Below are 66371 nucleotides of genomic sequence, written 5' to 3'. Positions count from 1 at the left end.
CAACATAAATTAATGAGGCCCAACACACATAGACTCATTTACATGATTACTGCAAGCAGTCAGTGCTAACTATGTTGTTCACTGGTTTATTGCCTTAGCAGGAGGCCCAATTAGGGGACAGTTAGCACCCCCTAAGGCTAAAATGGGCATTCATACGAGCCCCAGCTTCCTGCAATTATATCTGTGTTCAGCAAGGTTTGCTGTGTCACACAGAAGTCCAACCAGTCACCACAATAAAAAGAACAGCTAAAAATGTTTCGGGTCCACAACCCTACAGGAGAACTGAAAACCTGAGAAGACGCAGACACAAGAGGTGGCACGGTAGCCTAGCGTAATGGTTAGCAGAATGTTTTACAGCACACGCAACAGGGTTTGAACCCCACTGCTGTCTGGAAGGAGTTTGTCTGTTTTCCCTGTGACCACACGGGTGCTCCGGTTTCCTCCCACAGTCCAATGACCTGCCTGTTGATAGGTTAATTGGTCATTGTAAATTGTCCTGTGGTTAGGCTAGGGTTAAACTGGGGCACTACTGGGCAGCATGGCTGAAAAGGCCAATAAGGCCTACTCTGCACTGTATATCAACAAACAAACAAACAAACAAACAAATAAATAAATAAATAACAAGAGGTTCTGCAGAAGCTGAAAATCCAGAGCAACACACACAAAATGCTGGAAGCGTCTATGGAAATAAAAGTGAGAAGACAATTGTGTTTCAAAGTGTAGTCCCCTTCTGATTCTTGTTTAAATGGATTTGGCTGGCGGATTGATGTTTTGATTTTATGGAAGCTTGTATGGCATATAGCTCCAGGGTTGTGCTCCCAATGGGTTTTTTTTTGCCACTTTTTTTTTGTTAGTAGGGGTTTTTTTGTTTGTTTTAGTTAGTAGGGGTTCTTTTTTCCTTCTTTCTTTTTTCCAAAAAAAAGTTTAAATAAGAAGTTTTTTTCTTCTTATTATTGATATATTGTTTAGCTTTGTTAATCAGTTATTTGATAATTTAATTCTTATTGTACATATTGACATGTTGACTTGATTACTTCAATGTATTTTGTTGTTGATTTTCAATAATAATTAATAAAAAAGATTAAAATGAAATGACAAAGTGTAGAGTGGGGGAGGGATGGAGAAAACAGAGGGAATGTGTGTGACAGGAGCAGATCGGAGTGGTCAAGGTAGCAATTATTTGAGGCAGTAAAAAACAGATAGGATGAATGAGTCAAAGACATGGCTTTGAGAACTCAGCAACTCACATAAAAAGCGGATCAGGCAGGTCTATAATGTGAAATGAACTGTCGATATTTCAGGCCAAGACCCTTCAGCAGGTCTGGAAAAGAAGGGGAAAGAAGCGAGAATATGAAGATATGGGAAGGGAAAGAATACAAGTTGGCAGGTGTTAGGTGAGACCAGGTGAAGGGGTGGGTGGGATGCAGTAAGAAGCTGGCAGGTGTTAGGTGAGACCAGGTGAGGGGGTGGGTGGGATGCAATAAGAAGCTGGCAGGTGATAGGTGAGACCAGATGAGGGGGTGGGTGGGATGCAGTAAGAAGCTGGCAGGTGATAGGTGAGACCAGATGAGGGGGTGGGTGGGATGCAGTAAGAAGCTGGCAGGTGATAGGTGAGACCAGATGAGGGGGTGGGTGGGATGCAGTAAGAAGCTGGCAGGTGATAGGTGGAAGAGTTAAAGGGCTGAAAAAGGGATCTGATAGAGGAGGACAACAACACTGAAAAAGGAAATAAGCTGGGGATCAAGCTATGACTGTCTCAGTTTTGGATATGTGGAAGGACAATTAAACAAAAAATAAGGAAAGGGAAAATAGAGTATGAAAGTAAATTAGCACAAAATATAAAAACAGATAGCAAAAGTTTTATAAATATATAAAGCGGAAGAGGATGGCTAAAGTCAACATAGGTCCCTTGGAAGACGAGAAGGGGAAATTGATATTGGGTGATAAGGAAATGGCTGAGGCATTGAACGACTATTTTGTGTCGGTCTTCACAGTGGAGGACACGTCTAATATGCCAAAGAATGATGTTATGGACGAAATGGGAGGTGAGGACCTTGATAAAATCACTGTCACTAAAACTAGAGGGCCTGAAGGTAGATAAGTCCCCTGGTCCTGATGGGATGCATCCCAGGGTGCTGAGGGAGTTGGCAGAGGTTATAGTAGACGCGTTGGTAATCGTTTACCAAAACCCTCTAGACTCTGGGCAGATCCCGGCAGATTGGAAGACAGCAAATGTCGCACCACTTTTTAAAAAAGGATGTGGGCAAAAGACAGGCAACTATAGGGCAGTTAGCTTAACATCTGTAGTTGGGAAAATGCTTGAAGCTGTCATTAAGGAAGAAATAGCGAAACATTTAGAAAGGAGGGATTCCATTAGATAGACGCACATGGATTCAGAAAGGGCAGGTCCTCTTTGACAAACTTACTGGAGTTCTTTGAGGACATAATGAGTGTAGTGGATAGAGGGGAACAGGTGGATGTCATATACTTGGATTTCCAGAAAGCGTTCGATAAGATGCCGCACAAGAGACTTATAAATAAAATACGGATGCATGGAGTCGGAGGAAGTGTATTAACTTGGGTGTTTCTCCGGTTAGCAGTCTGTGGTGAGCGGGGTGCCGCAGGGGTCGGTGCTGGGCCTGCAGCTGTTTACCACTTACATTGATGAGTTGGAAGAGGGTACTGAGTGTAGCATAGCAAAATCCAGTTTTGATTTCACCAGAACTGGATTTGGACCAAAGGGCTGACTACCACATCTGAGATGAGAGTCATCGCCCTTGAGATGAACATAGCATTTGGCATCCAGGAGCTCTAGTGAACCAAAATCAGTGAATATTAATGGTAAGTGTCACACCTTCCACAAAGAAAGACGGTTGTGATTCTTCAATCACAAACAAGAGAGAATCTGCAGATGCTGGAAATTTTTCTCCAGTCCTGCCAAAGGGTCTCGGCCCAAAATATTGGCTGTACTTTTGACCATAGATGGTCCTTAGCTTGCTGAGCTCCCCCAGCATTTTGTGTGTGTTGTTTGTGCTCCTTCGTCATTATAATCCCGGGTAACATGGCCAGTAGCTCAGGTACAATCATTTCTGGCCACTTCATCAATGATCTTCCTCCACTCCGTCACATGTAGGGATGTTCACAGACAGTTGTGTGATGTTTAATCCTATTCACAGCTCCTCAGCAAACGCAGAAAGATGGAGACAGCATTCAGGCATGGGCTGCTTGTCAGCAGTATTGGGCCCCCTATCTAAGAAAGGATGCGCTGGCACTGGCGATGTCCCAGAGGAGGTTCACGAGAATAATCGGGTTAACGTATGAGGAGTGTTTGATGTCTCTGAGCCTGTACTTGCCGGAGTTTAGATGAATGAGGGTGGAATCTCATTGAACCCTATTGAAGACTGGAAGGTCTCAATAGGGTGGATGCATCCTATAGTGGGCGGGTCCAGGACCAGGGGGCACAGCTTCTGAATAGAGGAACATCCGTTTAAAACAGTGACAAGGAGGAATTTCTTCAGCCAGACGGCGGTGAATTGGTGGAATTCATTGTCACGGAGCGCTGCGGAGGCCAAGCCATTGAGCATATTTAAAGTGGAGGTTGAAGGTTCTTGGTTAGTCACGGCATCAAAGATTACGGGGAGAAGGCAGGAGAATAGGGTTGAAAGGGATAACAAATCAGCCATGATGGAATGGCAAAGTAGACTCAATGGGCTGAATAGCCTAATTCTGCTCCTGTGTTTCATAGTCTTACTATTATCAAGGAAAATTCACATCACAAATAGTGCCACCTTTGAGCACCACCAGTAAGAGAGTGTTTGCACTATCAACAGATCACTTGCAATACCAGAGGAAACAACACACTGGACCATTGCTACACCACCATCAAGAATGCCTACCGTGCTATTCCACACCATCACTTCAGGAAGTCTGATCACCTGGCTGTACTTCTACTCCCTGAGTATAGGCAGAGACTGAAGACTGCAGCACCAGTAGTGAGGACCAAGAAGGCATGGACAAGGCAAGCACAGGAGCGCCTACAGGACTGCTTTGAATCAGTAGACTGAACTGCATTCAGAGATTCATTTTCGAACTGGGATGAGTATGCTGCAGTTGTTACCGACTTCATTAAAACCTGTGTGGATGAGTGTGTGCCTACAAAGACTTACTGTACATTCCCAAACCAAAAGCTGTGGATGAACAAGGAGGTACGTCGTCTGGTGAAGGCTAGATCTGTGGCATTCAAGTCTTGCAACCCAGATCTGTACCAAAAAAACCAGGTATGACTTGCAGAGTGCTACTTCAAGAGTGAAGAGACAATTTCGAACAAGGTTGGAGGCGACATCAGATGAACGACAGCTCTGGCAGGGTTTGCAAGACATTACTTTCTACAAAGTGAAACCCAATAGCATGAATGGCAGCGATGCTTCACTACCAGATGAACTCAACATCTTCTCTGCCCGCCTTGAAAGCGAGAATATAACTGCAGCTGTGAAGATCCCTGCTGCACCCGGTGACTCTGTGATCTCTGTCTCAGAAGCCGAGGCTGTCTTTAAGGAAGGTGAACCCTCACAAGGTGGAAGGTCCCAATGGAGTAGCTGGTAAGGCTCTGAAAACTTGTGCCAATCAACTGATTAAGTAAGAAGCTGGAAGGTGATGGGTGGAAAAGGCAACGGGCTGGAGAAGAAGGAATCCGATAGGCAAGGGGTGTGGTCCATGGGAGAAGGCAAAGGAGAAGGGTGAGTGTTTGTGTGTTATCAGTTGATCAGTTTGATTCCCTCGAGGTTTGACTGCCAGTTGGTTGAGAAGGCTTGTATGTTTTCAAAGCTTGCTTTAGAATGCTGATACAGAGTTTTGACCCAAGATACTGATAAGCCCATTTGCTCTCACAGAGACTGCTCTGCAGATACAAACAACCAGTAGATTGTGTCTGATCCAGTATTCACTGTCTCTTGTGCCTCGCTAAAACTAAAACTCAGTCCTTTGATTCGACTTCCTTTTAGCTTCAATCAGTTCTCACCTTTAGGAATTGCACCATTAACACTGGGAAAGGAAGGAACTACTTCTCTTAGAATGGTGTGGCAGTTTGAAGAGCTGTGGAGACATGTATTTTTAGACTTTTTGACCTAAGGATTGGACAGAAAAGTGGAGCTGATGCTATTTCGAAGTGGCTGCAGGATTTACAAGGAACTAGGAGGAGTCAACAATGGCCTCCTTCTGTATTCTAACAAGTAAGTAAGCAAGGCCAAGATAATCCAATGGAACAGGAGTGAAGGATCCATGAGTAGTTTAACTTGCACTCCTTAATTTTTTTTTACAGTGTGCTGAAATAAAAATTTTATAAGGATTACCAAATTAGCATTTTACAGAGGAACAATTGAGGAAATTCACTATCATCTTGAGAAAGTTTGTTCTGCCATTAGTAAGTCAGATTTGAACCCAAGCTTCTTTTTAGGAATATCTTTGGAAGGATAAAAGGCAAAAAAAATTAAAATTAAAGTCGCAATATTTAGAATTAAAGGAAAATAAGTATTCCTTTGCAGCCTCTGAATGAGGCATTGATAATGTTATCAATGACATCAAAATGAATGACAAATATTGAAATGCTACGTGGTACTGTTGATTGCATATCCATTTAAAAATTAATAAAGTCCAACGAATGCTCAGAAAATGGAAATCGACATGAAAGTAAATAATCAGCATAAAAACCCTGAAAATATTGCAATCAATTCTAAAATATAGCGCTCAATTGGGCAAATTGACTAAATTGTATACTCAACTGTAAAATCAATCAGGAGCATAACTACAGGCAGTAACAACAAAGTAAGAGATATGCAAAACCTCTCAAGCATTTAACTGGAGAACCTAGTCATAATCAGGATAATGAAGTGGTATATTTGGTTTTCCGCTTAATTTAGGTGTAAAATATGTGAAACAGTTTTAAAGTGACCACTTGCATCTGGCAATAATCCCTGATGAAGTGTCTTGGCCTGAAATGTCAACTGTGTACTCCCGTCTAAAAATTTGCATTATGTGTGTGTGTTGCTCAATATTTCCAACATCTGCAGAATATCTTGTCTTTGTGTCAGGCAATGAGAGTTCTGTCTCTCTGTATGAAACCATTTCTAGACTTAATTACACTGGTGGCCTTTAGGTTCCTGTGATGACCTGCCCAGGTAGCAGGACAAGATCATTGAATACAGAAACTACAAAGTCTTATTTGTTCTTCCATAGTGGCCAGGAAATTCAGACAGAAGAATAAAGGAAGTTTTGCATTTACATAGCAATATAAATTTCAAGAAATCTTACAGTACGTTAGAACCAAAGTATCTTTAAAGTACTGTTACTGCAGCCAATTTGAGCAAAGACCCGCAGAGAGTAATGTTATGTGAGAGCAAGATCACCTCTATCAATTAGGATTGTTATTCACCAGGACATAATGGGGAAGGAGGAAAAGGAAGGAACAATTCATGGAAAGATTTTTGTTATGGGGTCACAAAGATCAGAATCAGGTTTAATATCATTGAGATATCTTGTGAAATGTGCAGCTTTTCAGCATCAGTATAGTGCATACATAATAACTGCAGAAAGATAAATAAATTAAATAAGTAATGCAAAATATGCAAAATAAAAGAGCAAAGAATAGTGAGGTAGTGTTCATGGGCTTGATCATTGTTCAGCGATCGGATGGTGGAGGGCAGGGAGCTATTCCTACAATGTTGAGTGTGTCTTCAGGCTCCTGTATTTCCGCCCCAATGGAAGTAATAGGAAGAGAACATGCCCCGGGCGTTGAGAGCATTTTGCTCTCAAACATATATATTTTTAAACTTGCAGTTGGCAGCAGTCACACTGGTGCTGTTATGGAAGATTGGTTAGGTCACTCTTTGCTAAGTACCGGCAGATGAAAAGTTTGTGCCTTGTACTGTGCCATTTGCCATTTGCAAACTGCAGCAGGATTCTGGTGATTTTGGATTTGCAATGGCTCGGGATGCCTGCTGCTGGCGTGGTGGCATCAGTGCCGGACTTCGGAGCGAAGGCTCCCGAGTTCGAATCCAGCCGGCCCCCTTGCACGCTTTCCATCCGTGCTGGGTTGAGCGTTGAGCCAGCAACTCGGCCTCATAAAAATAAGAAAGCCTGCTAAAAAAACGCCATCATGACAGCGTTCCAATGACTCCACTCGGAGTTAAGGGCTGAAGTAGAAGAAAAAGAAGTGGCTCAGGTTATTCCTACCTTTCTGACAGGAACCTAAACCACCCTTTCCACACACGCACAGTGTTGGGAGTTCAGGCAGCTGTACAGTTGGCTAAAGGTTAGAATTTCCAATGAGACTGAAATCTTTATGCAATGTTTATTTGTACTGATAACTTTACCAAGAAATTATTAATTAAGGCAAAGGGCAACCTGGTTGGAGCTGCTCCTTTTGAGGAAGAGGCACTTGAGGTGCTTATGCAGAGAATTTATTTTATTTTTTTATTGAGATACAGCACAGAATAGGTCCTTCTGGCCTTTTGAGTCACACTACTCCACAATCCGCTGATTTAATTCTAGCCTAATCACAGGACAATTTACAATGACCAATTAACCTATCACCCGGTACGTCTTTGGACTATGGGAGAAAACTGGAGGATCTGGAGGAAACCCATATCCTCATAAGGCATGCTCTCTAATCCAGGTAGCCTCCTGGTTAATCTCCTCAGCACCCTCTCTAATCCAGGCACATCCTGGTAAATCTCCTCAGCACCCTCTCTAAAGCTTCCACATCTTTCCTATAATGAGGGGACCAGAACAGACATAACACTCTAAGGCAACACACACAAAATGTTGGAGAAACTCAGCAGGCTAGGGTGCATCTATGGAAAAGAGGGTGGTGCAGGTAGCAATCCAGAAATTACTACCCTGGAGGTCCTGTAGCAAGACATCTGGATGCTCTCTCTTCTCCTCCAAAATGCTGTGGACATGATTCGAGACGTCCCTAACCCTGATGCCTGGGAGGCAGCATACCATCCTGGTGTCCTGTTCATGTCCACAGAATCTCTTGTCTGCTCCTCTGACATTCCCCTGAGAGGTCATCCCCCACAATAGTATCCAAAATGGTATACTTATTATTGAGAGGAATGGCCACAAGGGTGGCCTGCACTAAATGCCTATTCACCTTTCCATTCCTTGTCCTGACAGTCACTCAGCTACCCGTCTCCTGCAACTTCAGGGTGACTACTTCCCTGTAACTCCGATTGATAATCTCCTACTCTCCCATACAAGCCAAAGACCATCCAGCTGCTGCTCCAGATCCTTAACATTGCTGCAGCTGGATGCATTTCATGCAGATGTAGTTCCCCGGGAAACTCTGGGTCTCCCAGGACTCCAACATCCAACATGAAGAACACACAATGGCCATTTAAACAATACTAAGTACCCAAACACAGCAAGAAAAAAGAGAAACTTAACAGAAACTTACCTGGACAATTTACCCAGAGCCAACGCCTTTTCTGAGCTCAAGCCTGTCACTCCCACTGTCAGCACTGGCCCACTCCCAACAATGGCTGCTCTGCTTGTCCCTTCTGTACTTTTATTTACTCCTCTTAGCACCTTCTTAACTGCTCTTTGAACTGGCACTGAAACTGAGGAATCTATGGACGTGGACTCCAACATTCCCGTGTTCCTCTGCACTGAGTTCTGCCATTAGCCCTGTACTCTTCTTTCAAGTTTGACATTCCAAAGTGAATCAACTCACACTTTTCCAGATTGAACTCAATCTGCCACTTCTCAGCCCAGTTCTGAATCCTGTCAATGTCCTGTTGTAACCTATGACAATTTTCTACAGTATTCACAACATCATCAACCTTTGTGTCAAGTAAGTGCCTTGTCAGGTCAGAGGTCATTTAAGAGTTGCAGGGCTTGAGCCACTCAGTAGCCGGACAGTGAACCAGATGTGTCGTTACCAAAATCAATCAGCAGTCTTTGTGCTCATTATTGTTCTTGTTTCCTTCATTAATAATTGTTCTTTTACAGGCCCTTTGCCATTGTCCAAATACATTCCAGCTGTCTGTGCAACCCAGAATAAATATCTGTTTGCTGTATAATAAATATCTGTTGCCTGCTGCGTTTCACCAGCATTTTGTGTGTGTTGCTTGAATTTCCAGCATCTGCAGATTTCCTCGTGTTTGCGTCATTTTATGGTGAAACAGTCATTGTAATTCAATCGTTCCAGTCCTGTTGATATCTGCTTGGCAAGTTACGTGGAACTAATTAATAATTAAATCAGGGCAAACTGTAAGCCAACACAGGAAGAATCTGAAGGGGCTTGATCTATATGGGTGGGAAAATGAGTTGCAGGACTACAGGGAATCAAAATCAGGTTTATTATCACTGAATCATTGGATGGGGATGCATCTCTGCCAAAGGAGGCATACAGAACTCCTTTAATAATTATTGGATTATGAATCAGTTACTGCACACGTAGAGTATTATGTCACTTTTTGTCACCTCATTATAGACAGGGTGGGGAAGATTTAGAGAGGGTGGAGAGGAGATTTGCTAGGCGTTCCTTGGATTAGATAGCTTACTTTATGAAGGTAGGTTGAATGAACTATGACTCTTCTCTTTGGAGCGAAGGCGGATGAGAGGTGACCTGACAGACGTGTACAAGATGATAAAAAGCACAGATTGAGCAGATAGCCAACCGCGGACTTTATCGCAAGGCAGAAATGGCTAATGCAAGGGGGCATAACTTTAAGGTGTTTGGAGGAAAGTGTAGGGGAAGGAGAAGACTTCCCCCCCCTCCCCCCAACCTTCTTTATGGGGCCTCTGCCCCTTCCCTCTTCAGTCCTGACGAAGGGTTCCAGCCCGAAACGTCGACTGATCTTTTTCACGGACGCTGCCCGACCTGTTGAGTTCCTCCAGCGTGTTGTGAGTGTTGCTTTGACCCCAGCATCTGCAGGGTATTTTGTGTAGTGGGGACAAGCTCCTACTGCCTATTAAATACTCCCAATGGTGTGCACCTAAAATAGCCTGTGACAACTGAGCCCACCTCCGGATCATTGCAATATTGTTAGTGATTGAAGCAAAGGATGCAGCAGAACTACAGAAAAAGTCAGAATGTGAAATGCACAAAATGTCCCTGAATGACGCAAAAATGCAAAGATATTATCGATGTGGCAAATCCTCCTGTGATGCAAACGACTGTTGGTTCAAAGAAAAAGTCTGCAGAAAGTGTCGGAGACAAGGTCACATAGGGAGAACATGCAAAGCAGACAACAAGCGTAACCGAATGAAAAGACTCAAACACAAAACTAAGAAAATGCATAAATTCACTGAATGCAAAACCGAATCAGACAACATAGAGTTTGACAAAGGTGAACTGGCATGCCTAGAACTGCATAACTGAAGCAGATCACAAAATCCTTTAGATCACAATAGATGTGTCTGATGTAAAACTGAAAATAGAGCTGGATACAGGTCCACAATTCCAGAGACTGACTACAGCAGACCGTTTTCTAAGATACCGTTACCGAAGACCTCAGTTATACTAAAGACTTACACAGGTGAAAAGGTGTCTCCCAGAGGCAAACTGAGAGTAAATGTGATGTATGGAGGCTAAGCACAACAGTTAGAGCTTTATGTGTTGAAAAATGGAGGGCCAGCATTTTTTTGATGTGGGTGGTTGAGAAAAATCCAACGACTGGCACTCAATCGAAGCTCTCAGTGTGACATCAACAGGCAAATTCAGCCCAAATGGTGGCACTAACCAGAGACTGGCACAGCTGCTTAATGCTAATGAGAAGGTGTTTGAGAAGGGGATTGGTAAACTCCAAGGCACAAAGGCCAGAATTGAACTGGATGAAACAGCAACACCAAGATTCCATAAAACGCCTCCAATGCCTTACACACTGCATCCTAAAGTGGATGTTGAACTGCAGAGTTTGAAGGCATCTAGAATTCTCTCCAAGGTTTTGTGAAGTGATTGGGCCATGCTCAATGTCTGGTGATCAAGAAAGAGAAGGCCGGAGCTGTTTGCATATGTGGGGATTTCAAAGAGAGCGTCAACCCTGTGCTGCGTACTGTGCGGTATCTCCTGCCACAAATAGAGGACATTTTTGCATCTTTGGCAGGCGAGGAGAAGTTTTCAAAGATTGACTTGTCACAAACCTATCTGCAAATGGAGATTGAGGAGTCAAGTAGGAAGTTCCTCACAATCAACACTCACAAGGGACTGTTCCAGTATAATTGTCTCATCTTTGACATCACATCTGCCCCAGCAATTTGGCAAAGAACAATAGACCAAGTGCTCCAAGATATCCCAGCAACACAATGTTACTTTGACATCATCGTGACTGGCAAAAAAGATGAATAGCACCTCCAGAAGCTTGGTAAAGTGCTTACCAGGCTGAGTGAGAATGGTCTGTGCACAAAGAGAGAGAGAAGTGTGAACTTTTCAAAAATGAAATCTCATATTGTGGACATGTCATTGACAAGCATGGCTTACGTAAGTCAAAAGAGAAGATTGAGGCAGTAATACAGGCACCCAAACAGGAAAATGTGTCACAACTCAGGTCGTACTGGGGTCTTGTAAACTAGTACCACCGCATTCCCCCAAACAGTGCTGCACCCATTGAATGCACTGTTACAGATGGGAGCAAGGTGGGAGTGGTCAGAAAGATGTGAAAGAGCATTCAAGGAAACAAAGAGACTAATAACATCCAATGAATTGTTCACCCATTATGACCCATCGCTGCCTCATGGCATTGGAGCCGTTACGTCACACTATGAAAGATGGATCTGAATGCCCAATTGCGTTTGCATTACGATCACAGAATGTAACGAGCGCAGAATGTAACTATGCACAAATCAACTGAGAGGCCCCTAGTCTAGTACGGGGAATACAGAAGTTCCACCAGTACCTCTGCAGACAAAAGTTTACTCCAGTGACAGATCACCAGCCCCCTTGTGCCCATTTTCAATTCCAGGGAGGGAATTCCAGTGATGACTGCTACCTGATTACAAAGTTGGGCACTGTTCCTAGGGGCCCACTCTTATGACATAGAGTCCAAGGTTACCAAACAACACAGCAACGCTGATGGCTTGTCGTGCCTTCCACTTTTGGCAACTGAAGAACCCAGCAGAAGAGTTTCACACTGCATTGGTGGACCAGTTGCCGGTAACAAATTCCAAAACACAAAGGGAAACAAAAAACGACCCGACATTGTCAAAAGTCTGTGAGATTACCATGCAAGGATGGCCAGCTCATGGTAACCCTGTCTCTAGAGTTCTCAGTGAGATGAGACCAACCAGTATTTGAACAAACGCTGATGTGTGGATCTTGTGTTGAGGTTCCCTCTAAACTGCACACCAGAGTGTTAGAAAATCTGCATGAAAGACACAGATACAGTCAAGATGAAGAGGCTCACCCAGAACTATGTGTGGTGGCGAGGAATAGAGAAACAGATTGAAAACTTGGCCTAAAGCTGGTCAGGATGCCAAAAAATTTAAAATGGACCCCACAGACACATTACGCCCGTGAGAGTGGCTGTTGTCACTGTGACAATGAGTACATATTGACTTGGCTGGGCCATTCATGGACTCCATGTTCTTGATTGCTGTGGATGCTCATTCAAAGTGGCCGGAGGTTATACCATTGAAGTCAACCACCTCAGCAAAGATTGTCTCCACCCTGAGGACTATCTTCACCAGAAACGGCCTACTAGAATAAATTGTGAATAACAATGGACCACAATACATGTCAGAAGAATTCCAACGGTTCATGAAGAAAGATGGCATCTGACATTTCAAATCAGCTCCTCACCACCCTGCAATGAATGATTTAGCTGAAAGATTTATCCAAATCTTCAAGAAGTCCATTAAGGCTATGGATAAGAAGGATATTTCTCTACAGCACAAGGTGGACAATTTCCTTTTTGTGTATCAGAACTCTGTTCATGCGACGACAAATCAAACGCTTGCAGTGCTGTTCATGAGCAGGAATCTGAGATCTCACATAGACCTCCTGAAACCAGATCTACAGAGGGAAATACAGAATAAACAGTTCAGCCAGTTGCCAAGTGAAGCAGCAAGCAGCTTCGAGATTGGACTGCAAGTCCTAGCGTATGACTACCAAGAAGATGGTAGGATAGATACAAGAACTGGACCATTAATGCACACAGTGGAAATTGGAGATCGGACATGGAGATGTCTTATGGACAGATACTGGGTGTTCAACAGAAGGACACAGCTGAGTCGACTGGATGCAATGAGATGGACACATTACCATCACCGGATTTACCTCTTAGTGACACTGGAAACTGAGAATGTTGTCTTAGACAAGCCACCGACCAAACCTGCTGCCACTCCACAGGTCCAGAAGCGCTATCCTGAAAGACACAGGGCACTACCCAAAAGCCTGAATCTTTAGGACTGTGAAGTTAGTTATGGACTGTTATTGTGAAAACATGTGTTTATGAAAGGGAAGTTGAATGTTTTGTTCATATACATTTTATGTTGTATTAATCTAAAGGGGGAGGAAGTGTAATGTATGGATCTATTTCTTTTAGAGCAGTGACCACCCCCCCAGCACCACATATTGATCTGTTGTCAGTGTACGCATATTAATCTGTCTACCAATGCGTACTGACCTGTTGTCTGCACATGTGCATTATTTCTTTCTCTCTCTCGTTGCAATATGAATACACCAGTTAAAGCCATCTCCCGCATGCATGCTTTTATTTAATTGATATGTAGTTGTGCACAGACACAACAATTATCCTGCTCTCCCAGCAAGTTCCCGATGACTCTGTCAAGCACACGTACCAGATGTGAATTTACTCGATTGCTGTGAGAATTCCCAAACCCCACCAAGGTCACATTCTCCACAACAGTCACAAGACATAGAGTTGAACGCCACGTTTCTACAACTGGCCCACCAGTCCACGCTTGGGCACGTAGACTGGACCCAGAAAAGCTGGCAACTGCAAAGGCTGAGTTTGCCAACATGAAAAGACTGATTTGAGGGCTTCCCTGGTGGATGAGTGTTAATATGATCATCTCCAGCGGGTCCTGCTGCGGCTCAGAATAGCTTCCAAAGAGGGCCTGCAGTCATCCATGGCTAAGCTGGTATACGGGCAGCCGTTATGAGTGATTTCATTCCGGATGCAAAAACTTCCTGTTGATCTTTCAGCATGAGTCCACCCTCCTCAGTAAATACAATTCCTTTGCATCTATTCCTACCTCCTGTCATGGTATACTGCACTCTTGGGTTCCCATTGACCTACATTTTGCCTCGTCTGTTTTGGTCCACCATCATGCACACCAACGTTCCCTTAGGCCTGCTTACGATGGCCCTTTCTGCATTTTGGAATGGAAAGAAGATACTTTTATCATAGATAAGAGGGTAGCCCTGAACATATTTTGGTAGGTTGCCTTAAACCAAGAGGACCTGAGAGGTAACTTTTTCCACACAGTGGGTTGTGGATTTGTGGAACAAGTTGTTGGAGGAAGTGGTAAATTCAAGTTTCAAGATTCAAAAATTCAAAAAACTTTACTGTCATTCTAACGGTACATCAGCTCTGCAGGGCAGAATGAGACAGTGTTTCCCAGGAGCAGTGCAATCATAACATAACAAACGCAACACTAAACCCGAGCCGAGCTCCAGAAAGGCTCACGATGCCGGTTTCAGTGAATTCTGCAGAGGAAGAGGCCTGTGTAGGGTAACATAATTGGCTTTGCCCTTCCATAAGGTCCCTAAGCCCGAGTTGGGTGCCGCCCATGAGGCAATTAAATGCCCTATCGAGGTCACTGCCCCCCCCCCCCCCGATTATTACCCAGTCCAACACATCCAAGACTTTTTGATACATTTAGCTGGAAAGTTAACTTTTTTCCGAAGCCGATTTATTTAGGGGCTGCCATCAGGTGCCTGTCTCTTCAGAAGATATTTCCATCATGGCTGTGATCACCCCATTTGGCTTCTTTGAGTTTCTGAACATGCTGTTAGAATGCAGCCTGTGTGAAGTACCAGTGGACACAAATTATCTGTCATGACCTTGGCACCTTTTGAGGTCCCTGAGTGATGGTTTAATCATGTCAAAGTGGACCTCCCACGGTTTCACACACCTCCTTACCGTGATGGACCGTACCACCAGGTGGCCAGAGGTCATCCCCCTAGCACTGACATCGGCTGCAGACGTGTCTCGGGTGTTCATCAGCACCTGGGTTGCTCAGTTTGGCAACCCATCTGATATTCCCTCTGAACGCGGTCCCCAATTCAAATCAGACCACTGGGCTTCAAAGGCCCAGAACCTTGACGTTAGGTTACCTCACACCACAGTCTATCACCCACAGTCCGAGGGCTTATGCAAGTGGTTTCACCGCTCCTTAAAGGGCTGCTCTGAGGCTTCCCTGACCAATGAGTGTTGGCATGATGGCCTCTCATGGGTCCTACTGGGGCTCAGAACTTTTCCAAAAGAGGACCCCCAGTCATCCGAGTCTGAATTGGTATATGGGCAGCCGTTGTGAGTGCCAGGTGATTTTATTGCTGATGTCACAACTGCCTGATCAGTCTTTCAACAGTGTTCCACCCTCCTCAGTAAACACAATTCCTCTGCACCTATTCCTACCTCCCATCATGGCATACTGCACTCTTGGGTTCGTGTTGATCTATATTCTGCCTCATTTGTTTTCATCCACCGTGATGCATATCAACATCCCCTTAGGTCCCTTACGATGGCCCTTTCTGCATTTTGGAATAGAGAAAATACTTTTATCATAGATAATAGGGTCAACCTGAACATATTTTGAAAGATCACCCGCCGATATTTGGAGGATTCTGCTACCATCCCCCTGGAGTCGCGACATGAACATGAGCAAATTAACACATCACTGGATGAGCCAGAGGAACTTGCAGCTACTCCAGCCACAGGACAATGGCTCGGGACAGGCTCACAATGCCAGTTTTAGTGATATAATTGGTGGAAACATACAATATTCACAACACCTGACATTGAGTTGGGGTTCAGTTTAAGAGTTTGGTCTGATGAGATGATGTAATTGTGTGGAATTCTGTTATCACACTTTTGTGTTCAGTGTTTGGAGTACAATAAATTAGTTGTTGCTATTTTTCTTAAACATAAAATGCCTCGCACTGTTTTATTTGCAAAAAATATACAATACAAATTCCTTACCAACGATGTTGGAATTGAACTCTGAACTCCGACACCCTGCATCATGTTAGTGCTATGGTACTGTGACGCCCCTATGAAGTTCTACAGCACAGAAACAAACCTTTTTGTACAACTCACTTGCCCAAGTTCGTCATTATACATGAATTTCACCCATATCCCTCTACCTTTCCAATCTCAGCACCTGTCTAAATGCCTTTTAAACGTGGAAATTGTTCCTGAATTAAAACCACAAGGCTACTAAGCAGCTTCCTCCCACAGGCAGTCAGATTGCTAAATAGCTGCTCTACCTGACCCTGCTTTGGACACTCTTAACTTGCACTGGACACTTATATCTTGATTTTAACTGACACGTGGCTGTTGTGATTTTACTATTTTTTTGTTATGTTTATTATTTAGTGTTGCATTTGTTATGTTATGATTGCACTGCCCCTGGGAAATGCTGTCTCATTCTGCCCTGCAGAGCTGATGTATGGTTAGAATGACAGCAAAGTTTTTTGAATTTTTGAATCTTGAAACTTGAATTTACCACTTCCTCCAACAACTTGTTCCACAAATCCACAACCCACTGTGTGGAAAAAGTTACTTCTTGGGTCCTGTTCTGAATTACCACCCCACCCCCTCACCTTAAGTCTATACTGTCGGAGAACCTTAGACTCGCCCTCTTGGGGGAAATAAAGACTGTAGGTTGTGAAGAGGACAAGCAGAGGCTAAAAAATATAGCATAACAAAGCTTGAGAATGGGTAAAGATCTAGCAAAAGAAATATGATGTAGCAATATAAGTTCAAACATTATGTAAATGATGAGAGATTGAACATCTCTGTAGTCAGGAACCTGGATACAGTAAATGTTATTATCAATGACTGCAGGAAGTAAGGAAACTTTATAGAAAGTCATCATTTACTCCCAGAGGAATGAAATATAAAAATCAGGAGATGACGTTTCAGTTATATTTTCTAGCTCAGCACTTGGAGTGTGAGGGTGTGAGGAATGGACACTGCCTGTTTGTGATGTCCATGGGATTAGCCACTGTCCACCAGCCACTGCTCTTGGCCCAATGGCATCACACTCACACAGATAGACACACACACACACACACACACACACACACACACACACACACACACACACACATGCACGCAGAGAGAGAGACACACACAGACATGCTTACACAGAGAGACACACACAGACAGACATACGCAGACAGACAGATCGACACACACATAGGCACGCATCCACAGACAGACACATGCACACACACAGATACTCACACACATACAATCACAGATACTCACACACACACAATCACAGATACAGAGACAGACACACAGACAGATAGACTCACTCTCTATCACACACACACACACACCCCTCTAAGTATGATCACATACACACAATCTGTGCACACACCCATTTCCTCAGCAGGAAACCTTCATAACTTCTGCATCTTGAATGTTTGTCCTTAAATTACTGCACCCGGGTTCACTAGCTCAGTCCCTCAAACCACAAAGCCCTTTCTCTCAGTCTCCTGATTCTTTTGACCCCTTCATCAGAAGTCCTGATAAAGAGTCTCAGCCCAAAACCTACAATGTTTATTCCCTTCCATAGATGCTGCCTGATCTGCTGAGTTCCTCCAGCATTTTGTATGTGTTGCTCTGGATTTCCAGCATCTGCAGAATTTGTCGTGTTTATCCCTTGATCCCCATCTCTCTCAGCTCTCTCTCCCTTTGCTTACCTCCTTTCCATGTTAGTCTTTTCCTCCTTTCTTCCCCTGTGACTTGCCGGCATCCATTCTGCTCTTTGGAAATCTCTGGTTGTGGTTGAAGCAGAGGCTGTGAGGTGTTTTACGTAGATTCTTCGAGAGCGAGAGTGAAAGGATCTCATGAAGCAATGGGAATCAATACTGAGGCTCCGTCTCAGTCCTGCCATCAGGAAGCAGGTACGGGAGCCTCAAGTCCACCACACCAGGTCCAGGAACAGTTATTACTCCTCAATCATCAGGCTCTTGAGCCAAAGGGAATAACTTCACTCAGCTTCACTCGCCCCATCACTGAAATGTTCCCACAACCTATGGTCTCACTTTCAAAGCCTCTTCATCTCATGGTCACGATAATTATTGTTTATTTATTTACTATTCTCATAATTATTTCTTTCTTTGTATTTGCACAGTTTTGTCATCTTTTGCACACTGGTTGTCAGCTCTATTGGTGTGGTATTTCATTGATTTTGTTACGGTTATTGGATTTACTGAGTATGCCCACAAGAAAATGGATCTCAGGTTTGTATCTGGTGACATATATGTCCTTTGATAATAAATTTACTTTGATTTTTGAACTTTGAACAATTCGACCACCCTTAGACCGAATGATGGGCCAAGCAGTCTCTGTTCATGTGTTTTTATGTTCATACATAAAATTGGGCAGCTCTAATTGAATGGAAACACGAGAGCTAAAAAAGGGATTCTACAGTTTTAAAATCCTTCTTTAGTGGTTAATTCGCACCGCTCTCTCGCCCTCCACAGAATCGCGAGATTTATAACAGGCCCATATTGCGTGTAAAAATGCAGAAATATACACTTTCAGTTTTACATACAAGTTTAAATTTATTTCAAAATCTCCAGAGTGCAGCTGAATGTATTAGGAACGGCGAGGTCCTTGGGCGCCCAGAACGGTGGCAAATTATTCGTATATGAGTCGAGAAGAGAAGTGCTAGAAGTACCAGTCACGCAGCGTCTGTGGCGAGACAAGCTGGTTAACGTTTAGGGCCAGGGATCCTTCCACGGAAAAGTTCATTTTTCTACAAGGTCAAAACTATCCCAACTTCGAAATGTGGATTGGATCTCCGCTCCACAGCATCCGCGCCTTACTTTTTACACACCAGTCAACCACAGAGGTAAGAGCGACACCAGCAAATAACGGAGGCATTTGCACCTCCCCAACCGCTGTTCTTCCTTTCTACCGTCAACTAACGGAAACTCGCCACGGAAATGAAACACGTCCGCTGCAGTAACTAAGCACAACTCTCTAAGTAAGGCACAACGTAGCCATGGAGGCCACTGTGAAGGAAGGTCTTATTTACATGCAGCAGAATAAATTTAGGAAGGTATCTAACTTTTTTTTTATTTATTACTGATCTTGCGCTGGATAAAAATCGTGTAATTTTCGGTGGGGACCGCGACCCCAAGCTCACCAGCTGACGGTGAAATGTTTTCTAGATGTTTGCGCACTTCAACTTGAATTCGCCTTTTACACTGACATCAGGATTGCGAATCAGCAGGCCGAAGTTTCTGTTTAAATCAAGTAACAAAATTGAAATGATAAAGTCGATGTATCAGTTTATAAACGTCTTCACTGTGGATGGAGATGCGTTGAATTTTTTTTGTGTATGCGAACAATGCGGATATATAGAAGTTTCTTTTAAATGATTCAGTTAGGTGCTTGAGAAAAGCAGTAAACAAAACATTGCTAAACTCATCCAGATGAAATTGAAGCGTAGAAATAAATTTTGTATCTGTAACTCCACAAGTGAAGCGTTCTTAACCAGTAATTTATCTACCATTTTTGGTTCGCACTATTTCCCAAATGGTTGACAATGAGAATGTATTCTGCTGACATCTTGTACTCAAATGCACAATGCGGTTTAAATATCTATTTGCATCTTACAATATATGATGGAATTTATTCACTTCTCCCCCAGAAATGGAAGAGAGTTTGGCTTTTCCTCTACTCTCAAAGTAACCAATCTGTAGCTCGCCTGGAGTACTTTGAGTTCAAAGAGGGCTCGTTTTTATCGGAAAAGCACATTACTAGAAGGATGGACCGAAAGTTAATCCGAATGAGTGACTGTGTAAGAATATTTGAGGCGACAGAACAGGCTTCAAAGGATTCAAGCGCCTTTTCGGTGGAGACAACCTCAAAACTGTACACGTTTCTAACAGGAAAGTCAGACTGCGCTGAATGGATGCAGAAACTCTCAGAGATTGCATTTCAGGCAAGTATAACAATGTAATAATTGTGTGGGCACGTGGCCAAGTGGTTAAGGTATTCGACTAGCGATCTGAAGGTCGTGAGTTTGAGCCCCAGCCAAGGCAGTGTGTTGTGTCCTTGAGCAAGGCACTTAACCACACAGTGCTCTGCGACAACACTGGTGCCAAGCTGTATCGGCCCTTGCCCTTCCCTTGGACAACACTGGTGTCGTGGAGAGGGGAGACTTGCAGCATGGGCAACTGCTGGTCTTCCATACAACCTTGCCCAGGCCTGTGCCCTGGAGAGTGAAGACTTTCCAGGCGCAGATCCATGGTCTCGCAAGACTAACGGGTGCATTTATTTATTTATTTAATTAAATCACTTCTGATTGTTCCCATGTGAGGCCCTTTAATTAGCCCAGGCCTCTTTGGAAGCTTCCATGGGTCAGTTCAACAGAGCTGTTAACAGCAGGGCCTAGGGATGTTTGCCATCACTTTCTCTGCATCCATATCATATATACAAGGATATAGTTGCTGTATGATGTCACAGTAGGGTAGTGGTTAGCGCGACGATATTACAGCTCGGTAAGTTGGAGTCTGCAGTTCAGTTCTGGCATCCTCTGTACATCCTCCCCTGTGGAATGCATGGATATCCTCCGGGTGCTCTGGTTTCCTCCCACAATTTAATGGTCACCGGTTAATAGGTTAGTTGGTCATTGTAAACTGCCGGTGATTGGGCTGGGCAGCGTAGATTGAAGAGCCAGAGGGGTCTGTTCGATGCTGCATCTCCCTATAAATAAATAGATGGAGTTAGGTGTGGGCAGATAACTATTATTAAATAATTGGATTTATTAAACAATCTTATCTGATCATAGGAGTTCAGAGACAATTTAAAGAAAGTCACAACGTATGTGCCAGTGTACACTGAAGGAGGATTTGGGCTTGTATTGTATCATCAACCTTGTTCATATCACAGGCCTTGGTTGGTACTGTAGGCCTCCCAACCAGGGAAGCTCGAGGAACAGATACAATATGTCAGCAGATAATGGAAAACTCTAAAAGCAAACAGCTGCCAAAGAGGCCAAACAGAATTAAAAGGCTCAGCTGGGGACAGGAGGGTGTTATCAGAGGGGTATGAGTTATTTTATTTTGCCTAATGTTGACTGTTGGGTGGAGGGGTGGAGATACATCTCTACCAAAGGAGGTATAAGGTGCTTCTTCCCTCCACTAGCCTGCAGGTCACCCTTGGGCAAGGTGTAGCACCTGCTTAGACCCCCGATCAGAGTCACGTGAAGCCATGGGAGTAGGTGGTGGATGGTCGTAGGAGCAGCTGGTGCATATCACAAGTTCTGGTTATGTGACCACTGGCATCAGGCAGACAATCTGAAGAGTATTGCCTAGAAGAAGGCAATGGCAAACCACTTCTGTGGAAAAATTTGCCAGGAAAAATCATGGTCATGAGGTTATGATTGCCTATGTCATAAGACACAGCACATAATGATGATGTCATGCGACATGGCACATAATGATGATGATGAATGTTGACTGGGATTCCTTTAGCACCAGGGGCTTAGATAGGGCAGAATTTGTTTCATGAGGGTTTCTTGAAATAATATGTAGGTAGTCCTACTAGGGATGAGGCTTAGATTGGTAATTTAAAAACAAATAAGCTTGGTCATAGAAGACAGTGGATAGTAGTAGAGGTGTGTCTTAGTTGACTGGATGTGTGAGACCAGAACTGTTCCATGAGGATTAGTTTTGGGACCTCTGCTTGTTATAGGAATGATATACACAAAAATAGTGGTGGTCTGATTGTAAGTGTGCAGATCACAGGAAAATTGGTGGAATTGTGTAAGATATTAAAGGATAACAGTAGGGTATAAGTCAGTTGGTGGATAAGGTTTAATCCAGGTGGATACCTTGTGGAATTCATTGCCACAGACAACTATGGAGGCCAAGTCATTAGATATATTTAAAGCAGAGGTTAATTGGTTAACTCCGCTGTGGACGGTCCCATGCCCAGCCCAGCTGCAGACATGGGGCTAGCAACCTCATCCTGTAAAAACCCAGTGCTACAGAAACTCCAAAGACTTCATCCCTGGGAGGAGAAAGAGAAGATGGGCTACACCTGAGATGACCTGAAAGACTGGCCCAGGGCAGAACCCTCTGGTGAGCTCCTGTCGGTGGCTATGCACTAGGCGGGGTAAACAAGTAAGTTGATAGATCCTTTATTATCCAGGGCATCAAATGCAGGAGAATGGGGATGAAAGGGATAATAAACCTGTCAGGATGAAATGGCATGGCAGACGGAATGGGTTGAATGGCTTGTGGTCCAATGATCTGATACGGACCGCGCACAGCCAGGGCATGTGGACCACGTGTAATCGGTTTAGATTGACATTGTGATCAGCACAGGCACCGTGGAACACTGGGTCTGTTCCAGTGCTGTTCTGTTCTGTGTTCTGCGTATCACAATGTCAAGTTTCAGAGCTTGGCCCACAAATAAAGTTTGGGCTGTCTGGAAGAAAACTCCATGCTGTTTCAAGGCAGAAGCAAACTCATTACACAGTCACTGTGGAGCAGAGAGAGAGATTCCACCCATAAAACTTTTGGGGATTGCGTGCTGTTTAATTGATCATTAAGGATTCATTGCTTGATTTAGACATTCCGTAATTGCCAGATCTGATAAACGGGTATCAGCCTAAAACATTAACTCTGCTTCTCTCTCCACATGTATCACCTCACCTGCCAGTTCTTTTCTGCATTTCCCCTTTTTTAATTTCTCTCGTCCATTCTTTATCTGCTGCGTAATTGAGTTTTTGATATGGATGTCATTTATTTGAGGAAAAAGTACTATCATATTACATCTTATTAATTCAATTGTTAAGGATAATACAATAGCAGGTTTTAACTTAGCTTTGGAATTGAAGATATAAATCCCAAACGCTAACTGTGACAGTTATTAACTAATTAAACTAATGAATAGGCAGGCGACTGATGACTGCAATAAAATTTCAGCAGCATTGTAAGGAGCACCCTGGAGAACTGGGTACTTCAAAGCTCATTGGTTGGGGCTGATGGATTTGTAACTTGCAGCCGTTATCTCGACTAACCACAAAAAGCACCATTTTTTCGGCATCTGTTTTCTAGAGCATGAAAAGAGGGTAAGATTAGTGTGAATGTGTGGAGCAGACTGGCCCTGCTTCTGTGCACTATATCTCCATGACCCTATGAAATCATCAGGCAATCCTGAACTAGCTACTGGTAACCAATTGAACTCAGGGCTGCTTATTTAGTGATGTGAACTGCACAGAGTGATAGGGTATAGTATAGCACCACAGCACAGAAACAGGTCTTTTTTGTCCATCTCTCCTTGCTGGCCTAGTCTCTGTCTAGTCCCATTTCTCTTCACCCCAATCTCAGCCCTCCATACTTCCCTATCTACATTTCTCTTAAATGTTAAAATTGAACCCACATCTGTCATTTCATACTTGCACCACCCCCCTGAATGAACAAGTTCCCTCCACCTTAAATATTTCACTTTTCACCTTAAACTATGAACTCCAGTTCAGCAAGATGAGGGGAAAATGCTTGATTGCATGCACCCTATCTGTACTCCTTCATTTGTTCATTATGTGCTGTGTCGTAGGATGTGGGCAATCATGGTCTTTCCATGACCAGAATCAGAATCAGGTTTATTATCACCGGTATGTGACATGAAATTTGTTAACTTAGCAGCAGCAGTTTAAGGCAATACATAAAATAGAAGAAGAAGAAAAATAATAGTAATAAATAAATAAGTAAATCTTATTCAGTACACTTTATACAGTATACATATATTGAATAGATTAAAATCATGCAAAAAACAGAAATACTATGTATTAAAAAAAAGGTGAGGTAGTGTCCAAGGGTTCAATGTCCATCTAAAAATCAGATGGCAGAGGGGAAGAAGCTGTTCCTGAATTGCTGAGTGTGTGCCTTCAGGCTTCTGTACCTCCTACCTGATGGTAACAGTGGGAAAAGGGCATGCCCTGGGTGCTGGAGGTCCTTAATAATGGACGCTGCCTTTCTGAGACACTGCTCCCTGATGGTGTCCTGGGTACCCAACATGGAGCTGACTAAATTTACAACCTTCTGCAGCTTCTTTCAATCCTGTGCAGTAGCACCCCCCCCCCCATGCTAGACAGTGATGCAGCCTGTCAGAATACTCTCCACGGTACATCTATAGAAGTTTTAGAGTGTATTTGTTGACATGCCAAATCTCTTCTAACCCCTAATGAAGTATAGCTGCTGCTTTGCCTTCTTTATAGCTGTATCAATATGCTGGTACCAGGTTAGATCCTCAGAGATCTTGACATCTAGGAACTTGAAACTGCTCACTTTCTCCACTTCTGATCTCTCTATGAGGATCGGTATGTGTTCTTTCATCTTACTGATATTGAGTGCCAGGTTGTTGCTGTGGCACCACTCCACTAGTTGGCATATCTCACTCCTGTACACCCGCTCATCACCACCCGAGATTCTATCAATAATGGTTGTATCATCTGCAAACTTATAGATGATATTTGAGATATGCCTACCCACACAGTCATGGGTATAGAGAGAACAGAGCAGTGGGCTGAGCACACACTCGAGTTGCACCAGAGTTGATCATCAGTGAGGAGGAGATGTTATCACCAATCTGCACAAACTGTGGTCTTCTGGTTAGGAAGTCAAGGATCCAATTGCAGAGGGAGGCCCAGGTTCTGCAACTTCTCAGTCAGGATTGTGGGAATGATGGTATTAAATGCTGAGCTAAAGTCGATGAACAGCATCTTGACACAGGTGTTTGTGTTGTCCAAGTGGTTTAAAGCCATGTGAAGAGCTATTGAGACTGCATCTGCCATTGACCTATTATGTCGATAGGCAAATTGCAATGGGTCCAGGTGCTTGCTGAGGCAGGAGTTCAGACTAGTCATGACCAACCTCTCAAAACATTTTGTCACTGTAGATGCGAGTGCTACCGGGCGATAGTCATTAAGGCAGCTCACGTTATTCTTCTTAGGCACTGGTATAATTGTTGCCTTTTTGAAACAAGTGGGCACTTCCGCCCATAGCAGTGAGAGGTTGAAAATATCCTTGAATACTCCCACCAGTTAACTGGCACAGTTTTTCAGAGCCTTAGCAGGTACTCCATCAGGACCTTTAAAGACAGCCTAACATTGGCCTCTGAGACAGAGATCACAGGGTCATCAGGTGCAGCAGAGATCTTCACAGCTGTAGTTGTGTTCTCCCTTTCAAAACGTACATAGAAGGCGTTGAGTTCATCTGGTAGTGAAGCATCGCTGCCATTTATGCTATTGGGTTTCGCTTTGTAGGAAGTAATGTCTTGCAAACCCTGCCAGAGTTGTCGTGCATCCAATGTTGCCTCCAACCTCGTTTGAAGTTGTCTCTTGGACAACCATGATTGTTCTTGCCAAATGTTTCAACTTACGTGTTTTGCCATTGCCTTCTTCTGGGCAGTGTCTTTACAAGACAGGTGACCTCAGTCATTATCAATACTGTTCAGAGATTGTCTGCCTGGTGTCATTGGTCGTGTAACCAGGGCACAATATGCACCAGCTGCTCATACAACCATCCACACCTACTCCCATGGCTTCACATGACCTGATCTGGGGGAAGGGGTGGGGGGGGGGTGCTAAACAGTCGTGGCATCTTGCCCAATGGTGACCTGCAGGTGAACGGAGGGAAGGAATGCCTTACCATATCTCCACCGTGCCACCCTCTATATCCCTTACATGGGCAAACACCCTTTTTGCCAGAGCAATAACTTTAAGTGCAATGGTGTCACAGAGCAGGGAAAGTGGCTCCTGGCCCAGGAGGTCCATGAGCAAGTTGCCCATGACCCATTTGCCCATGTTTGGCCAATATCCGTTAAATCTTTCCTAGCCTTTCCTTAGTGGGATATGGATTCTGTGATGAGGGACTGTCAATAAGGTGAGATGCCTGGACAGTGCTTAACTGCATTGTGCAAGTCATCAGGTGGACTTAGATCATCAGCCGTGATTTGCAACTCATCTATGAGAAGAAAAACTCTGATCTCAAACCTTCACTGCCTTGCTATAGCCACTCATGGGCTTTGGGAGTAAACCCTGAGGAAAAATCTGGAAATGGAGTCCCTAAGGCATTCCGACATTGATTTCAACGCTGACTGGCAACTCCTGTGACGCCACTGGTTCCACGCTGTACCAGCCTCTAACTTTCCTTTGTCTTCACCAGATGTGTGGAGAGTGGGAGCCTGCTACATGGGCAACAGCTTGCTCTCCATATCGTACTGCCCTGGCTTGTGTATTGACTGAACATAGACAGCCAGGACAGAACATCCATGGACAAGTCAGCCCCCTGTATGCATTGGTGGAGAGTGGCAGTGAATTGGGGTAGCGGGTGGTGGGAGGAAATGGATATATCACTGCGGAAACTAAACTTAGAGCCCACAGGATCACCCTTGGTCCTCCGCGCATGCAAGAAAAATAATCTGACTCAGAGGAATGGCCTTTTTTGGCCAACCTTACCTCTTTTCCTGAATCAAGTCTAACACCAGGTTGAGCCATCAGGAAAAATCTGTTGCGTCACTCTTTGTTGCTGGACAATAAGTCTGAGAATTCCACATCTGTGCCTACATGTGCAAAATTCCAAAACTCACTGGCACTTTCATGGGTAATCCTGGCAGTTCCATTCAGAATCCCTGGGATTCCTCCAAAGATTTCATAAATAAAGGCATCCGTTAGTCTTGCGAGACCATGGATCCGTGCCTGGAAAGTCTTCACTCTCCAAGGCGCAGGCCTGGGCAAGGTTGTATGGAAGACCAGCAGTTGCCCATGCTGCAAGTCTCCCCTCTCCACGACACCAATATTGTCCAAGAGAAGGGCATTAGGACCCATACAGCTTGGCACCGGTGTCGCCGCAGAGCAATGTGTGATTAAGTGCCTTGCTCAAGGACACAGCACGTTGCCTCAGCCAAGGCTCGAACTCATGACCTTCAGGTCGCTAGTCCAGTGCCTTAACCACTTGGCCACGTGCCCACTACCATTACGTTTTGTACGTGAAATGATCACAGCCTTATTTTGAAGATTTTATTTTGTTTATTCGTATACTTCATGTGAGGTAACCCATTCTGTTGTTTCACTGCAGCCAATGGAAAAGTACAACTGACCTGTAGAAAGGTTTATTGTTCTAATCCTTAGGACTTGCTGCCACTTAGCTAAATCTTGCTGCATTAAAAGTAATTTCCTGATCACTGAGGGTGCAACATTCACACTTAGGAGACTAATTTATGACCTTGAATCGCAAAACATAAAAAAAACGTGATCTTTGTATTGCTTTGCCAGATACATGTCGCTACATGAACCTCCACAAGGAACTTTCTTTAGTGAAATGTGTTTTTCTCGGTTTCTTTTCTATCTTTTCTTTTATACTGAAAATATTAAAACCACTTTACAGCTCCTGACTGAAAGTAAAATATATGGATTATCAGTGACACACAGACAATGGTTTCCAGTGTGTTCACTTTAATAATCAGTTACTCACCTGAAAATTCCCATCATTGCTCGGCATCAGCCCTCTTGACTGATGCTTTGAAATTACTGTTTAGTATAATGGTATTGGAGGGAGTCCGTACAAGACCAGTTTATCCTGACATAAGCATTTAACACTGTATTTGAAAGGTTAAGAATATATAAGTATTTAAGTTGATGGAGATGAAGATTTATATGATTTCTTATTATTTGCTTATTATTAATTAGGGATAGTATCAATTCCAAAGAAGAAGCATACAAATTAGCCAGAGAAAGTGGCTCACCTGAGGACTGGGAGAAATTCAGAGTTTAGCAGAGGAGGACAAAGGGCTTAATTAGGAAGGGGAAAAAAGATTATGAGAGAAAACTGGCAGGAAACATAAAAACGGACTGTAAAAGCTTTTATAGATATGTAAAAAGGAAAAGACTGGTAAAGACAAATGTAGGTCCCCTGCAGACAGAAACAGGTGAATTGATTATGGGGAGCAAGGACATGGCAGACCAATTGAATAATTACTTTGGTTCTGTCTTCACTAAGGAGGACATAAATAATCTTCCAGAAATAGTAGGGGACAGAGGATCCAGTGAGATGGAGGAACTGAGTGAAGTACATGTTAGTAGGGAAGTGGTGTTAGGTAAATTGAAGGGATTGAAGGCAGATAAATCCCCAGGGCCAGATGGTCTGCATCCCAGGGTGCTTAAGGAAGTAGCCCAAGAAATAGTAGATGTATTAGTGATAATTTTTCAAAACTCGTTAGATTCTGGACTAGTTCCTGAGGATTGGAGGGTGGCTAATGTAACTCCACTTTTTAAAAAAGGAGGGAGAGAGAAACCGGGGAATTATAGACCGGTTAGCCTAACGTCGGTGGTGGGGAAACTGCTGGAGTCAGTTATCAAGGATGTGATAACAGCACATTTGGAAAGTGGTGGAATGATCGGACAAAGTCAGCATGGATTTGTGAAAGGAAAATCATGTCTGACGAATCTCATAGAATTTTTTCAGGATGTAACTAGTAGAGTGGATAGGGGAGAACCAGTGGATGTGGTATATTTGGATTTTCAGAAGGCTTTTGACAAGGTCCCACACAGGAGATTAGTGTGCAAACTTAAAGCACACGGTATTGGGGGTATTGTGGGTGGAGAGTTAGTTAGCAGACAGGAAGCAAAGAGTGGGAATAAACGGGACCTTTTCAGAATGGCAGGCGGTGACTAGTGGGGTACCGCAAGGCTCAGTGCTGGGACCCCAGTTGTTTACAATATATATTAATGACTTGGATGAGGGAATTAAATGCAGCATCTCCAAGTTTGCGGATGACACGAAGCTGGGTGGCAGTGTTAGCTGTGAGGAGGATGCTAAGAGGATGCAGGGTGACTTGGATAGGTAATTTAATGTGGATAAATGTGAAGTTATCCACTTTGGTGGCAAAAATAGGAAAACAGATTATGATCTGAATGGTGGCCGATTAGGAAAAGGGGAGGTGCAACGAGACCTGGGTGTCATTATACACCAGTCATTGAAAGTGGGCATGCAGGTACAGCAGGTGGTGAAAAAGGCGAATGGTATGCTGGCATTTATAGCGAGAGGATTCAAGTACAGGAGCAGGGAGGTACTACTGCAGTTGTACAAGGCCTTGGTGAGACCACACCTGGAGTATTGTGTGCGGTTTTGGTCCCCTAATCTGAGGAAAGACATCCTTGCCATAGAGGGAGTACAAAGAAGGTTCACCAGATTGATTCCTGGGATGGCAGGACTTTCATATGAAGAAAGACTGGATGAACTGGGCTTGTACTCGTTGGAATTTAGAAGATTGAGGGGGGATCTGATTGAAACGTATAAGATTCTAAAGGGATTGGACAGGCTAGATGCAGGAAGATTGTTCCCGATGTTGGGGAAGTCCAGAACGAGGGGCCATAGTTTGAGGATAGAGGGGAAGCCTTTTAGGACAGAGATTAGGGAAAACTTCTTCACACAGAGAGTGGTGAATCTGTGGAATTCTCTGCCACAGGAAACAGTTGAGGCCAGTTCATTGGCTATATTTAAGAGGGAGTTAGATATGGCCCTTGTGGCTACGGGGGTCAGGGGGTGTGGGGGGAAGGCTGGGGCGGGGTTCTGAGTTGGATGATCAGCCATGATCATAATAAATGGCGGTGCAGGCTCGAAGGGCCGAATGGCTTACTCCTGCACCTATTTTCTATGTTTCTATGTTTCTATTATTTTAGATGTAGGGTAGAGGGGTAGAGGTGTGTTTCTACCAAAGGAGATATAAGGTGCTCCTTCTCTCCGCTGGCCTGGAGGTCGCCCTTGGTCAGGGTGTAGCACCTGCTTAGCCCCCAGTTACATTCACATGAAGCCACGGGAGCAGGTGGTGGATGGTCATTTGAGTAGCTGGTGTGTATCACAAGTCCCAATTATGTGGACATCTACATCAGGTTGACAATCTCTGAAGAGTATTGATAATGGCTGGGATCATCCATCTTGTAAAGTCACTGCCCAGAAGAAGGCAATGGCAAACCACTTCTGTTGAAAAATTTGCCAAGAACAATCATGGTCATGGAAAGGCCATGATCATCAATGTCACACGACAGGGCACAGAATGAACGATTGATTTAGAGATGCAGTGTGGAAGTGGCTCTACCTGCTGTTTGAACTGCATTGCCCAGCAACCCACTGATTTAACCTTGGCCTCATCACAGGACAATTTACAATGACTAATTAACCTACTATCCAGTTCATCTTTGGACCGAGGGAGGAGATGGCAGCATCCAGAGAAAGCCCACACATTCCACAGGGAGGACATACAGACTCCTTTCATATGACATTAGAATTGAACTCCAGACTCTGACACTCTGAGCTGTAATAGCGTTGTGCTAACCACTATACTATCGTGGCAGCTGTCAACTCATTTCCAATATTTAGAGTTTTTGTTCATGGTGAAAAGATATACACAATTTAGTATTTTAGACTGATTGATTATAAATAAATCCTCTTTGATTTTTACTTATTTTAATCTTCTTGACAGTATGACGACTAATTGAATAACTTTGGAAATTTGTTTTCATGCAGCCTTCTCAAGAGGATTCAAACCGAATAGCAATGAGAATGAAAGAGAATGAACTCTATAGTTCACATGAAGCAGGTACAGCATTGTTTTATCTTTTCATAATTATAGGTTTACTTAAGAATGATCCAAGGGTTTTGATTAGCTAAATTGTACTTGTAATCCTTTGAGGGCTTTCAGTTTCAATTTTTCTTTCCCTTCTTCTTAAGTCCATTACCCCCACTGGGGCATGGCCGTCGACAGCATCTTACCAGAGTCCTCTGTCCAGGGCTGATAGAAGGTTGATCAGCCCTGTTGCTTCTGCTTTCACCACACAACTTCATAAGTCTTATAGGCAAAGATCCTTCCTCTCCCAGGGATGAGGTCTATGGAACTTCTGTGGTGTTTCTGTAGCTGTTTTTTTATGGGATGGGGTTGCTAGTCCTCCTTCTTTCACAGCTGGGCTGGGGACTGCCCATGCAAGTTTCAGTGAGGGTAGTGCCGTTGGATGTCAAGAGCGCAGGTTAGATTTCTGTTACTGTTGTTGTTTCATTACATTTTGTAACTGAAATATCCAAATCACTTTATTGTCAGCGTATGAAACATATCAGAATTGATTGTGGCTCAGTGCCAAACATAACACACAGGACAGTACCATAACAGAGTACACAATAGCAACCAACAACTTACAAGACAATAGTGCAAATGACCATGAGCAATCAACAATTAGCAGAACACTCACATGCACAAGCCTAAATAATCTAACTTAAATAGATGTGGACATATGAACAGACTCAGTAATTATCAACAGAACAAGGAGACTTTATCCAATATTGAGAATATCAGAAAGAAAGCAACATATTCAGACTCTCTTCACCAGCAGTAGAACAATTCACTCTGTCATAGTGACTTACTTAAGGGCAGGGCCTAATAACATAAAGAATTAATCATTTTAGGCTCATACGGTTGAGGACAATAAGTAGGAAAAAAAACAGCTTCAGATTTAGCCAGGTTCTGTAAAGGTTAACCTTTAAAGACAGGAAGATGTTACAAATGTGGAACGGATTGTGATGGTAATGGAGAGGTATCACGCACAAAACATGTTACTCTAAATATGTGTTTGGGGGAAGGCAAAGGCTTCTTAGTCGTCAGTAAGACGCAAAGGAAGCTCTTGCTCAAGAGTAACCAGTTACCGTACAAAAAGAGGAGGTGCAAGGATGAAAGGGACTCATTTTTGTTCAGTGATAATTGGTTTTTATCTTAAATTAATTGTATTATCATGCTTTTTACTGTGAGATTGGGATAAAGAATGTTTTGTTTGGCAAAGTTAACTTTAAAAATATATGAAGTCATTGAAAATATGTTGGTTAGCTACTGTCATGCCTTGGGAATCCTTTTTGTTAAATACACTGACTTCACTTGCAAACAAGGCTTATTTCTGAATCACTAAACATTATGGTATTGTGCTTGGTCGGTGAAAGATAGATCGATTAGTTGGTGCAGATTACAGATGTACACTGCATGATGATATGACTATGCATTTAACTTTCAAAAAGTTGTTTTGTGCTTAGTGCTGCAAAATAAATGTGGTGTTAGCATTAGTGCACATTTTGCTAAGTTTTGCCGCACAAGTTGTTAGGTTGGTAAAGAAGGCATATGCAGAGTTGGCCTTCATTAGTCAGGGGATTGAGTTGAAGAGCCAAGAGGTAATTTTGCAGCCCCTTAAAGCTTTGGTTAGACAACACCGGCAATATTGTGCTCTGTTCTGGTCGCCGCATTACAGGAAGGATGTGGAAGAGGGTGCAGAGGAGATTTACCAGGATGCTGTTTGCATTAGAGAACATGTCTTATGGGGATAGGTTCAGTGAGCTAGAGTTATTAGGGTTAGTCTTTGGAGTGAAGGAGGAAGAATGGTGACTTGATAGAGGTGGACAAGATGATGAGGCATAGATCAAGACTTTTTCCCAGGGCAGAAATGGCTAATATGAGTGGGCGTAATCTAAAGGAAAGTATAAGAGAGAAGTTGGAGGCAGACTTTTTACACAGAGAATTGTAGGTGCGTGGAATGCACTGTCAGGGCTGGTGGTAGAGGCAGACACATTAGGCATATTTAAGAGTCTCTTAGATGGGCACATGGATTGAAAAAAAATGGAGGGCTATGTGGAAGGGAAGGGTTAGATTGATGGTGGAGTAGGTTAAAAGGTCGGCACAGCATTATGGGCCAAAAGACATGAACGGTGCTGCATGTTTTATGTTCTGTATTCTGAGTTTTAGCAACGGAAATAATTTAGTCTTTCATTATAGTATGAAAGATAGGACTAAGTAGAGATGAAGTTATTTGAATGATCTACTATTTAAATGATGGGTGGAGAGAAGAAGTACTACAACTTATGTATATTACTGTTAATGTATTATTTATTTAAGACAGGACGCACAGACTACACTAAATTCACGAAGTGCTGGCAATCTTATAGTCATTGCTGTAAATGGCATATTTAATAACATACCTTAGTTCTATACAGAATGTTGTATATGTTGAACGCACCTTATCCGAAAGTCAAAAATCCACCATTTTTCTGTGTACGGACCAGACATCACAAATGGAAAATTCCACAAGTGGCTGGGAAGGTTCCCCAGGTGATGTGAAGGTCACTGCACTCCACATACAGTTCCGAGGAAGTGTCCTCTCACATGTAATGAACATAAATTAATGAAAAATAAAGGAACACTGCATAAAGCGATAAATGAAGGTCTTGAACCTGTATTGAAAGAGTGAATTAATCGGTGTTGGAGTGAACATTTGCTGCTTAATGGTATACTGATCATAAAACGAGCAAAGACCTATCACAACAGACTGAAAATTGAAGGGAATAGTAAATATTCAGTAGGCTGGTTGCAGAAATTTAAGAAAAATCACAGCATTAAATTTTTAAAGATTAATGGTGATAAATCATCTGCTGACATAAAACAGCAGAGAAATACATTAATGCAAAGATCATCGCTAATGAAAATTTAACACGCCAAACAGTTGCATGAGTAGTAAGTCTGAACAAGTGTAAGAAAAAGGCTGCTTAGCGGTAACACATAAATTCAGAGTCGTGAACAAAGCCGATGCCAAACAGCCACTGACTGTCCACCTGGGTGGCTGAGGTAGTGATAGCTTACCTTTCTGATGGTTTAATGTAAACATTGCTTCATGCACAAAACTATTCAAAACATTATATAAAACCACCTTCATGGTAGATATATAAGCTGTATATATAAAGTAAGTGGATTTTGTGTTTAGACTTGGGTCCCATCCCCAAGGTATCCTAAATCCCCAAAAATCTGAAATCTGAAACACTTCTGGCCCCAAGCATTTCGGGTGAGGGGTGCTCAACCTGCACTATGATTCTAAAGCACCTTAGTCTGCAAATTTATTACCACCTTCATATGGAAACTAGTTCTTCCAGAAAGTTAGAGTTGGATTAAGTGATCTCGATGTTCAGATGATTAATGTTTGTTTCTATTTCCCATGACAAATATTACTGTAATGTGCCGAGTGAAGCTATCAAATATTGCAATAATAGCTTAAAGAAATGAATAGATAAGAATCATGTAATATTTTATTCAGGAGCAGTTATCTCACGCATTCAAATTCCTGCATATATTTTAATGATAGTTAATTTTCACTCTTGTGTTGGAGGAGGTCTTTAAGAACCGTCACCAGTGGGGTTTGAGTAATTTAGAGAACAGGTTTGGGGCAATCATTTCATGTTATTTACCTTGAGATACATCATGGAAGAGGGAGGGCCTTCCAGCCCTTCGAGCTGCACTGCTCCGCAACCCTTGATTTAACCCTAGTCTATTATGGGACAAGTTATAATGACTAACCAGTACGTCTTTGCACTCTGGGAGGAAACTGGAGTACATGGAGGAAACACACACATTTCACGGGGAAGACGTACAGACTCCTTACAGATGACGTCAGAATTGCACTCCCAATTTCTGATCTACTTGCATTTTGCCTTAGTTGCAGATTTCCTGTATCTGCAGTGGTTGAATTGTGGGATTCAACAACTATTGTCAGGGACTGAGAGAATCCCTTTGGAAAGGCTTTGGTTCATCAGGGAGAGTAAGAATGGGTATGCAAAAGGAAAATCCTGTCGGACAAAGAGAGATAGCTAATATTTCAGGGTGCAGACTCTTCACCAGATCTGATGAAAGGTCTTGGACTTGAAAGGTTAACTGTTTCTCTTCCTAACCGGTGCTGCCTGACCTTTTGAGTGTTCTAGCATTGCCTAAATTTGACATTGGATGATTGCCATGTACTTTCTTGCTTTAAGACCATAAGACTATATAAAATATAGGAGCAGAAGTAGGCATTTGGCCCATCGAGTTTGCTCCGCCATTCAATCACGGGCTGATCCAATTCTTCCAGTCATCCCCACTCCCCTGCTTTCACCCCATACCCTTTGATGCCCTGGCTAATCAAGAATCTATCTGTCTCTGCCTTAAATACACCCAATGACTTGGCCTCCACAGCTGCTCGTGGCAACAAATTCCACAGATTTACCTCCCTCTGACTAAAGTAATTTCTCTGTATCTCAGTTCTAAAAGGACGTCCTTCAATCCTGAAGTCATGCCCTCTTGTCCTAGACTCCCCTACCATGGGAAATAACTTTGCCATATCTAATCTGTTCAGGCCTTTTAACATTCGGAATGTTTCTATGAGATCCCCCCTCATTCTCCTGAACTCCAGGGAATACAGCCCAAGAGCTGCCAGATGTTCATCATACGGTAACCCTTTCATTCCTGGAATCATTCTCGTGAATCTTCTCTGAACCCTCCCCAATGTCAGTATATCCTTTGTAAAATAAGAAGCTCAAAACTACACACAGTTTAGTCCCGTTGCCTTTCTCGAAAGATGGTAAATGCCCTCTAATATGAGATATGTAGTCTTAATCAAATTTGTTAATTGGAGAGTGAAGTTAAAAATATGCTCAGAGTAGAATTATTGAGGGTGAAAGATGTATATTCAAGTTTTTTTGTGGCTTGTATAATCTAAGGGAGTAAGTCTTTGATATTTTGTTCAGTAATTTAGATTTTGATGTAAGCTAATATGAAAATAAAGACGATGTTGCAACAGGCAAATCATAAATTATACAGATTGGGATATAGCAGAGGAGATTGAACAGCAGATTTTGTCTATTTACAGAGAGTAAGACTGCCTGAGAAGAACTCATGCAGTAGATATCTCTGATATGTACATCATGTATAAAAAATATTCACCTCTCCCTGGAAGTTTTCATGTTTTATTGTTTTACAACATTGAGTCACAGTGGATGTAATTTGACTTTTTTTTAACACTGATCAACAGAAAAAGACTATTTTGTGTCAAAGTGAAAACAGATCTCCTTAAAGTGATCTAAGTTAATTCCAAATATAAAACATAAAATAATTGATTGCATTAGTATTCAACTCCCTTAAATATGACACACCAAATCATCACTGGTGCAGCCAATTGGTTTTAGAAGTCACATAATTAGTTAAATGAAGATCTTTTTTTTGGACACCCGTATCTGGAAGGTCCAACTGCTGGTGAGTCAGTATCTTGGCAAAAGCTATACCATGAAGACAAAAGAACACTCCAAGCAACTCCGTGAAAAGGTGATTGAAAAGCATAATTCAGAAGATGGATACAAGAAAATTTCCAAGTCACTGAATATCCCTTGGAGTACAGTTAAGCCAATCATTAATGTAAGGGGTTTCTTCTTTCATGTTATTTGCTAAGGCTAATAAAATGGCTTCTTTGTAATATTAACTGCTGAGTTAACGGTAGCAGTTTGTTTGGGTTATCATTACTGATAACGGGAATTATATTCATTTACTAACCAACCAATTGGGATAGATGTTATTCTTTTTTGTGTGTCTGTGAGCTATTGTTTTTGCGGGCTTTGGGGAAAAGGTGCGAGGAGGATGAAGAGAGAAGAGGTGGCTTGAGGAGATGGTTGCCGGACCCGCTGGGCCTGGGCTCAGGGCGGGAACCCAGGGGCTGACGAGTGAAGGAGGATCAGCGAAAGGGAATCCATGAGCTCCAACATTTGTGCACTGGACATGTTGATGAGATTATTGGCGCCTTTTATCTCTTTTCCTTTTCTTTTGTTTCTCTACTAACCCCATACTTAAATACAAAATCTTAATTGTTTAACCGTACATTGTGTGCTGTCTGTTAATTGGCAGTGTCGGATACATCAAACGGCATCCACACAAATGTGATTACCCAGTTTGGCGGGGCCGAAGGCTGCTCCCCCTGGACGAAAGCAAGCTGAGCAAGCCTGAGGCTTACCAGGGGGCTACATTAAGAAATGGAAAGAATATAGCTCAGCTGTAAATCTGCCTAGAGCCAGCTGTCCTCAAAACTGAATGACCCTGCAAGAAGGGGGACGAGTGAGGGAGGCCACCAAGAGACCCATGACATCTCTGGAGCAATTACAAGCTTCAGTGGCTGAGATGGGAGAGACTGTGGATGTAACAGCTGTTGTCCGGGTACATCACCAGTCGCAGCTTTATGGGAGAGTGGCAAAGAGAAAGCCTCTGTTGAAAGAACTCACATGAAATCTCTGCTAGAGTTTGCCGAAAGGCATGTGGGAGACTCTGGAGTCAGCTGGAAGAAGTTTCTATGGTCTGATGAAAACAAAATTGAGCTTTTTGGCCTTCAGACAAAACGTTATGTTTGACATAAGCCAAACACTGCACACCATCCCTGCTGTGAAGCATGGTGGTGGCTGCATCATGCTATGGGGATGCTTCACTGCAGTAGGCCCTGGAAGGCTTGTGAAGGTAGAGGGTAAAATGAATGCAGCAAAGCACAGGGAAATCCTGGAGGAAAACCTGATGCAGTCTGTAAGAGAACTGTGACTTGGGAGAGGATCATTTTCAGCAAGACAATGCTCCCAAGCATAAAGCCAAAGCTGCATAAGAATGGCTTAAAAACAACAAAGTCAATGTCCTGGAGTGTCCAAGTCAGAGTCCAGACCTCAATTCAATTGAGAATTTGTGGCTGTTCACTCATGATCTCCATGCAATCTGATAGATCTTGAGCAGTATTGTAAAGAATGGGGAAAATTTGCAGTGTCCAAATGTGCAAAGCTGGTAGAGACCTATCCACACAGACACAAGGCTGTAATTGATGCCAAAGGTGCAACTATTAAAGATTGATTTGTAGGGGATGAATACTCATACAATCAATTATTTTCTGTTTTATATTTGTAATTAATTTAGATCACCTTGTAGAGATCTCTCTCCACTTTGACATGAAAGGGAGTTTTTCTGTTGATCAGTGTCAGAAGAACCAAATTAAATCCATTGAGATTCAATGTTGTAAAACAATAAAACATGAAAACTTCTCAGGGAGGATGAATACTTCTTATAGGCACTGTATCTCTCTGAGCTGGGGTGAGAGTAGATGGCATTGAAACAAACAAATATGAAGAGGGCTATCTACTGTTGGGTTAATCAGTAATGTACAGAGCGAGAGGAACCGATGTAGATTGGAGGTGGAGCAGTAGATCATATTCAATGCCAATGGCCTGCCCTGGGGATGGAGGCCTGCCTGTGTGTGTGAGATGGTGAGTGGGTGGGAGAGAGAAAAGGGGCTTGTTTTGTTGTTGTTTTTACTGCTTGTGTTGTTCAGCTGAACATGGTGGGTGTGCTGTTAGTGTCAGATTGTGTGGTGACACCTGTGGCCCCAAGCACCCCCTTAGGTTCTACTGTTTCTTAAAGCAAACCCCGCATTTCACTGCCGTACATACATGTAATAAATAAACTAATCTGAACTGGTCGCAAAGTACTTGCTATCTGAAAGGATAAAGATGAAACATATTGAAAGGGGAGACAAAAGAGTGATATTGGTACCTTAAGGCAAAAGCCTGTTGAGAGGTGGAAAGAGGAAGGGATATGATATTAGGATGACAGTATCTTTATTGACACATCATTGACACCAACCTACTCACTACCAAGGATATACATACAGAAGGGTGCTAGAAAAGGGCCAGTAATGTCATGAAGTATCCCACACACCTTGCTCATGGACTCTTTGTTCCACTCCCAACAAGAAGGAAGCTACGCCTGGACCACTAGACTAAAGAACAGTTACCCTCCCCAAGCAGAAAGGCTGATCAACACTTCTCCCACTAACTCCACTACTGCTTTATTATTTCCTGTCAGTCCCCTTAATGTACGGCCTAGTGTCACTTTATGTACATAAAATCAATCTATGTATATAAGCTGTCTTTTTGTGCTCTTTATCTTTTAATGTTTTTTTGGTGCTGCACCAGATCCGGAGTAATAATTATCTTGTTCTTACACTTGTAAACAGGAAATAACATTAAACAATCTTGATCTTGAATTAAATAGCCCAAAATAAAATCTTGCCTACCTGGTGCTTAGATGAAGGAAGTACAGAAGCCCTGAAAGGTTATTCTAGGGGAGGGTGTCAAGTTACCATGGTCTATACTTGGATCAACAACACAGAAAAGAGTAGGAGAAGATGGCAGAATTTGTCATTGAAATGTCGGTTATAATCGATACCTGTACCCAGCTGGAAGCCCAAGAAGAGTTCATTTGTTATATACGCCAGGACAGCACTAGATCCTTTTTCAGTATTCTGATTGTTACTCAACATGCATGGAAGTTCAAAAGTATATGCACTTTATGTCAACTTGACACTCACAGAATATTTTTATTATTTATTAATATCTTCATATTATCAGCTAACTTTGCAACAAAGCCATCAATTCCATCATCCATCCAAATCATTGACATATAACGAAGAAAGAATTGGTTTCCAATACAGATCCCTGTGGAACCATGCTGACTGTGGCCTATTTTATCATGTGCTTCCACGTACTCTGAGATCTCATCCTTAACAATTGACTTCAACATGTTCCCAACCACTGCGGTCTTACTAAATAGCCTATAGTTTCCTTTCTTCTGCCTCACTCCCTTCTTGAAGAGTGGAGTGATATTTCCAATTTTCCATTCTTCCAGAACTATTCCATAATCTAGTGATTCTTGAAGGATCATTACTAATATCTCCACAATCTTTTCAGTCACCTCTTTCAGAACCTGGGGTGTACACCATCTGGTCCAGGTGACCTATCTACCATCAGACCCCTCAGTTTCCTAAGATCCTTTTCTCTGGTAATGGTAACTTCACACACTTCATGAACCCTTAAACTGGAACTTCCAGCATACTGCTAGTGTCTTCCACATTGAAAACTGATGCAAAATACTTATTCAGCTCATCCACCATTTCCTTATCCCCCATAACTACCTTTCCAGCATCATTTTCCAGTGGTCCAATATCTACTCTCACCTCTCTTTTACGCTTTATGTATCTGAAGAAACTTTTTGTATCATCTTTAATATTATTGGCTAGCTTTCTTTCGCATTCCATTTTGACCTTCTTAATGACTTTTTTTAGTTGCCTTCTGTTGGTTTTTAAAAGTTTCCCAATCCTCTAACTTCGCACTAACTTTTGCTCTATTATATGCCCTCTCTTTGGCTTTTATCTTGACTTTTACTTCTCTTGTTAGCTATGGTTGTATCATCTTTTGGAGCACCCAGAAATCGCAGCACCCAGAATAAATCCACACACTCACTGGAATGAAGTACAAAGTCCTTACAGATGATGTTGGAATTGAACACTGAATTCTAACGCCCTATGTGTAATAGGGCCCTATTCTCTATGCTACCGTGGCATCCTACATTAAAGTAATAAGAAACAGGTGATTTCATGAACAAACGACCCCTTAAGCTAATAATTCTATTACTTTAAAGCAAGTAATGCAAAAATGCTTTCTGAATAACTTATGCAGAATGTCTTCAAGTCCAAGGTCTGGCACTAATTCTATTTCATGAAACTTAACATCAGATAGTACAAAGGAGACAAGTGTTTGCTAACCTTTGGGAGTATGTGAGATTAGATTTGGTGAACATTTCATATCTCTCCCAACTTTACTTTCCGTTAACTTTAATGCAAATCATGTGGAGTGTAAACTGATTACTTGACCCAGTCATAATCGATTATCATTGGTTAGTTACGTTAAAATAACCCTAGTGTACTTTTGAAGAGACCTCATTTATTCACTCACTTGTATATTGAAGTGAAGATTAATGTTAGATTTTTAAGTGCAGTTTGGCAATAATTTTGTGTAATATGAGAATTTGCTTCAATTTGAAAAAATGAAGTTCTTAAGGTACAAAGCCTGCTTTTAAACCATGAGGGATTCACGTGGACTAAGAAACCACTGTACTCCATTTTACAACCTTCACCTCATTGGTGGATTTTCAGTCACAGATCTCATCTCTGTGATGTTATTCAGTCTTTCACTAGAAGAAATGCTGGTCAGCACACCAAACCTCTTTTATTTATTTACAGCGTATAATTCATCTACAAAATCAGCATTTTATTGTGTAAACCTATATCCAGCATACAAATTAGGCATGAGAGTAGGCCACTTGACATCTCAAGCCTGCCTTACCATTAAACGAGATCTTGGCTCCACGTACCCACGTATACTTTCCACATTTCCTCCACTGCACAGTGTAAATTTATCAACCTTCCTTAAAAATCTAAACTTTGAGAAAGAGAGTTCTGAGTTCCAGTGACTCAGATTTTCAGAGAGAAAATAACTTTACTTCACTTCGATCTTAAGTGGGCCTGGTTCTAGATTCTCCCTTCACATCCGCTCTGCCTTGGTTTCCTTTGAGAGGATGGTCGTGGCCTGCCTCCTTCAAGTACTGCAATTCTTTTGATGAGGTACTCTCATTATGAGGGATAGCGGGGTGGACCAAAGGCACTCCTTCACACTGCTAGCCTGCAGGTTACCCCTGAGCAAGGTTTAACACCTGCTTAGCCCCCCTGATCAGGGTCACATGAAGCCATGGGAGCAGGTGGTGGATGGTCATATGAGCAGCTAGTGCATATCACAAGTCCTGGTTATGCGAACACAGACGGCAGCTAGACAATCTCTGAAGAGTATTGATAAAGGCTGGGGTTGCCAGTCTTGTAAAGCCTCAACAGCCCAGGAGAAGGCAATGTCAAACCACTTCTGTTGAAAAATTTGCCAAGAACAATCATGGTCATGGAAAGGCCCTCATCGCCCACGTCATACAACACGGCACACCACAAACAAACTATCATTATGCTGCTGAGCAGGTTTTAGTTCTGGTGACAATGAAAAGTGATGATGAATTTTGAAATCATAATGGTATGACTTAGAAGAGAAAATACAGATGGTGGTGTGTCCAGGTATTGCTCCCCTTGTCCTTCAGTTGATGGACTTTGCAGCTTTAGGAATTGTTGTGTGCAAAATTCCCCCATGTTTTTTCAATAATGGTGACAAAGGGCTCTATATAGAATTGACACTGAAAAGAGTTTAGGAACTTACTTAGGCTTAAAGTTACAGATGTAGTTGTGGAAAAATCATTGGTAAACAAACTAATGATGAGTTTTCTTTTAATAGCCAAAAACCTCCAATGAAGTATAAAATATTTTAAAAATATCAAACCTGAATGATAATTGAAAGAGCAATAACTGCAGTTTCCTCAAATGAGGATAGGATTGTGGTTAAATTCACAAGTTAACATTTTTGCCCAACCTTTCATGGTATATGATCTTCACTGAAAACTGGTATGTAGCATTATAATTTTTTTTACTATATATATAAAATCTATTGCTTATGCAGTGTTTTAAAGTTATTGTTATGGCTTTCTCTGACATTCAGTGAGTATGTAAGTATGAAAGCAGTTTAGAAAACTTGGTTGTTGACAGTAATATTCTGACCACACGAATCGCTGTCAGAAAAGAGACAGTTTAGTTTGTATGCATAAAAACAAATTGAAACTATTTGCCAGAGATAGCAAAACTGAGGTTTTAGATTTTTTATTGCATGCCTTCAGTGAATGACGTTTTTAGTTGTTTATCATCCCAAGTGACAGGTGCAATGATATTTCCTGACAGATAACAAATTTACATGGCATAATTTGTCAGACATGATGCATCCTCTTTTGAATTTCCTCTTTGCTTAAGGTTTTGTTTACAACAATTTCAGTAGCTATTTTTCTCCAATTATTTTGTATTTTTCTGCAGCCTGTAATGTGTGTGTTTATGCTGTGTGTGAATCTGCAGAGGTTGGTCGTCGTGTGTTTTTTTGTTTCTCTGAAAGCAAGTTGAATACTAGTTAAAATACCCAACTGTCTGCATCATTGAAAAAGATCATAAAATCCACTTCATGCTTGAATTTGCCTAACCACTTTGTTGAATATTATTTTCACTAAGAGTAATTTTTATTACCTTTCATTCTCTTTCAAGGGCCAATTTTGAAATATTCCTATTTTAACGTTATATCACTTTAAGATTTACTTTTTGTAGTTCATCTTTTTATCTTCTGCAAGACTGAATTGTGACCTTTAATTCTCACTGTGATGCAGAAGGTATTCAATTACGTGGAATATCACCAAATGTATGCAAATCAAAGACTTATATCACCCTTTAATTTAAGAGTTGGAATGTTATTTTATTGATAGGAAGTAGAGATATACCATATCTGTTTCCTGATGTAACACTGCCAAAGCTCAAATCAATTTCTGGTGCAAAGGATTTCATTTCAACCAGAATAGTGGCAGAGAGGAATCTGACTGGGACCTCATTTCTTCGAAGCCTGCTGGTATTAACTGCAGGACGGGATAAGGCAAGGGCAAGAGTGACTATTAGGCAGGAAGGAAATCAAGATTCAGATGAAAGTTTCTAATTTCCATTCTCTATAATTCTGTACCTTAATGGCAAAAGATCACTTCCAGGTTTGTCCTGAATGGCAAACCTTTGGTCGGCTGGTGGCGCAGTGAGATGAGCACTGGGCTCGAGGACGGAGGTTCCTGAGTTCGATCCAGTGACAGACTGCCGGATTGATGTCGAGCTCGCATCTCGGCCTTGTAAAATAAGACTGTGAAATGCCTGTGCAAGGAGTGGCGCCCCAAACAGCCTTTCGAACTGAGCCTTGTAAGGCATGAAAATGCCCGACGCTGCCCTCTCAGGTCTGAGTCGACATCATCATCACATCTTCATCTCGAACGGCATTTTTCACTATGAATAATACATGGCAACTCAGAATCTCAGAGCTGTGTGGCACAAAAAAAGACTCTTTGGCCCATTCTATAGTTGTCACCTGCTGTATAAATCTACACTGATCCCAGTTACTCACATCAGCAGCCTCAGTTCCCACACCACCGAGTTCAGGAACAATTACCATCCCTCAGCTAATGGGCTCTTCCCCTCCCCCCCACTTATTCTTTTGAATTCCAGTGAGAAGGGGCCCAGACCCATCAAACGCTCCTCATAGATAAGCCTTTCAGTCCCAGAATAGAGAGAGTAGTGAATCTGTGACATTCATTGCTGCAGATGACCCTGGAGGCCAAATAATGTAGTGTTATTCTTTAAAGTTAACCTGTTAGTACCTGGACTGTTTTAACTGAATATAAATAAAATCCCTGTCAGGAACGAACAGCTGGTAATCCTGTTCACCACTTGTAATGAAATATATCTGTGCTTGCATTTATATAGCAAATCTTTGTTCAACAAACTTCTGATTCACAACAATTTGGGTTTCTTGTCTTCATGTTACAAAGCTATGTTTTTCAATGTCATTTTCAGGCTGTACATGTGAAATCAATCCTAATACATTTCATCCAGACTTTTTGATTTATTCGCTTCTTGGTGCAGTGCAACTTTGCAAAGGGTGTTCTTAATGTAGAGAAGTGCTCCTGAGAAATGTATATAGAACATAGAAAAGTACAGCTCAGGAATGGGCTCTTCAGCCCACAGTTGTGCTGAACCAGCTAAAAATAAATTAAAATACCCCAAAAACTAATCACTCCTACCTACTCAATGTCCATATCCCTCCATCTTCCCCAAGTTCATGTGCCTATCTGAATGTCCCTTAAAAGCCTCTAATGTATCTGTCTCTGCCGCTATACCAGGCAACGCATTCCAGGCACCCACCACTCTCTGAGTAAAAAACTTACCCTTCACATTCCCATTGAACCTGGCCCCTCTCATCTTCAATGCAAGCCCTCTGGTAGTAGATGTTTAACACAGGGAAACAGATGCTCCCTGTCTGTGCCTCTCATAATCTTATACACATCTATCAGATCTCTCCTCAGCCTCCGCCGCTCCAGAGAAGACAGCATCTTATGAAAGCACATGCCCTCTAAATCAGAAATATATCTCCTGCACCAAATATTACTTGCATTTCCTACAGTAAAAATGCTGGAAGGTACTTAACCATAATGCAATAGTTTTCAGCATTTTCTACACAATCCCATTTCTCAAATATACTCTTTCTATTGATTTGTTCATTTTCTGTTGTTTCTCTTGTCTATAGTTGTGTGATCTTGTGGGATTAAAAGTACATGTGGTATCAGTTAAACTCGTAGTTCTTGAACCATACATAAACAGCTCCACAAAATGGTTGTATTTTGGGAAGAAATTTTGGGTTTTCCTCACATTGTCTGTACTGCAGACAGTTCATTGATTTTTCTGTGAAATTGCCCATATTTTAGCATTTGAACTTATTTAATGTGAACAGCAAACTCTCAGTGAAATATCTACAATCTATAGAGATTTTTGTGGCTTGCCTGCTGTATTCTGTTGGCACGACAATAAAAAATGTTCCTCTGGCACTTAGAACTAAAATACTGAAAATGAAAATGTAATGGTTATAAACCAAGGGCAGATTTTGTTTGTTTTTCATTGTCGGGATTGAGATTTCACCACCAAGGCCAGCCTTTATTGCCTACATTGCCCCTGAGAGGTTGGTGGGTTCCAGCTTCTGGAATTGTCGCATATCTGGTGGAGTTACTCAAAGTGCTGTTGAGTAACCACAATGCATTTTATATACACACTCAGTGGGCACTTTACTAAGTACCCCCTGTATCTAATAAAACAGACACCGTGTGTGTTTGTGGGCTTTTGCTGCTGTAACCCATCCACTTCAAGGTTTGGCATGTAGTGCATTCAGAGATGCTCCTCTGCACCTCAGTGTTATAACACATGGTTATTTGAATTACTGTCACCTTCCTGTCAGCTTGAACCAGTCTGGCTATTCTCCTCTGACCTCTCTCTTTAACGAGGTATTTTTTTCTCAAAGAACTGCCGCTCACTGGATGTTTTCTGTACCGTTCTCTGTAAACTCTGGCGACTATTGTGCATGAAAATTCCAGGAGAATTTTATTTACTTGGAGATACAGGGCAGAAAAGGCCCTTCAAACTTTGCCACCTAGTAACTTCCGACAACTCCAATTTAACCCTAACTCAATTACAGGACATTTACAATGACAAGTTAACACACCCGGTCTTTGGACAGTGGGAGGAAACTGGAGCACCCGGGAAAAACCCAGGGAGGACATGCCAGCTGTTTACAAAGGATGCTGGGATCGAACTGCAAAATCCAATGCCCTGAGCTGTAGTTGTGTTGCACACTCTACTATGTAGTGCAGATCAGCAGCTGCTGAGATACTCTAAACTACCCTGTGTGCTACCAATGATCCTTCCACAGTCATTCACCCACAGAACTGCCATTCACTGGATGTTTTTTGGTTTTTAACTCTAACCTCTGGAGATTATTGTTGGTGAAAATCCCAGAAGATTCTGAGATACTCAAACCAATCCTGTCTGGCACCAACAATTATTCAACAGTCAAAGATCACATTTCTTCCCCATTCTGATGTTTGTTCTGAACAAAAACTGAACCTCTTGACCATGTCTGCATGCATTTAAGCATTGAGTTGCTGCCACGATTGGCTGATTAGATATTCGCATGAATGAGCAGATGTACCTAACAAAGTGGCCACTGAACGTATGTAGTTCACACTGCAGTCACTGTGGTGGTGGAATTGACTGGGTGCCAATCAAGTGGCTTCTTGAGTGTTGTTAGCACACCTGCACTTATTCGGGCAACTGCAAAGTATTAATTACACTCATGACTTGTATCTTACCCACAATATTTAATTAGTGCACTTCATTTATCTACGCATAATTCATTTGTAGATTTAATTTTTTAATGACAATAAATTTGACTTGACAGGTGGTGGACAGGCCTTGGAGTATCAGGAAAGGAAGTTACTAATGGCTCTCTTTCTCTACCATTACTTAAAGGCCCAGGAGGCTGGGCCTAGTGGAACCAATGTAAGCAGAGTGTGACATACAGTTGGCATGACCTTCTAGCAGGCATTGAGGAGATTATCAGGGAAAATAAAAGCAGGGGAATGGTACGATTGCCTCATTTGCTGACACTGGGTCATATTCTGAGTTGTGTGGGTGAATATGGGGAGTCCAGCCCTCATTATTCTTTCAGTATACTCTACAACAGCCACAAAAACAATACTGTCCATCTCAAACAATAGTAAACATAGAAAGTTCTGGAAATAGTCAGGAATTCAGGCCTGAAACATTAACTCTTCTTCTCTGCCTACAGTTGCAGCAAGACCTAATGAGGGTTTCTATTAATTTCTGTTTTCATTTTAGTTTTCCAGCATCTGCAGTACTTTTGTAATGTTCTTCTGAAATATGCAAAGTTCAAACCAGTTTAGAATCACTCACAGCAGACTCGCGAAGGATTGATTCTGGGTAAGGGCAGTGTAGCTCCTTCCCAAAGGATAAAAGTTGGAAAGGCATACAATGCTGGAGGAACTCTGCAGGTCTGGCAGCATCTCTGAAGGGGAAATGCAGTCAAAGTAAGCAGGAATGTGCTTTACAACAATCTGGTAGTTGTATTAACACCATAGGCTGAGGGATTGGAGCAGGGGGCAGGGATTCAAGTTTTTGGATCATTGGGACCTCTTTTGGCGCAGGCGTGACCTGTACAAAAAGGACGGGTTGCACTTGAATCCTAGGGGGACCAATATCCTGGCAGGGAGATTAGCGGGGGCTACTGAGGTGACTTTAAACTAGAATGGTTGGGGGGTGGGAATCAAATTAAAGAGGCTAGACGTGAGGAGGTTAGTTCACTACAGGGGGATGGGAACCAGTGCAGAGAGACAGAGGGGTGTAAAGTGAGGGTAGAAACAAAAAGTACTATGGAGAAAAGTAAAAGTGGCAGGCCGACAAATCCAGGGCAAGCATTAAAAAGGGCCACTTTTCAGCATAATTGTATAAGGGCTAAGAGAGTTGTAAAAGAGCGCCTGAAGGCTTTGTGTGTCAATGCAAGGAGCATTCGTAATAAGGTGGATGAATTGAAAGTGCAGATTGTTATTAATGATTATGATGTAGTTGGGATCACAGAGACATGGCTCCAGGGTGACCAGGGATGGGAGCTCAACGTTCAGGGATATTCAATATTCAGGAGGGATAGACATGAAGGAAGGGGAGGTGGGGTGGCGTTGCTGGTTAAAGAAGAGATTAACGCAATAGAAAGGAAGGACATAAGCCGGGAAGATGTGGAATCGATATGGGTAGAGCTGCGTAACACTAAGGGGCAGAAGACGCTGGTGGGAGTTGTGTTCAGGCCACATAACAGTAGTAGTGAGGTTGGAGATGGTATTAAACAGGAAATTAGAAATGTGTGCAATAAAGGAACAGCAGTTATAATGGGTGACTTCAATCTACATGTAGATTGGGTGAACCAAATCAGTAAAGGTGCTGAGGAAGAGGATTTCTTGGAATGTATGCGGGATGGTTTTTTGAACCAACATGTCGAGGAACCAACTAGACAGCAGGCTATTCTGGACTGGGTTTTGAGCAATGAGGAAGCGTTAATTAGCAATCTTGTCGTGAGAGTCCCCTTGGGTAAGAGTGACCATAATATGGTGGAATTCTTCATTAAGATGGAGAGTGACATAGTTAATTCAGAAACAAAGGTTCTGAACTTAAAGAGGGGTAACTTTGAAGGTATGAGACGTGAATTAGCTAAGATAGACTGGCAAATGACACTTAAAGGATTGACGGTGGATATGCAATGGCAAGCATTTAAAGATTGCATGGATGAACTACAACAATTGTTCATCCCAGTTTGGCAAAAGAATAAATCAAGGAAGGTAGTGCACCCGTGGCTGACGAGAAATTAGGGATAGTATCAATTCCAAAGAAGAAGCATACAAATTAGCCAGAGAAAGTGGCTCACCTGAGGACTGGGAGAAATTCAGAGCTCAGCAGAGGAGGACAAAGGGCTTAATTAGGAAGGGGAAAAAAGATTATGAGAGAAAACTGGCAGGAAACATAAAAACGGACTGTAAAAGCTTTTATAGATATGTAAAAAGGAAAAGACTGGTAAAGACAAATGTAGGTCCCCTGCAGACAGAAACAGGTGAATTGGTTATGGGGAGCAAGGACATGGCAGACCAATTGAATAATTACTTTGGTTCTGTCTTCACTAAGGAGGACATAAATAATCTTCCAGAAATAGTAGGGGACAGAGGGTCCAGTGAGATGGAGGAACTGAGCGAAATACATGTTAGTAGGGAAGTGGTGTTAGGTAAATTGAAGGGATTGAAGGCAGATAAATCCCCAGGGCCAGATGGTCTGCATCCTAGAGTGCTTAAGGAAGTAGCCCAAGAAATAGTGGATGCATAAGTGATAATTTTTCAAAACTCGTTAGATTCTGGACTAGTTCCTGAGGATTGGAGGGTGGCTAATGTAACTCCACTTTTTAAAAAAGGAGGGAGAGAGAAACCGGGGAATTATAGACCGGTTAGCCTAACGTCGGTGGTGGGGAAACTGCTGGAGTCAGTTATCAAGGATGTGATAACAGCACATTTGGAAAGCGGTGAAGTGATCGGACAAAGTCAGCATGGATTTGTGAAAGGAAAATCATGTCTGACGAATCTCGTAGAATTTTTTGAGGATGTAACTAGTAGAGTGGATAGGGGAGAACCAGTGGATGTGGTATATTTGGATTTTCAGAAGGCTTTTGACAAGGTCCCACACAGGAGATTAGCGTGCAAACTTAAAGCACACGGTATTGGGGGTAAGGTATTGGTGTGGGTGGAGAGTTGGTTAGCAGACGGGAAGCAAAGAGTGGGAATAAACGGGACCTTTTCAGAATGGCAGGCGGTGACTAGTGGGGTACCGCAAGGCTCAGTGCTGGGACCCCAGTTGTCTACAATATATATTAATGACTTGGATGAGGGAATTAAATGCAGCATCTCCAAGTTTGCGGATGACACGAAGCTGGGTGGCAGTGTTAGCTGTGAGGAGGATGCTAAGAGGATGCAGGGTGACTTGGATAGGTTGGGTGAGTGGGCAAATTCATGGCAGATGCAATTTAATGTGGATAAATGTGAAGTTATCCACTTTGGTGGCAAAAATAGGAAAACAGATTATTATCTGAATGGTGGCCGATTAGGAAAAGAGGAGGTGCAACGAGACCTGGGTGTCATTATACACCAGTCATTGAAAGTGGGCATGCAGGTACAGCAGGCGGTGAAAAAGGCGAATGGTATGCTGGCATTTATAGCGAGAGGATTTGAGTACAGGAGCAGGGAGGTACTACTGCAGTTGTACAAGGCCTTGGTGAGACCACACCTGGAGTATTGTGTGCAGTTTTGGTCCCCTAATCTGAGGAAAGACATCCTTGCCATAGAGGGAGTACAAAGAAGGTTCACCAGATTGATTCCTGGGATGGCAGGACTTTCATATGAAGAAAGACTGGATGAACTGGGCTTGTACTCATTGGAATTTAGAAGATTGAGGGGGGATCTGATTGAAACGTATAAGATCCTAAAGGGATTGGACAGGCTAGATGCAGGAAGATTGTTCCCGATGTTGGGGAAGTCCAGAACGAGGGGCCACAGTTTGAGGATAGAGGGGAAGCCTTTTAGGACCGAGATTAGGAAAAACTTCTTCACACAGAGAGTGGTGAATCTGTGGAATTCTCTGCCACAGGAAATAGTTGAGGCCAGTTCATTGGCTATATTTAAGAGGGAGTTAGATATGGCCCTTGTGGCTACGGGGGTCAGGGGGTATGGAGGGAAGGCTGGGGCGGGGTTCTGAGTTGGATGATCAGCCATGATCATAATAAATGGCGGTGCAGGCTCGAAGGGCCGAATGGCCTACTCCTGCACCTATTTTCTATGTTTCTATGTTTCTATAACTGATTAGATTTTTTCCCCCAACTACTTAAATAATAAGTTTAACCTGCACTTTCTGTGCTATGATTTGAGTTCTCATCCTGGGATCAATAGCCCAGGCCTCTGGATTGCTGATACACTCTCCTTCTGTCCTTCTCTACCACCAAATCCCACCTAAAACCAATATAATTTAAAACCTCAGGCAAATGTAAGTAGTTATTTTTTATCATTAACTGTGGGAACTATGGCTTGGGGGCAGAATTACTTCCACTGAGTTGGAAGGTTGTTTCTTCAAGCCTTGGTCTAGAAACTTGAAAAGAAAATCGAGGTTGAATAGAGACCATTTGAGTGTTGAAGATGCTGTCTTTTGAATGAGACATTTAATTGAGAGCCCTTCTGTACCCATAGTAATGAAAAACATCCCATGGTATCATTTTAAATAAGTAAAGGGCCTTCAAGGTGCACAATTTAGCCTTCAGCTGTCACATTTCTTACATTTCAATATTGGATCACCACCAAAACTAGCTAATTGGCTATAAGGTGCTTTGGGACATCCTGAAAGGCATTAAATAAATGCAAGAACTTACTTTCCTAATTACACTTTCACATCTCCAAAAGCAAATTCATTCAGTCTCATATATTCAAATAGTGTAAAGTGACTGCAGTTATTATATTTCCTGCATAAAGAATTTATAAAGGCAAATCAAAAGGATTTCCCAAAATAGATAAGATACATAATTAAGATGTCCAGAAACATTTACATTTAATGATTGCACATAAGTGCATTGTCAATAGGAGCAACTCTTTTCTACATGGACAGTATGTCAGTGATGCACTGACCTCAATGGAAATAATCACCAAGTGTCAGTAATGGGAGGAAGGAAGAGGTAATAAAAGAAATAGACAATGTATGTAGAAGTAAATGCTAGTTTAAAATAGAATGCAGTAGTGGTAATAGCTAATTTCCATCAAAGATTACAAAAATTAGATGCTTGATACATCTTTAAATTACAACCAGGACCAGACTGGAAAATTTAGAGTTTTTTTGTTCCATTGCTGAATTGGGCTTGTGGTCGAGCTATTTATATTCTCAATTGTGTTATAAAATGTGATGTTAACAAAATTGCCTATTTCTTAATTTATATGTTTCCTATAATGTTTCAGCAACAAATAAATAATTTAGGAGTTTTGTTTAAAATTGATGGCTTTTACTTCAATATTGCAGAAATTTAGATCTACAAGCATAATTTAGTGAACACTAAGATAGCAGATCAGATTAACCATCTTAGAACATGTATCCTCTGTAGTTTATACGATAGAAACCAGACTGTATTTGAAAGTATACTTTAGTTTTAAGCATAAGCAAGCAATCACCAATTGCAAAGAAATCATCTGTAATGTTTTAATAATTTCCTGAACCTTGTACTCAATGCACATCTATCTGTACCAGAGGAATAATAGTGCATAAATAGAGGAATTAGGTATCAGTTTCAATAATGTACGTAATGGAATTCCTGAAGTGCATGCTGAGGGTCTTCAGGACGCTATATCTGAAGGAAACACTGCCATGTAAATCTGACAGTCAGGTCATGGATCTGACATGATTATGACAATGACCTACACTAATTTCTGAATCTAATGCTGGTTAGAGTGGCGGGGTGGAAATACGTCATTACCAAAGAAGATGTAAGGTGCTTCTTCCCTCCACTAGCCTGCAGATCACCCTGGGGCAAGATGTAGCACCTGGTTACATGTTTAGGAAACCAACCCCCCACCAGCCCCGATCAGAGTCATGTGAAGCCACGGAAGCAGGTGGTGGATGGTAGTATGAGCAACTGGTGCAGGGGTATTAACGATGATCTTTCAAGAATCGATAGATTCTGGCACTGTACCAGATGACTGGAAAATTGCAAATGTTACTCTGCTATTTAAGAAGGTTGGGAGACAGAGTAAGGAAACTATGGACCTGTTAGCCTGACATCAGTGGATCAGTGGTTGGTAAATTGTTGGAATCAATTATTAGGGATGAGATTACGGAGTACCTGGAGGCACATGACGAGCTAGGCCAAAGCCAGCATGGTTTCCTGAAAGGAAAATCCTGCCTGACAAACCTACTGCAATTCTTTGAGGAAATTACAAGCAGGTTAGATAAAGGAGATGCAGTAGATGTGGTGCCCTTGGATTTTCAGAAGGCCTTTGACAAGGTGCCGTACATGAGGCTGCTTATCAAAATAAGTGCCCATGGAATTACAGGGAAGTTTCTAGCATGGGTGGAACATTGGCTGTTAGGCAGAAAACAGAGAGTGGGAATAAAGGGATCCTATTCTGGCTGGCTTCCGGTTACCAGTAGAGTTCCACAGGGGTCAGTGTTGGGACCACTGCTTTTTACAATGTATGCCAATGATTTGTACTACGGTATTAATGGATTTGTGGTTAATTTTGCCGCTGATACAAAGATAGGTAGTGTTGAAGAAACAGAGAGCCTGCAGAGAAACTTAGGTAGTTTAGGGGAATGGGCAAAGAAGTGACAAATGAAATACCATTTTGGAAAGTGTATGGTCATGCACTTTGGTGGAAGAAATAAATGGGCAGACTATTATTTAGATGGGGAGAGAATTCAAAATGCAGAGATGCAAAGGGACTTGGGAGTCCTTGTGCAGGATACCCTAAAGGTTAACCTCCAGGCTGAGTTGTGGTGAAGATGGTGAATGCAATTTTGGCATACATTTCTAGAGGTATAGACTATAAGAGCAGGGATGTGATGTTGAGGCTCTATAAGGCACTCGTGAAACCACACGGAGTATTGAGTGGAGTTTTTGGCTCCTTATTTTAGAAAGGATTTACTGACATTAGAGAGGGTTCAGTGAAGATTCAGGACAATGATTCCAGTAATGAAAGGGTTACCATATGAGGAACATCTGGCAGCTCTTGGGCTGTATTCCCTGGAGTTCAGGAGAATGAGGGGGGAATCTGATAGAAACATTCCGAATGTTAAAAGGCCCGAACAGATTAGATATGGCAAAGTTATTTCCCATGGTGGGGGAGTCTAAGACAAGAGGGCACGACTTCAGGATTGAAGGACGTCCTTTTAGAACTGAGGTGCGGAGAAGTTACTTTAGTCAGAGAGTGGTAAATCTGTGGAATTTGTTGCCATGAGCAGCTGTGGAGGCCAAGTCATTGGGTGTATTTAAGGCAGAAATAGTTAGGTTCTTGATTGGCCAGGGCATCAAAGGGTATGGGGTGAAAGCAGGGGAGTGGGAATGACTGGAAGAATTGGATCAGCCCATGATTGAATGGCAGAGCAGACTTGATGGGCCAAATGGCCTACTGCTGCTCCTATATCTATGGTCTTGTGGTCTTATATCACAAGTCATAGTTATGTGACTACTGATGCCAGATAATTTCTGGCAAAGAGTATTGATAATTGCTGGGTCACCCATCTTGTAAAGACACTGCCCAGAAGAAGGCAATGGCAAACCACTTCCATTTGCCAAAAACAACCATGGTCACCAAAAACAGTCATAGACCATGATCACCTAGTCATACAATATGCCGCATAATGAAAGAACGAAATACCACTTATCTATTTTTTAATTTCTTTAGAGATTTCCCATGACCTGTAGTACTGGAAGCATAATTTCTTCCTAATACACCCATTTTCATTTTGCCTGTTTCAAAACAATTTATTTCTGCTATGTCTGTTCTAGTTTAAAATTTTTAATACTGCCCTATTTTAATTTCCAGTATAATATGGGTCCCTACCCATTTCAGGTGGAGCAGACACCACCATTTCTTCCTAATTGTCGCAGGATTTGTACTTGCATTCCAAGAAATGAAACTTTTTTTATTTGCATTTCCTTCAACCACATGCCCTCCCCCACGCCACCCCAAATTACTCTGCAGATTGATATGCCAGTCTGCGAGTAATTTTGTTAATTATACAGACAACACCTACTCTTTGCCTTGCCTCCTGATTTCTAATGATCTCCCACAAATTTTCAAAGTTCGTTTAAAACTTAAAATCTTAATAGCAATAATAACATCTTCTCACTTCCTCTGCAATATCTTTTCAAATTTGAAAGATCCTCCACCCTGATATTGTAGTCTACATATAACAGAACATAGAATAGTACAGCACAGTACAGGCCCTTCGGCCCACAATGTTATGCCGACCCTCAAACCCTGCCTCCCATATAAGCCCCACCTTAGATTCCTCCATATACCTGTCTAGTAGTCTCTTAAACTTCACTAGTGTATCTGCCTCCACCACTGACTCAGGCAGTGCATTCCACGCACCAACCACTCTCTGAGTAAAAAACCTTCCTCTAATATCCCCCTTGAACTTCTCACCCCTTACCTTAAAGCCATGTCCTCTTGTATTGAGCAGTGGTGCCCTGGGGAACAGGCGCTGGCTATCCACTCTATCTATTCCTCTTATTATCTTGTACACCTCTATCATGTCTCCTCTCATCCTCCTTCTCTCAAAAGAGTAAAGCCCTAGCTCCCTTAATCTCTGATCATAATGCATACTTTCTAAACCAGGCAGCATCCTGGTAAATCTCCTCTGTACCCTGTCCAATGCTTCCACATCCTTCCTATAGTGAAGTGACCAGAACTGGACACAATACTCCAAGTGTGGCCTAACCAGAGTTTTATAGGGCTGCATCATTACAGCGCGACTCTTAAACTCTATCCCTCGACTTATGAAAGCTAACACCCCATAAGCTTTCTTAACTACCCTATCCACCTGTGAGGCAACTTTCAGGGATCTGTGGACATGTACCCTGAGGTCCCTCTGCTCCTCCACACTACCAAGTATCCTGCCATTACTTTGTAATCTGCTTTGGAGTTTGTCCTTCCAAAGTGTCCCACCTCACACTTCTCTGGGTTGAACTCCATCTGTCACTTCTCAACCCACTTCTGCGTCCTATCGATGTCTCTCTGCAATCTTTGACAATCCTCTACACTATCTGCAACACCACCAACCTTTGTGTCGTCTGCAAACTTGCCAACCCACCCTTCTACCCCCACATCCAGGTCGTTAATAAAAATCACGAAAAGTCGAGGTCCCAGAACAGATCCTTGTGGGACACCACTAGTCACAATCCTTCAATCTGAATGTACTCCCTCCACCACCACCCTCTGCCTTCTGCAGGCAAGCCAATTCTGAATCCACCTGGCCAAACTTCCCTGGATCCCAAACCTTCTAACTTTCTGAATAAGCCTACCGTGTGGAACCTTGTCAAATGCCTTACTAAAATCCATATAGATCACATCCACTGCACTACCCTCATCTATATGCCTGGTCACCTCCTCAAAGAACTCTATCAGGCTTGTTAGACACGATCTGCCCTTCACAAAGCCATGCTGACTGTCCCTGATCAGACCATGATTCTCTAAATGCCTATAGATCCTATCTCTAAGAATCTTTTCCAACAGCTTTCCCACCACAGACGTAAGGCTCACTGGTCTATAATTACCCGGACTATCCCTACTACCTTTTTTGAACAAGGGAACAACATTCGCCTCCCTCCAATCCTCCGGTACCATTCCCGTGGACAACGAGGACATAAAGATCCTAGCCAGAGGCTCAGCAATCTCTTCTCTCGCCTCGTGGAGCAGCCGGGGGAATATTCCGTCAGGCCCCAGGAACTTATCTGTCCTAATGTATTTTAACAACTCCAACACCTCCTCTCCCTTAATATCAACATGCTCCAGAACATCAACCTCACTCATATTGTCTTCACCATCATCAAGTTCCCTCTCATTGGTGAATACCGAAGAGAAGTATTCATTGAGGACCTCGCTCACTTCCACAGCCTCCAGGAACATCTTCCCACCTTTATCTCTAATCGGTCCTACCTTCACTCCTGTCATCCTTTTTTTCTTCACATAATTGAAGAATGCCTTGGGGTTTTCCTTTACCCTACTCGCCAAGACCTTCTCATGCCCCCTTCTTGCTCTTCTCAGCCCCTTCTTAAGCTCCTTTCCTGCTTCCCTATATTCCTCAATAGACCCATCTGATCCTTGCTTCCTAAACCTCATGTATGCTGCCTTTTTCCACCTCACTTGTCACCCATGGTTCCTTCACCCTACCATTCTTTATCTTCCTCACCAGGACAAATTTATCCCTTACATCCCGCAAGAGATCTCTAAACATCGACCAGATGTCCAGAGTACATTTCCCTGCAAAAACATCATCCCAATTCACACCCGCAAGTTCTAGCCTTATAGCCTCATAATTTGCCTTTCCCCAATTAAAAATTTTCCTGTCCTCTTTGATTTCTATCCTTTTCCATGATAATTATAAAGGCCAGGGAGCGGTGGTCACTGTCCCCCAGATGCTCACCCACTGAGAGATCTGTGACCTGACCCGGTTCATTACCTAGTACTAGATATAGTATGGCATTCCCCCTGGTCGGCCTGTCCACATACTGTGACAGGAATCCGTCCTGGACACACTTAACAAATTCTGCCCCATCTAAACCCTTGGAACTAATCAGGTGCCAATCAATATTAGGGAAGTTAAAGTCACCCATGATAACAACCCTGTTATTTTTGCACCTTTCCAATATCTGCTCCTCTGTATCTCTGCTGCTACCAGGGGGCCTATAGAATACCCCCAGTAGAGTAACTGCTCCCTTCCTGTTCCTGACTTCTACCCATACTGACTCAAAAGAGGATCCTGCTACATTACCCACCCTTTCTGTAGCTGTAATAGTATCCCTGACCAGTAATGCCACCCCTCCTCCCCTTTTTCTGCCCTCTCTATCCCTTTTAAAGCACTGAAATCCAGAAATATTGAGAATCCATTCCTGCCCTGGTGCCAGCCAAGTCTCTGTGATGGCCACTACATCATAATTCCATGTATGTATCCAAGCTCTCAGTTCATCACCTTTGTTCCTGATGCTTCCTAATGAAGGACTCTTCCCTGCTTTTAAAGCATGCTTCTTTCACCTCTGAGTATTGAATCCCTACCACAAGATGCTTTTTCTTCGCTCTCTGAACAGTTTGTGTTACTTGATGCTGCTGTTAGCATTCGAACTATCCTCCTGAAGGCCTTTATCTGCATTGTCAATGATAGCAGGAACATTATGTCTGGTGGATGACGTATGTTTATGCATATCCTCTTAATCTACCCCATAAGTGTTTCCATCATCAGTCATATAAGACAAGATCTGATCCAGCTCCTTTCTACAATGTGCAAAGCAAACTATTCAGATAGTCCTACCACTGCTTTATCAGTGGTCTGTCTCCTCTCCAGGTCATACTACAATTCAATGACAAACAAGGGAACATCTGCAGATGCTGGAAATCTGAACAACACACACAAAATGCCAGAGAAACTCAGCAGGCCAGGCAGCGTGGAAAAGAGTACAGTCGATGTTCCAGGCCGAGACCTTCCAGCAGGGTCCAAATCGTCAACTGTACTCTTTTCCAAAGATGCTGCCTGGCCTGCTGAGTTCCTCCGGCATTTTGTGTGTGTTGCTACAATTCAATGACTAGCTTTAAGGTGATTCAGCTATGTCAGACCCTACAAGTTTAACATTAGGCCTAAGTACTACTTCCAGTTTTCTTGAAATACTTCTCCATAAACATTGTTTCTGCAGTAATGCCGGAGACCAGAGCAACGCATTAATCACATTAATTTAGGAGAGTATCTAAGATCATTTACGTGACATAAGCAGTGAGGGGTGGAAAACAGATGACCCTGGTGCTAACAACATATGAAGGATACATACAAGCTTCCAGTTTCACCCATCAGTGATGTACATATGTGGTTGTGGATTCCTGCACAGTTGCTGACATGTTGAAGATGCTGTTGGGTTATCATCCTGTGACTTAAACAGTCTATCATGTTGTTAAAACATTTTTCTTTGAAATGGAGCGTTATAAAGATCTAGGTCCACTGAACCATGCATAGCAACTTGAGAAGGCAATCTCCTTCTCCATTAAATAGAATTATTCTTCATCCTTGTCCTGCTACCCGTGTTCCTGGTAGGGTAATGTTTAAAGTTCAAAGTAAATTTATTATCAAAGTACATATACATCACTATATACAACCGAGATTTGTTTTCTTGTGGGAATTCATAGTAAATACAAGAAACACAATATGATCAGTGAAAGACCGCTCCCAACAGGATGGACAAACAGCCAATGTGCAAAAAACAACAATCTGTGCAAATACAAAAAGAAAAAAAAAACAATAAATATTGAGAATATGAGATGAAGATGATGGTAAGGGTCAGAAACTCGCCTCTAGCAACGGTTTATAATTCACATTGCTTGTGAAGCTCCAGATGAAATTACTGATACTATTTTTTTTTTAATTTTCAGTGTCCGAATATAAAGTTTCAATAAGAAGTACAGATGCTTCAGACAGATGTGACCTCAAAGGAATGTATCTTCTCAAGGCAGACAAAGATGCACTGATTTTAAAAAGTATCAGCACCGAGCAAGTAGTATTTGAATGGCCTTACATGTATCTAAGGAGATTTGGTGGTGACAAGGTACCTTTTAATTATTTTAAAATTATAAGTGCAAAATGGAATAACTAGAAAGTAATAACATAGTAAAGCAAGCTATTATCAAACTGAGTGTTACTCATTTAATTAAAAACAATTCCGGCAACACTGTATCAGGGGTTCCCAGCATGGGGTCCATGGACACCTTGCTTACTGGTCTTAGTCCATGGTATAAAAAAGGTTGGGAACCTCTACTATGTTCTGTTCTCTGAGACTCAGCAGGTCAGGCAGCATTACTGTCCTGAGTGTTTCCAGCATTTGCTGGTTTAAGATTCAGATTCACTGCATTTGCAAGGTATTTCATTTTTATTGAAGGACTCCGATCTCATTCCAAAGACACAACTCTAGACTGATACTCCAGTAGAGAATATTGCAGAGGATGTTACCTTACAGAAGATGCACCAAATCAATTCTAATGGATGGGTGTAAATGTTCTTATGGCACTTTTTCAAAGAAGATGAAGGGCGTTATCTCTGAGGCTCCAATCAATATTTATCCATCAATTAGTAGTACTTTAAAAGATTTCCTGGTCATTATACTATCTTGGCAGGTCTTGCTTAATGCAAATTGGCTGCTGTGATTCCCGCATCACAACAATAACAGTTCAGTGGATGGAAAGTGCACTGGGACATTTTCAACTTTATGATGCATTTCTCCTGTTTTTAATCGGTTGGCAATACTCTGTGAATATATGTCATTGCAGCTGTTATGTAGAACTCAATTCTGAGATTATTACAAAAAAAGTTGGTGCATAGAGTCATAGAGAAGTACAGCACAGAAACAGGCCATTCAGCCCATCTAGTCCATGCTGAAACCATTTAAACTGCTTACTCCCATCAGCCTGCACCAGGACCATAGCCCGCTATACCCAAAATGTTCCACTATTTTCCACCAGCTTGAAGGTCGTGAGAATAAGAGAATTCAGTCATATTTCCGACAATTAAAAACTTTTGACCAAAGTCAGAGCAGAAAAGTTTTTTTCCAAGTTATGAATTACTACTGAACATTTATATCTTGGGTTTTGAAAAGGAAGTTTTGCTGTTAAATATTTGTGTGAGGGAGCGGAATTGGCCTGTGTGGAGCCAAGATGACAACCCTAAGTATCAAAGTACCTACAGGAAAAACAAAATATTTGTATCTTTCACCAGTGTTGAAAGGAAGCATCAGGTACTGCAAGCAAAAGTCATCATCTGGGGACTCATCTGGCAGCAGTAACCAGAGCCAGCACAGCTGAGGAAAATCATACTTAGGAGGTACCTGTTAGAGTCAATCAAATCTAGGAAGTACAATACTTTGTATCGAAAGGACGGGCAGGCATGGCATAGGTGATTGTGTGGCTCTGTTGGTAAGAGATGGAATTACATCTTTACAAAGAGGTGACATAGGGTTAGGGAATGTTGAATCTTTACAGATGGAGTTAAGAAACTGCAAGGTTAAAAAAACATAATGGGAATCACATATAGGCCTCCATATGTTAGCCAAAATGTGGGGTTGAGATTACAAAGGGAGCTGGAAAGGGCATGTATTAAGGGTAATGTCACAATTGTAATGGGGGACTTCAGTATGCAAGGGGATTGGGAAAATCTGGTTGGTGTCGGATTGCAAGAGAGGGAAATTGTTGAATGCCTGCGAGATGGCTTTTTAGAGCAGCTTGTGCTTGAGCCTACTCAGGGAAAGACCAACTTAGAGAGGGGGTTGTGTAATAACCCAGTTCTTATTAGGGAGTTAAAGTAAAGGAACCCATAGGAGGCAGTGGTCGTAATATGATTGAATTCATACTGCAGTTTGAGAGGAAGAAGCACAAGTCACATGTATTAGTATCATGATGGAATAAAGGGAATTACAGAGGCCTGAATGAGGACCGTATCCAGGTGGATTGGAGTAGGATGCTGGCAGGGATGACAGAAGAGCAGAGGTGGCTAAGGTTTCTGGGAAGAGCTCACAAGGCGCAGGATAGATATGTCCCACTATAGTTCTCTGATGGCAGGGGTAGGCAACCGTGGCTGACGAGGGAATTTAACGACTGCTTAAAAGCCGAGGAAAGGACATATAAGGTTGCAAAAATGGGTGGGAATTTGGATGATTGTGAAGCATTTAAAATCCAACCAAAGGCAACAACAAAAAAGCAATAAGAAGGGAAAAGACAAAATATAAGGGCAAACTAGCCAATAATATAAAGCAGGATACTAAAAGTTTTTTTCTGTTATATAAAGAGTAAAAGGGAGGTGAGATTGATATTGGACCACTGGAAAATGATGCTGGTGAGGTAGTAATGGGAGACAAAGAAATGGCAGATGAACTTAATGGGTACTTTGTATCTGTCTTTACTGTGGAAGACATTAGCTGTGTGCCAGAAGACTGTGACTGTCAGGAAGCAGGAGTGAGTGCCATTGCTATTACAAAGGAAAAAGTGTTAGGCAAACTGAAAGGTCTTAAGGTGGATAAGTCATCTGGACCAGATGGACTCCATCCCAGAATCCTGAGGAAGGTTGCTGAAGAGATAATGGATGCAGTGGTCATAACCTTTCAAGAATCATTTTATTCTGGCACGGTCCCAGAGGACTGGAAGATTGCAAATGTCAATCCACTCTTTAACAAGGGAGGAAGGCAAAAGAAAGGAAATTATAGGCCAGTTACCCTAACGTCAGTGGCTGGAAAGGTGTCAGAGTCTATTATTAAGGATGAGGTTTCAGGGTACTTGGATGCTAATGGTAAAATAAGACAAAGTAATTTACTTGAATTTTCTAAAGACATTTGATAAGGTGCCACACATGAGGCTGCTTAACATGATAAAATCCTGTGGCGTTACAGGAAAGATACTGGCATAGATAGAGAAATGATTGACATGAGTGGAAAGAAATGGGGCCTTTTCTGGTTGGCTGTCAGTGACTAGTGGTGTTCCTCAGGGGTCAGTATTAGGACATTACTTTTCACATTGTTGATCAATGATTTAGATAATGGGATTGATGACTTTGTGGCAAAGTTTATGGATGATATGAAGATAGGTGAAGCGGTAGCTAGTGCCGAGGAAGCAACGTGATTGCAGCAGGACTTGTTAAAAGGCCTGAATCTGAAAGTTAAAAGGCCTGAACAGATTAGATATGGCAAAGTATTTCCCATGGTGGGGGAGTCTAGGACAAGAGGGCACGACTTCAGGATTGAAGGACATCCATTTAGAACAGAGATGTGGAGAAATTACTTTAGTTAGAGGGTGGTAAATCTGTGGAATTTGTTGCCACGAGCAGCTGTGGAGGCCAGTCATTGGGTACTTTTAAGGCAGAGATAGATAGGTTCTTCATTAGGCAGGGGAGTGGGGATGACTTTAAGAAATGGATCAGCCCATGATTGAATGGCAGAGCAAACTCAATGGGCCAAATGGCCTACTTCTGTTCCTATATCTTATGGTTTTATAGGACTTAGACAAATTGGAAGAATGGGCAAAAAACTGGAAGATGGAAATGTATGATGATGCATTTTGGTAAAAGGAATAATAGTGCAAACTATTATCTAAACGGGGAACAAATTTAAACATCAGAGGTGCAAAGGGACTTAGAAGTCCTCATGCAAGACTCCCAGAAGTTTAATTTACAGGTTGAGTCTGTGGCAAGGAAGGCAAATGCAATGTTGGCATTTATTTCAAGGGTAATAGAATATAAAAGCAAGGAGATAATGCTGAAGCTTTATAAGACACTAGTCAGGCCACACTTGGGGTACAGTCAACAGTTTTGGGCTCCATATTTCAGAATTTGTCATTTGAGATACTGTAACCCACAGGAGGTTCACGAGGATGATTTTGGGAATGAAGGGGTTAACATATGAGGAGCATTTGGCAACTTTGAGCCTGTACTCACTGGAATTTAGAAGAATGCAGGTGGATCTCATTGAAACCTGCTGAATGTTGAAAATGTTGAAAGGACTAGATAAGGTGGATGTGGAGAGGATGTTTCATATGATGGAGATATCCAGAACTAGAAGGCACAGTCTCAATATTGAGGGGCGACCTTTTAGAATAGAGGTAAGGAGGATTTTTTTTAGCCATAGCGTAGTGAATCTGTGGAATGCTCTGCCACAGACAGTGGTGGAGGCCAAGTCTGTGAGTATATTTAATGCGGAAGTTGATAGTTTCTGATTGGTCAAGGCATCAAAAGATGTGATGAGAAGTCAGATATATGGGGTTGAGTGGGATCTGGGATCAGCCATGATGGAATGGCAGAGTGGACTCGATGGGCTAAATGGCCTAATTCTGTTCCTGTCTCTTATGGTCTTATGCTAGAGCCGATCTGAGCAAGGAGGTACATTTTAGAGCCAATCAAATCTAGAAAATACATGTTAGAGCTAACCAACTTTAGAAAATGCTTGTTGGAGCCAATCAAACCTTGAAGTACCAGTTAGAATTACTCAAAGGAATAAAATGCAGACTGGAGTGTGAAACCATACACAATATTAACAGTAATAGTCACTCGATGTTCAGACTTAGTCCATTCCATAACTTTGAATCCCAAAATGTGAACTTTCATTTCTCCTACTGCTTTGACCCTTGATCCTTTGCGCCTAGCATGCATACCTTAATGCAATACTTCAATTCTTATAAACATTTTTGGACATCCTGATACCATGCAACCTACTTTTGCTTTTGTTCGAACTGTAAGAGTTTGAGACAGTGGCTTACTGCCATACATGACCGATTGCTGTTGTTCAACCTATCTGTGAATCAATGTGTAAATACAGGATGTGATGCTTTCTTTTAGAATGAGTGAAGGACACAAAGATTTTGTTCCTTTTGATATTGTGCATGTTTTTTGCCTCTCATCTTGGCTCCAAACAAACCAATTATCTTCCTAATTCAGCTGTCTCACACTGGCAGCAGGATTTGCTCTTGGAACCCAGCATGCAAATGTTATCAATCTGTGACTTGGTAGAAATATTTTTATTTAGTCAAGTTCTACTTTGTTTAATTGTTGAGAATCTTACCAGATTTTCAATACTCAGGACCTTCTAACTGACAGAAAACAGCAGAACATTTACCAGATTTTTAATAATCTCAAAATGGAGCTTGACATACCAATTGAAGCATATCAACCGTTAAGGGGAAAAAATGTACTAGTGTATTTATAAAGTGAAGGGTGTTAGTTCCAGCCCGTATTATACTGTTGGAAATGGGTAGTACATACTATTCTTGCTCTTAATGTCACATTCTATGAACCAAAAAATGCTTTAATTGCAATTTCATGTTCAATAACATTTATATTTTTCAGGGAATATTTTCAATTGAATCTGGAAGGAGATGTAAATCTGGTCCAGGGAAGTTTGAGTTTGAAACCAACCAAGGCAAACAGATTTTTGCGTCTGTAAATACTGCTGTATCAAATCGGAAGTCCAACAATGAAGAACAATGCAATTCTGATCCTTCAGAAAGCTACAACTTACTTGCTGTGGATTCTGCTACTCACAGGCCATATTCAGGTTGTGCACAGGAGCATGCTGCTATAAATAAATCTCAACTATCCAAAAGATTATCTTCTGCGATATCAGATATTTCTGAAGGAATGCAGAGCTTGTGTTGTGACGCTTCCCCAGATTATTGGACACGTAGTCCCCTGAGCAAGTCACCAGTCAGGTTTCAGTACAGTTTCCCATCACCTCCTCTATTGGCATCACATAGTGAAGGAACTGCTAAGTTATCAGCAGACACACTGGAAAATAGAACTACACTAAATTCAGAAACAAATCCAGGAGGGATTCACTTGACACTTCCCTTGGAACTACCAAGTTGTAATACATCCATACCAAGACAAGTAGGAAGGCAGCAAAATAGCGTTACATCTCACAGAGGGGCTATCCAACCAAACCACATCAGTGGGTCTTTTGTTATGCTTCCCAGCAAAGTACGTTCATCTAACAATGAGAATAGTTTTGTTGAAAAGAACATTCCTTCTATCATATCGACTGAGCATTCTGACTCTCTTTATGATACTGTGTATAGTGGACCAAATATGTCAAATTCCAAAAATGTACTTCACCAACAAACAAGTTGCAACAGGAATGAGCATGTGTATGAAGTTAATGATGATTCATCGCTTTACGAGGAAGCAAAAGAATTGAGTGAAGCATGGAAAATACAAGGTAGATTGCACGACTTTGGTTATGAATATCCATACGATCCTTCTGCAGATGACTATGCTGTGCCAAAGCAGGCAGTTCAGGAGCCACCTCTCAGACCGTCTAAAAATAGTTCATCTCCAAAGGGAAGAGTACAAAAAAGTGATTATGTCAATGTTGAATCAATTCTTTGTAACAGGTAGATTAGCAATGACACCAAACTTGTCATATATTATGTTTAATTTTTTTCTATAAATACAGTATAATTTCAAGCATTATGTTTTCTTCATAGTTTCTAGGTCTGGATTTTTAAGGCAAAATTGCACCATAAAACTGACTGCAACTTTGTGATTTTTATGTATATGTAGTTTGAGCAGATTTAATTTCCCTCTAAGACAGTGGCCTTTGCAATCATCTCCAATCAAATCAATGTAAAATAATTGAATTCATGTGAATGGAAAAACATTTCAGAGTAGTCTGGCATTTTATTGCATTTGTTCTAAGTTATCAATGGTGGGCTATGCCAGAATTTTAAAAATTCTCATAGTCTGTAAAATCTAATTTTTGTATGTGAATTGTATATCTCTCAGACTGATATTTTTGAAATACTTAAAATAAAATATTTTAAATTATTTATCATTGTTCATCTTCTACTTTGATCAAATATCCACTTCAATCTTTATTTAATATCTGATATAATGTTTAGGAAGTTAATTGTAAAAATTGCTTCCTGGTTTGCTATGAATAATTCTTTAATGTAATTGGTTTCTCAGATAGCTGTCTTTGTGAATACCATGAATCATCAAAAAACAGATGGCCAACAATAATTAAAGATAAATCTATATATGATCCTGGTAGGCAGTTATTTCCCAGTCTTTGGTTCTGTTACCACATAGGTGGTTTCACTGTTTGCATTTCACCTTCT

At 42.0% G+C, this 66371-nt stretch overlaps 1 protein-coding gene across 1 annotated transcript; it reads left to right on the top strand.

The window, feature by feature from the left end:
• Nucleotides 1–19131: 19131 nt before the first annotated feature.
• Nucleotides 19132–66030, top strand: LOC140185837 (uncharacterized). Its single transcript, XM_072239612.1, has 5 exons — nucleotides 19132–19263; nucleotides 19858–20151; nucleotides 30743–30815; nucleotides 59160–59332; nucleotides 64603–66030. Exons 1-5 carry the CDS (start codon nucleotides 19207–19209, stop codon nucleotides 65647–65649), a joined length of 1644 nt encoding a protein of 547 aa, XP_072095713.1. The 5' UTR covers nucleotides 19132–19206; the 3' UTR covers nucleotides 65650–66030.
• The last annotated feature ends 341 nt before the right edge of the window (nucleotides 66031–66371 follow it).

The sequence above is a fragment of the Mobula birostris genome, chromosome 21, assembly GCF_030028105.1.
Source record: "Mobula birostris isolate sMobBir1 chromosome 21, sMobBir1.hap1, whole genome shotgun sequence".
Lineage (NCBI taxonomy): Eukaryota > Metazoa > Chordata > Chondrichthyes > Myliobatiformes > Myliobatidae > Mobula > Mobula birostris.
The sequence above is the reverse complement of the archived record's forward strand: the minus strand, read 5'-3'. Positions and strand labels throughout refer to the sequence as shown.

Excerpts from the sequence above, each read along its gene's own strand:
- LOC140185837 (XM_072239612.1), top strand. The coding sequence starts at position 19,207 with ATGGAGGCCACTGTGAAGGAAGGTCTTATTTACATGCAGCAGAATAAA. Across the intron at positions 20,152-30,742 it reads TCTCAGAGATTGCATTTCAG|CCTTCTCAAGAGGATTCAAA; the intron begins GCAAGTATAACA and ends GTTTTCATGCAG. Across the intron at positions 59,333-64,602 it reads GGAGATTTGGTGGTGACAAG|GGAATATTTTCAATTGAATC; the intron begins GTACCTTTTAAT and ends TATATTTTTCAG.